The sequence below is a fragment of the Theropithecus gelada genome, chromosome 1 (genome assembly GCF_003255815.1).
Source record: "Theropithecus gelada isolate Dixy chromosome 1, Tgel_1.0, whole genome shotgun sequence".
Classification (NCBI taxonomy): domain Eukaryota; kingdom Metazoa; phylum Chordata; class Mammalia; order Primates; family Cercopithecidae; genus Theropithecus; species Theropithecus gelada.
Window position 1 is genome coordinate 27150014 of NC_037668.1, and position 68631 is coordinate 27218644.

The following is a 68631-nucleotide window of genomic DNA, read 5'->3' on the forward strand; positions in this document are numbered from 1 at the left end:
TGCTCACTAGAAGCAGGGAGCCCTCTTCTTTCCCGGTTCCCCTTTAAGATAGTTTGTTTTGTTATTCATTATCATTCCTGTGTTTGTCCCTTTGTTCGGTTGTAATGATGGGCAAGTGGTAACAGTAGTAACTGCTGTAGCGATGGTCTCAAGCAGTAACAGTAGTAACTGCTGTAGCGATGGTCTCAAGTAGTAACTGTGGCAGTCTGCCACAAACCTCTCTTCACCACAGTCACCCACACACCCTCTCCAGCCTCTGGTATCTACTATTCTACTCTCTACCTCGACAAGGTGAACTTTTTGAGCTCCCATATAGGAGTGAGAACATGCCCTTTCTTTCTGTGCTTGGCTCATTTGATCTTACATCGTGACCTCCAGTTCTATCCATGTTGCTGCAAATGAGAGGATTTTCTTCTTTTGTATGGCCAAACAGTATTCCATGGTGTATATATGCCACATTTTTTTTTTCATTTCCTGACTGATGGACACTTAGGTTGATTTGATGTTTCTGCAGTTGTGGATAGTGCTGCATTAAACACGGGGGTTCAGATATTCCTCTGATATCTGGATTTCCTTTGCTTTGGATAAATATCCAGCTGTGGGATTGCTGGATTCAATGGTAGCTCTACCTTTAGTTATCAGAGTGGGCAGGGATTTGTTTTGTTTTGTTTTGAGAAATCTCCATGCTATTTTTCATGATGGCTGTACTTATTTGCCTTCCTGCCAATGGTGTCAAAGTCTTCCCTTTTGTCTACCTCCTTGCCAGGATCAGTTATTTTTCCTTCTGTTTAATGATAGTCATCCTAATTGGGGTAAGATGACAGCTCATCGTGGTTTCAATTGGCATTTCCCTGATAATTGGTGATGTTGAGCATTTTCTTCAGACATGTATTGGTTGGCCATTCCTATGTGTTCTTTGCCCACTCGTTAATGGGTTTAGATGGTATTTGTATGCGGTGGTGGTCAGCTGTTTGTGTGTGTGTGTGTGTGTGTGTGTGTGTGTGTGTTCCAGGGATTGCTTACTGTTGATATGTTTGAGTTTTCTGTGTATTCTGGATGTGAGAACGAATTTTGAGAGTTCTGGTTAGTTAGACCAACCTGGCAATGGAGGTTGAAGTGGGGAGAGAGAGGATCCATTGGGGAAAACTGAAGAGTTAAACTGACCAGGAGTGTGTGTGGGAGGGTGGGTGTCAGGATAGACTTCTAGCTGACATTTGTTTTTCACACAAAGAACAACAAGAACAACACACACACTAACGATGGATGTATGTACACAGATGGAGACACTTATACATATAGAGAATTGGCCAGGACTTTGCCACAGCCATCCTTCTGCCAGTGGAATCTTTGTGACTGAAAGCTTACTTTTCTGTCTGCTGAGGGCATCTTTGTCTACTGGTTTGGTCACCTGTCAGAGTCTGTGATTTCTGAGGATAACACTTATGCCATCAAGTGCCCTGGCTGTTTCACTGGTTCCAGATCCTGAGCTATGTGTATAAAAAGTTGAGGTTGTATACTCTCATTTGTTTCAAAAATTTCATTTAATTTACATATATTTATAGTGAAATGAGAAATCTTACTCATTTTTGGGATATTGATATATTAGTCTTTAATCAGATATTTCTGCAAATGAGAATCTTACATACTCATTTTGGGGTTGTTGATGATGTATTAGTCTTTAATCAGATATTTCTGCAAGCATTCAGTTTGTCTTATCACTTGCAGCTTGGTGGACAGCCTGTGGATAAAGTGAAGGCAAATGCTGTCCATGTAAAGATGAGGAGAGGACACACAGAAACACACTAAAAAGAAGTCCATCTGAAGGTGTAGACAGAGACTCAAGTCATGTTGCCAAAGACCAAGGAAAGTCAAGGATATCTGGTAGTCAGCAGAAGGCAGGAGGAGGCAAAGAAGGATTCTTCCCTAGTGGAAGCATGGGCAGCCTTTAGTGGGAGCATGGTCCTGCTGACATCTTGATTTCACACTTCTAATTTCCAGATCTGTGATAGAACAAATTTCTGTCGTTTGGTGCCACCCAGTTTGTGATAATTTGTTGCAGCAGTCCTGGGAAACGAATACTTGCAAACTCACCATCTAGATTTTGTTTTTAACATCCTATTATATATCCTTTATCACATGTCCCTCCATCTATGCAAACTTCTAATTTGTGATTTTTTTAGCCTTTGGTATTATTTTAAATATTTGGTAGTGCAGTGTTGCTGAAGGTCTGAGAAAATGGTCACTATTATCTTTTTTTTGTTTTGAATGTGAAATTATAGTACTGTTACTGGCAATGCGGGAATCCTAGGTTCTTCTTAATTTGGAAGAAGGAATTCAGCCAAAAGACGCATAGCAAGGGTTAAGTAGCAGAGTTTATTGAAGAAAGACAAAGTACATTCCTAGAGAGGAGTAGAAAACAGCTCCAAGCTGGCCTGCCTGAAAAAATAGTAGTAGTAGTGTCTATTTAATTAGACATTATACTCTGAAAGATGAGTCAGAGTGGGTTGCTCAAAAGAATGAGCCAGCAGCAGGTAGTGCTGGGTGACTGTCTCTATGAGAATCTTATGTGATTATTCATGAAAAGGCTTGAGGGGGTGTCACTTGCAAGCATGTTGGGAGGTCCCTTTGAGCATGCATGCTCTGTGGTTGTACATGCTGGTATACATGTTGCAGGTCTAATTAGCATTTAAAATCTCCACCTAGGGGTGTGTTTTTACTGTTAAAATGAGCACAAGTATAGTCCAAGGCAAGTTTTTGGAGGACTGTCTGTGTTTGCCAGTGGGGAAAATCCCTAGCATAGTTATCTCTAGCTAGGGCCTGATAAGTCCCCTTCAGGGCTAGAGGAGTCTAACCATAAGGCCAGATGTAACCAATTTAGCCATTATCTTTTTGTTGACTGTCAGTGGGCAGCACTGACTATAGTGGGCAGCATCTCCAGGGCTTCTTTTTCTAGGGGGCTCCCTTGCCTGCTCATTTCTGGCTGTCTACCTACTCTAACAGTAAAAAGTTTTGAAATAAAAATTTGGAAGAATGCATCTACATCTTAAATGTTTATTCTTAACCCTAACAATTCCACTCTAGATATTTATCTTACTCAAATATTTGCACCCATTGGCAAAGTTGTATCTTCATTGCTTCATTATCTCTAATGTAGAAAATTAGGAAATATGTCACATATTTATAGTTAAGAGCCTGTTTATGAGCTACATGACGGTATGTGGCAGTTTAAAAGAATAAGGGAGGAGTAGGTAAGTACATATGTCAGTTATACTTTTGTGGTAGTCAGCCTCTAAAATAGCCTCTAATTATCCCACCTTCATATATCCACATCCCTGCAGATCGCTCCCACATCATATCACAGTTTGTCTTCGTGAAAATAGAATATGGCAAAAATGAAGGTACATCCCTTCCAATATTAGGTTGTAAAAGCATATGACTTCATCTTAGGCTCCCTGTCCCTCTTTTTCTGTCTCTCTCATAATCCACTTTTCACAGAAGCCAAGTATCATTTTGTGAGGACACACAGGTATTTCGAAAAAGCCAGTAGACATTTTGTAGGATATACAGGCAGCCTATGGAGAGGCCCACATGTGGAAGAGCTAAGGCTACCTAAGTGAGCAACCACCTGAATGAGCTTGGAATGGCATGCTCCAGCCCCAGTTGAAGCTTCAAATAATGGCAGTCCCCGCCAACAGCTTGACTGTGACCTCATGAGTACCCTGTGCCAGAACCATGAGGCTAAGCTGCTCTTGGATTCCTGACCCACAGAAACTGTGACATAATAAATATTTGTTAGCTTTAATTGGTAAGTTTTGCAATGACTTATTATGCAGTCATGGATAACTAATATAAGTAGTTCATTAGAAAAGTAAATGGTATCAAAGTATATAGATAATAATAAATCATGTGTATGTATTTTTCACATAACCCCCTGAAATTCATGACGTGATAATATGATGGGTGGGATTCATGCCATTTGTCTTTCTGTATTAAATCTTTTTACAATTAGCTTCATTTCACAGCTTTATTGATATGTAATCAACGTACAATAAAATGTACATATGTTGATGTTCTATCTCCTAGTACCTGCAAGTGTGAGCTTATTTAGAAATTAGACTTCTGGCTGGGCGCGGTGGCTCAAGCCTGTAATCCCAGCACTTTGGGAGGCCGAGACGGGCGGATCACAAGGTCAGGAGATCAAGACCACCCTGGCTAACACGGTGAAACCCCGTCTCTACTAAAAAACACAAAAAACTAACCAGGCGAGGTGGCGGGCGCCTGTAGTCCCAGCTACTGGGAAGGCTGAGGCAGGAGAATGGCGTAAACCCGGGAGGCGGAGCTTGCAGTGAGCTGAGATCTGGCCACTGCAGTCCAGCCTGGGTGACAGAGAGAGACTCTGTCTCAAAAAAAAAAAGAAAAAAAAAAGAAAAAGAAATTAGACTTCTGCTTTCTACATAGTTAGTTAAGATTAGGTCATACCGGAGTAGAGTGGGCCCCTATCTAATATGACTTGTGTCCTAATTTAAAAAGTGAAACGTGGATAGAAAGACATACAGACAAAGAGAAAACCATGAGAAGTTAGAGCTCTACTGCCATATGCTAAGGAACTACCAGAACCTAGGAAAGTGGCCTGGAATAGATCTTTCCCTAGTGCCTTCACCCTACTGACACCTTGATCTTGGACTTTTGGCCTCCAAAACTGTGAGACAATACATTTCTGTTTTTTAAGCCACCCAGTTTTTGGTACTTTGTTATGGCAGCTCCAGAAAACTAATACATTGGGTTAATTAAAATACATTATTAAAATTAATTTTAAGGCCGGGCGCAGTGGCTCACGCCTGTAATCCCAGCACTTTGGGAGGCTGAGGCGGGTGGATCACAAGGTCAGGAGATCGAGACCATCCTGGCTAACACAGTGAAACCCCGTCTCTACTAAAAATACAAAAAATTAGCCGGGCGCAGAGGCGGGCACCTGTGGTCCCAGCTACTCGGGAGGCTGAGGCAGGAGAATGGCGTCGGCCCAGGAGGTGGAGCTTGCAGTGAGCCGAGATCACACCACTGCACTCCAGCCTGGGCGACAGATCGAGACTCCGTCTCAAAAAAAAAAAATTAATTTTAAAAATGCAAAATTGAATATCTTATATTTCCGTTGGTATATTTTAGAGGTATATTCTAGAGGTATATTTAGCAATAACTTTATCCTGTCAGATTTAACAGGAAGTGATTTCTTCTTCAAGTGCTTTATGTGGGGATGCCTATCTACTTCATATGCCCAATTAATATAGAAAGTCAATCTATAATCAGCAAACAGCAACTGATATTGCCTTTGGTATTTACCTAGACACTCTTCCACTGATCTGTACTCCAACTCTCAAACTCTCAGGTCTTCTTGATAATGTATTTGGAAAAAGTATCTGTCTTTGACATCTGATACTCTCTCCTGAACACAATTCTTTGTTTGAACTTAAAATCCATGCATCTTCAGCCATAGAGATTTAAAAAATATTTGTAGAAAGCTATGATTTTAAAAATTTATTTAAAAATTTTTTCATGGATATTTTTGCTATCAACATACCAACAGCCATCCATCATCCATGACCCTATAGAATCACATCAATTGGGCTGACCTGCTTGATTTTGATACTAGGGATGGACAACTAAACACAAGCTATATTGTTCAAAAAGCAGTCAATCAATGGGAATGTAAACCTTGTTCTATGAGCCATGGTGAGCATTTTAGTACCAGTTGCTTTGAAACTTTTCTAGGCAAATATCATCTTGACTGTATGCAATGGTGTTAAACTTCAGGGACAAATTGTTGACTTAATATAAGTTGATGAAGATTCTGTGTGTTCTTTGAAGTTCTGGCCTGCAATAACTTTCTCATCCTATCTTCTAATGAAACAATATAGAAAACTAAACTTTGGGGGAACATTTACCCCCAAAAATCACTTTAGAGAAACTGATATTAGATAGATAAGCTGATATTACGTAGAAAAATCAGTAATTATAATAAAGTCGGATGCTCAACAAATGTGTTGTCTTCCTGTGCCCATTTACCCAATGCAGTAAAAATAAGTGTAATGAATCTATTAGAATTTCTACCTTAGAGAAACTTTCATTCTGGAGATCTTACTCTTGAATTATGGAAAAACTAACAACAGAGACAATTAGATACATGACGTGATAAAATATGTCTTGAGTAGGCAGTGCAGATAACAGAATGGAGACAATGAGTTATTATAGTGGCACGGGAGAGGTCTGCCTTGGGTCAACTCACAATTCTTGTCTGAGCTGTGGTTTCCTCATTTGTAAAATTGAAGGGGTTGGATTTCAATGTTCTATTCCTGTGATTTATAAATAAACCTTCTGCCCTTAAATTCTGATGTCAGCAGCTGGCATTAGCTGTCATCAGATGTCATCCTCCACATTTTTCTCTTTCTTTCCTTTTTGTTTTTTGGCAATGCATAAATCTATTGTAAAATTTATCATAAGTTCAAAAGTTTGAAACAAGATGCAGCACTTCAGTACTCTTGCATCCAGGGAGAATAGGAATGTTCTAGTGCTTATTTAGGTAACGTTAACTTGAACCCCTAGGAGCCAAACTATATCAGAAACAATTATGGTAAGGGATAACTGTAGCTGTTAAGAGGGATTGTGGTAACACTAAACTAATAATTGAAGTTATATTAATGAAATAATAAAAAAATAGATTACAAAGAAAGTTGGGATGAAGAGATTTTAAGAGGGTGTTGAGCACCCTGTTGTACATGTGAAAGTGACCAGGTTACAGCAAAATAAAGGAATTTTGTTTGCAAACCTCTACCTACAAAAAACCTGGGGGCAAGGGCAAAGGCATTCAAGCTTAGAACTCTCAGAAGCCTGAGGGTTCTAGGATTTCTAACTTTCAAGAGGAATGATGAAACTCTGACCATATGGGGAAGGAGTGCAATACTTCTAAGAAGGGTTCGGAGGGATTTCACACATGAGTTTTCAGATATCTTCAGCCCCATCAAGGGTATAAGAGCAGCTCTGTCCAATACATAGATCACATAAATCACCTATATAGTTTAGCACTTTCTAGTAGCCACAATAAAAAGAGTAAAAAGAACCAAGACAGTAATTTTATTAATATTTTATGTAACCAATATATTCAAAATATCATTTAACATGTAATTAGTATAAAAAATGAGATATCTAATATTCATTTCTTCATACTAAGTTTTCAAAAGCCACTCTGTATTTTATGCTTATAGCATGTTTCAGTTTGGACTAACCACATTTTAATAGCCATATGTGGCTGATGACTCCTATCATATTGGACAGCAAAGGTCTAGAGGAAGACAATGTATAGAATTACTAATTCCCCAAAGAGGTCAAGATTGATCCCTGTTCCCTGAGACCAAGACCTTAGATTACCCAGGACTTCTACCCTAACCCACTTTATCAGGGTCAAGAAAGGCCATATATTTGGAGTAATGAGTGGCTTCTCTAGGCAACCTCAACTCCACCAGCTGGGGTCAGTACACTCAGAATGAACTCAGGACTTACAACCAGTCTTTTGTTAACAGGCATCAAGAGAGAGCCCAGATTACCACTGTCCTCTACATGCCAGCACTCATAGCTTCACTGGCATTACTCATCTTGAATATATCATGATATCCTTTATCCATGTTTATGCCAGTCAACACAAGAAGCATTATTCTCCCAGGTCATCTCCTGCATTCAAATCTGCATAAGACTGCCACTGTCTGACTGCAGTAGCATAAAAGACCCCAAACAAAAATGCCCAGCTGAGCCTAGTCAACCCACAGAAGGAGCATAAGAGATAATAAGAAATTGGTTGTTTTAAGCCATTAGCTTTTGGGGTGGTTTTTTATGGTGCGATAAACAACTGAGACATTTAGGTTAAAAATCTTGGACTCATCTCCTTCCCATATCTAGTCTATCAGGAAATTCTGGTGGTTTTATCTTCATTTTATTTATTTTTTGTTATTTTTTATTTTTTTGAGACAGAGTCTTGCTCTGTTACCCAGGATGGAGTGCAGGGGTGCAATCATAGCTCACTGCAGGCTTGACACCCCAGGCTCAAGCAATCCTCCGACCTCAGTCTCCTGAGTAGCTGGGACTATAGGCGTAGTCCCACCATGGGTGGCTAATTCTTTTGATATTTTATAGAGACGAGGTCTTGCTATGTTGCCCAGGCTGGTCTCAAACTCCTGGGCTCAAGTGATGCTCACACCTTGGCTTTCCAAAGTGCTGGGATTACAGGTGTGAGCCACTGTGTCTGGTTGTTCTGTCTTAAAACATACATGGAATGTAGACTTCCTGCTACCTGTATACTACTAGCCTCCATCTTTTCATGCCTGGCTTGTTGCAACAGTGTCCTACTTGTCTCACTGCTTCTGCCCTTGCCCTGCTACAATCTTTTCTCAAGACAGCAATCAGAATGGTCCTTCAAAAACATTTCAGATCATGTCACTCCTATGCTCAAAATCTCCCCAAAGTTCCCCATTTCATTTGTGTCACAGTGAACAATCTCATGCTTATGAGGTCTTGTGTGATCTGGTCTCTCATTTCCTCTCTGACCTCATTTCCTGCCGCTCCCTCCCTCCCTCAGTTCCACTCCAAACAACTCCTGGAACATTCCAGGCATAAAGCAGTTTCAGTTCCTCACCTGATTGTTCCATCTGCCAGAAATGTTCTTTCAGTAGATAGCTGTGAGCTCAGTTCCCTTCATCTTTCAAATGTTTGCTCAACTGTCACCTTCTTACCCACTTAAAATTGCAATCCACTTCCGCTTCTAATTCCCTTTCCCTGCTCTTTTTTCTCCCATACTTTGTATCATTTCATATAATATTATATTATATAGTTATTTAATATGTTTATTATTTACTTTATGTCTCTCTCCAATAGAATGGAAACTCTCTGAAAGCAGGGATTTTTGTCTGTTTTATTTACAAATGTATCTGAGGCATCTAGAACAGTTTACTACCTGGTAAGTACCCAATAGATACTAGCTGAATGAGTGAAAATCTGTTGTCTGGGTGCTCTGAGGCTGTTTCCTAGGCAATTCTCACAGTTATACCTGAGGACACCCCTCTGAAGCTCTGTTTGCACTTCGTCATTCTAATGGGTCAGAGGCATATCTAATCACAGGAAAAATAACAATGTCCAATATAATAATGAAAGAAGATATTCTTTTCCAATGGCAGTTGTGCTCAGACACATTTCAACTCTCCTTCCTCAGGGAGAGTTTCTATATATGAACTTCTTCCAGAGATAGGGGAAGACTTTGTATCTTTGTTTTTGTGGGCCATACTGTTTCTATTCCTGATCTTGTTCACAGGTTATCATAATCCTTAAATTCTTGTAGATCTTTTGCACTAAGTTTGAAATCCTCTTCAACACCACAGGAATGCTGCTTCTGAGATCTGGATGCTGAATAGAATTTCTATAAGTTCTGGAAAATGTGTTGGGGTAGGTGGTTAGGAAATCTTGCAGCAGGATTGCTAAAAATCCAAGCCTGGTAGAATTTCCTCCTACAAAGGAACTGCTACAGTTCTGTCCACCAACCTGAAATAACAGGACAAGTCACCAGGAGATGTGTGTACACAAGGGCCCTGAATCTTCTTGGAGTGCCTATCATACATTTAAATATTAAATCCAAGTACATATTTCTTCTCTCAAGAACTATTCCTTTACAAAGTCTGTCTATAAAACCTACAAAAACAACTAATCTTCTTAGGTTCTTTATAAATTCTATTGCCTGCCCTTCTCAATGTCAAAAACAGACAAACAAAAAACCAAAAATAAAACCCTGGGCCCTCTTACTATATGATACGAGTCATGGTACTCTGGTAGGTCACATTTACACACACACATATGCACAGAGATACATATACAAACGTACAGGTACATACACATATGTAAACATACACACACATGCACACATACACACACACATACATTTTCTCTAGAAAAATATACCCTTTCCTAATTTTCCCTAGAAGGGGAAAATTATCCATCTTTTGGCTTTTGATATGTCATTTAAATTTTTGGTAGGTTCCCTTTTATATTTCTTCCTCAAAAATGCCTTTTTCTTCTATTCTTGTAGTCTGAATTCCAATTTCTGTTCGGTCTCTGCTTGCAGTGTGGTAAGACTATGATGCATTCTCAGCACATTTTGAGTAGTAACAAGCCAAAAACCAGGGGTCATGTCCAGGTTCAGATCCTCATGTGGGAGAGGTAAAATGTTAATATAGAGAGGCAAAAGTGGAGTAAAGGAGAAGGCAAAGGCTGGAGCTAAAATTCTGGAAGAAGCATACCTTACTTAATGCTGCTGACTGCTCAGAAGTCCTAGCACGTTTAATTTGCCAGAACTTCTTAATATCAAATTTCTCTTGTGTCTTAAATCCTGGTTCTCTTGAATTCTTTGTTGTGTAGTAATGAATAGTTTTCTATCTTCTTTAGTATTAAAAAATTGCTTTTCTGATCTTCTGAGAAACTAAAACAGTATTATTTCTAATTTTAGATTTCCCCTCACTTCTCGAGGCCTCAAACACAATATCCTCTGATGACATTGTCTTTGGGGTGACCCAAAATTATCATTTATTTCTTACTTATGAGCAGAGAGTTTGCAGCTTTTACTTGCCTTGTCTCTTTTAATGCCTACAGCCACCCGCTAGGAGCAGAGGAGGAAGTGTGTATCAAGTACCATGTTTCCACAGTTTGCCATTTATTTCCACTTACGCTGATTACACGTTGTGTTTACTTTTCCTTATTCCACAGCATCTCTTTAGCTCTACTTCAATGGTAAATCTCTCTAACGTGCCTGTCTTTCTCCCTCAGTGGGATTCAATCTGAAAAGTAACTTAACAAAAGCCTAACTGTAGACTCCTTCCCCCTTGAGGGCAAACTAGAACCCCACTGAGGAAGGAACTCCTACAAACAAAAAAGCAGGAGTAGCGCTTCTTGAGCTGGCTTGACATTATTGATTCTGTGTGGGTGCCAACATCCCTATCATCTCAAAGAGGAGATTTTGTTAATGAAACAACATGAAGAAGTGAACTGTCTTTTGAGAACATAAGCCAGAGATAGATGCCCTGAGAATGTGAGTGCGACGGCATTGGGTAGGTGAAAGGAGATGCCTACTTCCACGCTGAAACAGAACACTGCACCTCATGCTTTGCTGTGCCGTGGGAGTGGGTGGTTGCCCTAGAGGCTTTGATTCAGACCCACATCACAATTTCTCTCTAGAATCTTCTTCTTTAATAACTGCTGACCCTGCCATAATAGGTCTCTGGGGGATATGCCAATTCTCTTTCAATGTTCTGGCCAAAGAGTGGACAAAAATCCCTTCCCTTGATTTCCCAAGACTTGGGACTCTCAGGAGATTTTACCAAAGGCCAGTGAAAAACAAATACATTTTAAAAATTATAAAAAAATATAAAATCCATTGCAGAGGGTACAATAGTTACTTAGGAATGAAGAATACAAAGTGTTATGAAAAGTCTGGAGAACTGACAAATATTTGTGGTTGGTTTCTAGGAAATTTCTCCTTGCTGAGAATAGCTTTATCTGGCTACCCCAGAGGTTTAAGTCCCTTCCACAGAGTTAGTTCCCAGGAGTCACTCAGGACGTGGTCTTGGGGATTGGGCAGAATATATTGCTATAAAGTCTGAGAAAAGTTTTAGGAAAAGTGCTGGGCTCAGTGGCTCATGCCTGTAATCCCAGCTCTTAAGGAGTCAGAGGTGGGAGGATAGTTTAAGTCCAGGAGTTCAAGATCTGCCTGGGCAATATAGTGAGACTTCATTTTCAAAAAAAAAAACAAACAAACAAAAAAAAAAATTTTAGGAAAAGTTTAAACATATTTGTATTTTTTAAAGACTACCTTAGATACAAAATCATTGTCCTGAAATTTTACAGTTGGACTGTGGTGGGGTATACTGTATCTCATGGGTAAGCAGAGTATAGAACAATTTGTTTCTCCTTCCTTTGCCACCTGCATATGTGAGGATAATATTCTTTTGCCTATGTAGTAATGAAGTGTGCATTTAATTTTCAGCGTGTGGGTATTCCCCTAGGAATCTCTCCAGTCCTAGCCATGATCACAAGGTCTGAATCTACCATAACCAGCACCCTCTCAGACCCATGTACCCTGTCACATTCTTCGTAAGATACTCTCCACAGAATATGTCTCTGGCTCTGCTGGCACCTCCCTGGGGGGTCTTTACTAGCTTACTCCCAACTTGCCACTCCATGGAGCATATGTTGCTATACTTCCCACCCTGGACTGCATCCTGTATGCCTTGACTCTCAGGAGGTCCAGACTAGGGGCATGATGACTAGCAGCCACTATGGCGAGCAAGATTCCCACTGCACCAACAGTGGCTCTCCATCTGCTCTGGGAAACATGCTTCCTTAGGGACTGGGAATGACCACCCTTTTCAGGTAAAATACCACCCACTAAATACAGGGGTATCACTGTCTTCTCACAGGCCCATCCCTAAAAGAGTAGCATAAAGATAGTAACTAAATTATTTAACATTTTCTGATATTTTTGTTAGTTATTATTCTAAGTACTTTATTCAGTTAATTTACCTGACATTATTTAACCTTCAAAACAACTCTATAAGGCAGTTACTATTTGATTTTATTAAATTTATAAAAATAATAAATTTTATTTATTTAATAAAATCCCCCATTTTATTTACTTTTTAATTAATTTTATAGAGATGACATTTCACTCTGTTGTCCAGGATGGTCTTGAACTGTCTCCATTATCTTCTAATCTTGACTTTTTTCCTTATATGCTACAATACTGCAATGAATATTCTTGTTGATATTTTTTTCACACCTAAGTGTTTCTATTGGATGTATTTTTTGAAGTGGAATTTTCAGGTGATAAGGCTTACAAATTTCAAATGTTTAATAGATAGTGCCTAAATCCCCTTCACAAATATTTGCCAATTTATAACCCTATTATTTGTGTTCCATTTTTGAAATATATAAATATGTGTGCAAATCAACTGCTCTGCATGGGCAGTTCCTTACACTTTCTGTAATGGAAAACAGAGAGGAAAAACCACTTACAGTTTCAGGGGGAGAAAAGGTTCCCATTTCAAGAAAAGGAAATTTCAGTGGGAGAAAATATTGTGAAAAACAAGGTAATTTTCTACTTTAAGTTTCTGTCCTATGGGTATAAAAAATAGCTGGACATTATCTTCTTCCCAGGCTCTGGTCTCCTCTTCTCCAGCAGGCTGTATTGCTGGTCATTTTTGGCTCTTGTTGGAAGCAAACTGCTCTTATGCCTTTGGATAAGATTTTGACCAGGAGTTATCTTAAAGAATACTCTAAGGAGGGGTATACCAGCCAGCACAATGGTAACCCCTCCCCGGGGTTTTCACAAGGACAGAAGGTGGTGTGTAATAGACTTATCCGTAAAGCAGACGCAACTCCTAACTGGAGTTGTTCCTGATTGGTTAGCAGAAACAGAATTGAGGACTGATGACAGCTGCACAAGAAGATGAAACCATTTCCTTCCTCTTTTCTAAGCTTATCCCTTAAACCCGACTGGACGTTGGCACAGTGCTGGGATGACTATGGAGACCCAAATGTCTCAGAATGTATGTCCCAGCAACCTGTGGCTGCTTCAACCATTGACAGTTTTGCTGCTGCTGGGTGAGTGAGGGTCATTCTGAAAGAGTGCAATTTCAGACACTCCTACTGCCTGGACTCTAGGCACCAGTGTGGTAAAGAGCAGGCCTGGGCCCTGGAAGCAGGGGACAGATTGAAAGAGGAGACAGGACCCTGATTTCTTAAGTGTTCCAGTGGTTTTTAAGGTCAGAACTTAGAGGTAGTTACGTAGTCCCTGGAAAATCCATTCTGCACCAAACATTCATGTGTACTTTGTAGTCATGAGGAGGAACAGGGAATGAGATAAGGGGGACCTATGAAGTGAATACTCTTATAAAAGATAAACTGGAAAAAAGATCTTGAGATAGGTGCTGGAGAAGGAAGAGCCCAAGCTCACCTCCCCTGCCCCTTTCACATACGCAGCTAAATTTGAAGCCATCTTCTCCTGCTAGACGTTGATCCACTCTCTTCTCTTTTACAGCTTCTGCAGACAGTCAAACTGGTGAGTATGCCCTTTGCTTCTTTGTATTGACAGTATTATATCCTCATAATATGATGCTGTGTTTGCTATGGGGGATATGTCTGTTCCACTGAAAATCAAGCTTGGGTTCAGCATGGGCAGTTCCCCCCTTTTAGTGGGGTCTGGGATTTGCTTCTTAGATCCACTGAAGACCCAAGGGAATGAGGCTGCTGCAAGTACAGATCTTGAACTGCATCTACAATAGGACTCTTTGGTACCTGACCTCCCTTGGGAGCTCCTTTGGCATCCACAGTCCCTTCAGGGTTATTTATTCACACTCCTTTCCACTCTCTGCCTCTCAGCAGCTCCCCCGAAGGCTGTGCTGAAACTCGAGCCCCCGTGGATCAACGTGCTCCGGGAGGACTCTGTGACTCTGACGTGCGGGGGGGCTCACAGCCCTGACAGCGACTCCACTCAGTGGTTCCACAATGGGAATCTCATCCCCACCCACACGCAGCCCAGCTACAGGTTCAAGGCCAACAACAATGATAGCGGGGAGTACAGGTGCCAGACTGGCCGGACCAGCCTCAGCGACCCTGTTCATCTGACTGTGCTTTCTGGTCAGTGGAGGAAGGCCCCGGGGTGGACCTGGGAGACCCAGGACGGTTGAAATCTGCTTTCAGGCAGAGGTTTGCAGGAAAGAGTAGGGGTGGCCTGCTTACTGGGAAGCACTATTGTGAGTTGCTCATTCATTCCCCATTTCACCCACCCCCTTTGCTTAGCATGTGTGGTGGGGGAAGGGGGAATTTCTAATAATTTTCTCAGCATGTGTTAGGTTGTTTTTGCCTCAGTCTTGATTGAGCAAGGGGGTTACAAGGCCACAAACAGCTGAGTGTGAGAGAAGCAGAAGGAAATCCCTACTTCAAAAAACTACCTTCCTCCTGAGGCAGTGTGGTAAAGCAGAGAGGTTGGAGGAAATAGACCTCTGAAGGCTCTAAGGCGGCAGGCTGCCAGCCAGCTGTGAGGACGTGGGAGTGCAGAATTCTGTCTGGAAGATGAGGTCAGAGGTGAGGGGAGGGTGAAGGGTAGATCAAGCAGAGGCTGATAGGCTGTTGCAACTATTTTGACTTTTATTCCTGAGTGAGTTGAGATGGCTTTAATTAAAGGAGTCACATCATCTGATTTTGGTTTATGTAAACATCTGACAGTGTTCAGTTTAATAGAGTCTGTAGAGAAAATGCTTTTAGATAGTATTTTTTTTTTCTCCCAAGTAGCTGGGACTCCAGGTGCACACCACCATGCCAAGCGACTTATTTTTATTTCTTTTTATAGAGACAGGGTCTCACTATGTTGCCCAGGCTGGTCTTCAGCTCCTGGTCTCAAGTGATCTTCCCTCCTCAGCCTGTCAAAGTGTTGGGACTATAGCGTGAGCCCCCACGCCTGGCTTAGATACTGTTTCTACCTGCTTCCAATGTCTGAAAATATAAGCACATTTCTACTGTTGTTTACTTGAGCTGCACTCTTGGTGCATAAACCCTGGAGATGGTCGCGGGTAAACATTCAGTGTTTTAGATTCTCCTGTTCAACACTGAGATGGTGATTTGTTTTTGTGGTCCTTTAAGGCTGCTGCTGTACCAGAGAGATCCTGGCGGTGGAGTTGCTTTCTCTTGATGGTGCTCTACTGAAGGGAAATAAATAAATACTGAGTTGACCTCAAAAGCTACCCAATGACATCATAGCTCCCCTCTGTATTGGCTTCCCAGAGACAGCTGATAGTACTTCTGACTCTTCTTATGAAAATGTAAAAATATAGATAATACAAATTGAGGGCTGGGCGTGGTGGCTCCACCTGTAATCCCAGCACTCTGGGAGGCTGAGGCAGGAGGATCACCTGAGGTCGGGAGTTCGAGACCAGCCTGACCAACATGGAAAAATCCCGTTTCTACTAAAAATACAGGCCGGGCACAGTGGCTCAAGCCTGTAATCCCAGCACTTTGAGAGGCCGAGATGGGCAGATCACGAGGTCAGGAGATTGAGACCATCCTGGCTAACATGGTGAAACCCCGTCTCTACTAAAAAATACAAAAAAGCTAGCCGGGCGAGGCGGCGGGCGCCTGTAGTCCCAGCTACTCAGAAGGCTGAGGCAGGAGAATGGCGTAAACCTGGGAGGTGGAGCTTGTGGTGAGCCGAGATCCGGCCACTGCACTCCAGCCTGGGCGACAGAGCCAGACTCCGTCTCAAAAAAAAAAAAAAATTAGCCAGGCGTGGTGGCGGATACCTGTAATCCCAGCTACTCGGGAGGCTGAGGCAGGAGAATCGCTTGAACCTGGAAGGTGGAGGTTGCAGTGAGCCAAGATCATACCACTGCACTCCAGCCTGGGCAACAAGAGTGAAACTTTGTCTCAAAAAAAAAAAAAAAAAATTGAGATCTGAACAGTTGTTAGAGAGAAACTACCTAGTCCCACCCATCCATTGTACAAAGAAATGAAGCTGATTAGACCCAAGAACTCAGCAGTGAATGGCACAGCCACAATCCCAATCCTGACTTTAGTTTCTGTTTCATGCCATCTCATTAATGGTACTTGGCCTTTCATATACAGAATACTTTTTTTTTGGCCAGGCACAATGGCTCACACCTGTAATCCCAGCACTTTGGGAGGCCGAGGCGGGTGGATCACTTGAAGTCGGGAGTTTGAGACCAGCCTGGCCAACATGGAGAAACCCCATCTCTACTAAAAATACAAAATTAGCCGAGCGTGATGGCACATGGCTGTAATCCAGCTACTCAGGAGGCTGAGGCAGGAGAATCACTTGAACTTGGGAGGTGGAGTTTGCAGTGAGCCAAGATCGCGCCATTCCACTCCAGCCTGGGCAATAACAGCGAAACTCCGTTTCAAAAACAAAAAAGAAAACTGTTAAAATTGAATAAATATAAATAAAACAATAAATATAAATAAATTATATTTATTCCTATGATAGAGCAATTTGATTTTCTTCTTTATTAAGTTTGTCGAAGCTTTGTTAATAGATTTGTCCTCCGAGGTAGCTGAATTTTGGAATCTGATTACTCTGCCATCAATGAAGGGAAGGAATTGTTGGGAGTGAGGATGTTTGTAGGCAAAAAGGAAAAAGTGATTTTAAGTTTAAAATTTTTCTTGAATGCCCCTTTTATTCAGAGTCGCAATTGAATACTGAATTCACTTGTGTGAATTCAAAGTCATACCTTTTCCTTTCTTATGTGGATGGAAGATTTCACGCAGGGTATAGTATGGTCTGAATGTTTCTGTGCCCCTAAAATTCATATGATATGAATTAATCAAATAGCAACCCCCAGAGTGATGGTATTAGGAGGTGAGGTCTTTGAGTAGGTGATTGGGTCATGAGGGCAGAGCCCTTATAAAAGGGGGCCAAGGGAGCTCAAAGGCCTCTTTCGCCACGTGAGGACACAGCAAGAAGCCTCAGTTCTGTGAACCAAGAAATAGGCTCTTACCAAAGAAGCTACAAGCACCTTGGTCTTGGACTTCCCAGCCTCCAGAACAGGGAGAAATAAATTTCTGTTGTTTATAAACCACTCATTTGATATAGCAGCCAGAACAGACTGACAGGGTGGATGAGGCATGATTAAGGCTCTATTTTTTTTTTTTTTTTGGGACAGAGTCTCGTTCTGTCACCCAGGCTGGAGTGCAGTGGCGCCATCTTGGCTCACTGCAAGCTCCACCTCCCGGGCTCATGCCATTCTCTTGCCTCAGCCTCCCAAGTACCTGGGACTACAGGCACCCACCACCATGCTTGGCTAATTTTTTATATTTTCAGTAGAGACGGGGTTTCACCATGTTAGCCAGGATGGTCTCAATCTCCTGACCTCGTGATCCACCTGCCTCGGCCTCCCAAAGTGCTGGGATTACAGGCGTGAGCCACCGCACGTGGCTCTGTTTTTTTTTAAAAAACCAGCAACAGCATGTGGAAAAAAGGGGGAAAAATGCTCTACTTCATTGCTAATACAGCTCGTGGCTGCCCACCCTCACTTCCCAAAGCTTGTACAAAATTTACCATTAAATTAGTAATCCCCAGACCACAAAAACTGATGGCTTCAGGCCCTGTCGAGTAGCCTCTACAGTTACTGAAATGCACTCATTTCTCTACTCAAACATAGTATTTTAAATTCCTCAGAATTGTTTTAAATATCTGTTCTGCATCTTTGAAACTTCTGAAAACTTCTGTGTTTTAGAAGTCCCACAGATATATAATCCCATATATTGCCTATAAGAGAATGCTCACATCTGTCACGAAGCATCTTCATTTCTCTCTGACAGACATCGTTTCAAGTTCTGTGAGTAATGTACCTCTGAAAATGAGCTGAAAAACTCTTGGAATCTAGCCTTACAACTTTTCTTATCATATTTGTGTCTTTCAGAGTGGCTGGTGCTCCAGACCCCTCACCTGGAGTTCCGGGAGGGAGAAACCATCATGCTGAGGTGCCACAGCTGGAAGGACAAGCCTCTGATCAAGGTCACATTCTTCCAGAATGGAATATCCAAGAAATTTTCCCATATGGATCCCAACTTCTCCATCCCACAAGCAAACCACAGTCACAGTGGTGATTACCACTGCACAGGAAACATAGGCTACACACTATACTCATCCAAACCTGTGACCATCACTGTCCAAGGTATGGGGAATCTGCCAAGATGTAGGGAGGGGAGAAGAGGGGATGGACAAGCACTAAGGTCACATGGGCCTACACGGAGGTCTGAGAAAGGCCACAGCAGCAAAATTGGGCACTGGAGCAAAGAGGAGTGGTGTGGAGGCCTGGCTAAGTATTGGCCAATGAGCAGGAGTAGGGGCCAGAACTTGGAGCCCTCACCTCCCAGGTAGTAGGTAGTCAGGCTCTTGTTCCACTTTGAAATGCAGGCCCCAGACTAAAGATGGCAGCGAAGCAGAGCTTCCTCGTTGGTGCAGAGGTTCCCCAAGCTCCTGGGCATTCCTAAGAGCTGAAGTTTGCCTCGTTTCTTCTCATGGCTCATGTTATAGCCATTCACTCCAGAAAGCCTGGCATGTCATAGTCTGTTCAAGGCTGTGCTCCGTAGAGTAATGATGCCTCCAGCTATGCAAGGCTTTGGGCCCACCCTCCCTACTGCCCGCAAGGGCTAAGGGGATTCCTTCCCTCTGCTCCTGCCTGCTCGCCAATATGCCTTTATTAGTTTGGTGGAGAAACCTGGATAGGCAGGAGGCATAAGTCCAGCCACAGAAACCCTGTGCAGGTGAGGCTGGTGGATGTATGAGTTTTGCATTGGTGTGTGACTCAGACACAGAAGGGCTTTGGGTGACAAGCACTAGGACATAGCACTGGAGGAGGTGGGAGGTGGGACAGGGAGAATACAAAAGTTGTCATTCAAATAGTATCCCCATCCTGTCCTAATGTCTGTCTTCCCTAGTGCCCAGCGTGGGCAGCTCTTCACCGATGGGGATCATTGTGGCTGTGGTCACTGGGATTGCTGTAGCGGCCATTGTTGCTGCTGTAGTGGCCTTGATCTACTGCAGGAAAAAGCGGATTTCAGGTTTGTAGCTCCTCCCAGTCCCTTTTGTTATCAGTTTCCACTTGGTCCAGGCCCTAACCCCAGACATGGCCAGAATCCCTCTCTTAGGGCTAGATACGCATTCAGATCTAGGCCCACATTTTATTTATTAGTTCATTTATTAGTTCATCCTCAGCAAGAGCACTAATAGGATCCACCTCACAGGATTGCCATGGGGATGAAAGAGGCTGACGCTCTTACACCAGTGCCTGTCAGGCAGTAACAGCACACAAGCAGGGCTGTTGCCATTCTGGAGGAGGTGGTGTGTGAGGGCAGCGCTTAGCTAGAGAAAGAGGACTCTCCAGGCACCGGGCCAAGGCAGGGACTGAGGCTGGGTGGGGCTCATATGGGTGTCACGGGGGAGTAGAGAGGGTGCTGCAAGCTGCTGAGAAAGAGAAATAATCCCACTAACACCTCACAAAGCACTTTGCAATTGGTTCATAACCAGGACCTCAATTACTGATGATAATACAGAGAAAGAGAGAGAGACTGAGACACAGAGGTGTTTTTAAAAGGCATAGCAAGCTTCAGACAGATGCCATGAGTGGCCTTTCTGACACTCCTGGGCGTCCCCATGGGTGAGCTGAGCTCTGCCTCTGGACCAGCGCTTTTCCAGGCGGGAGCAGCCCCTGAGCAGGGGAGCTGGGGGTGGGAGGACGGAAAGCATCTGCCAGAGGGAAGGCCTGAGCTGGTTCCGTCCAATCCTGGCCCTAGTCCTTGGTCCTGAGGACTCAGGCCCCACCCCCTAATCCTACTAACCTCCTGTGTGCCCCTCCCAGCTCTCCCAGGAAACCCTGAGTGCAGGGAAATGGGAGAGACCCTCCCTGAGAAACCAGGTGAGTACAGGGTTGTCTCAGAGATTCAGTGATGGCTCACCAGTGATGCCCGCTGGACCGGAGCCAGCCAGAAGGGGCTTGTGCGAGTTCAGCTGGGAGCCAGGGAGGGAGCATCGGTGAGGGGATGGCCGGGGCTCAAATCGCTTGGTCAGCTCTGAGTCTAATTTCTGGGCCTAAAGAGGACCTCTCTGGAGATGAGAAGAGAAACACCAGTCCCGGATAGAGAGGGCTGTGTTCAAATTTCTAGGACCAGGAATCTGGTGATATTTCCAGAGCAGGAAATCAGAAATACTTTGGTCTTTCCGTGGAGCTTTGGCGGAGCTGGCAAAGGATAGGGCTAGGGGCTGTAAGACTGAGGCCAATCGGATGCGGGAGGCAGGATTCTAAGGGGAAAGGAGGAGGAGGCCTGGAAACCCCTTGATTTGCTGAGGAATCTGTCTCTATGGAGGGATGGGGTGGAGTGGCCAGGCTCAGCTGTCTGTGGAATGCTAAGAGGAGGTTTGGGCTCGAGTAAATTCCTGGGGACTAGGGGCACTAGTGGGCTCTACTCTGTGGGCAAAGCTTGGTTCCAATGCCCATGCACTCAAGGTTGATTGACTTTTGGCCTGGTTCTGCCCCCATCACACAGTGGAGCCTTGAGCCAGTCAGTCTCCCTGATGGGGTTCAGTCTGCTCACTGAGGAAATGAGTGGGTGACTGGGGTGACCTCTCAGGCCTTCTAGGTCTGACATTCTGAGAGCCAGGGGCCACTCAAACCCTGGCCTAGGTGGGAGTATGTAAAGGAACTTCCAGGAGGATGCCAGGCAACTTCCAGACTGTAGGTAAAGTCAGAGCACAAAGGCAACCAGGGCTTTCTCTGGGGGCTTCCATGACAATAGGAACAGGCAGGAAAAAGAGGCTGTCAAAGACCCCAACTCAGATGGCTGGAGTATGATTCAGAGCAGAGCCAACAGATTTGAGAGCTTGAGCAAAATATCACTCGCCCCGCTGTGCTTGCAGCAAGGTTGCATGTCCGCTGGCCGGGCCCAGTGGGGACAGGGGCCTGTGTTCACACCAGGGCCAAAGCAGATCTGGAAAAAACAAAGTCCGAGCAACTGGATTATCCGTCTTGTTGTGTGGTTCTGTCTCCACTGGCATAAGCACATTTCACAAGGCATTTTTGCAGCCAGGCGTTGGTGCTGCATAAACAGGTTTTTAAAAATCCTTTCCCAAAAGGCAGAGCTGGGTTGCTGGAATTGTTGGGGAATGTATTAGAAGGGGAATTCAGAATGTGGTTTGCTGCAGTAAAGACTCTCTGTGTTGGGGGGGGTGGGTGGGGGTGGGTAAGAGACTAGATACATTGTGTCAGACCCCTCCTAACTTCCTGAGAAATGCTGCTCCGCAGATACTGAGGCTGCTTTTCACACTGGGAAAGTCAGTTTATGACAAAAACATGAGGCAATTAGGTGTGTTTTGGACACTAACCAGAGAAAGTGCTTCCCTCTCTCCCTCCCTCTCCCTTTCTCCCTCCCTGCCTCTCTTTTTCTCTCTCTTGTTACTTTCTCACTCTGTCTTCCTTTTTAATGCCATGGAGTACTTACTATATCCTTCAAAGTTCCAACAAAGATGCACGACATTTGGACAATGTGGAAATGGCCCTCAGCCTTCTCTCCCTGATGTGGTCAGCAAAAACCTGGATTACTTCACTCTGATGCTGAACACCCGTCCTGTACCTCTTCTCCAATATCTCAGATCCCCAAGCTGTCTGGTTTGCTTCTAGGAAAGCTCAGCAATTCCCTGAGAAGAGTGTGGCCCAAGTGACTGCTTCCCTCCACCAGTGTGTCCCGTGGGGAAGGCTGTGGCTGGGTGACCCCAAGGGTGGGAACATGAGGCCATATTTACTTAGCCCTTGGCCTTACAGGACTGTGTCAAGGGGTCAGCAGTCCTTGCCTTGAGTCTGGTTATGATTTTGCAGCCTCAGCATCAGCAAGGCAAGCCCTTTTTAACAGCAGTGCCCTGGCTAATCTTTTCCTTTTTCCCCACAGCCAATTCCACTGATCCTGTGAAGGCTGCCCAATTTGAGGTGAGTAGTCCCAGTCATCTCCTTTTCCTCCTCCCCCATCCCTCCTCCCCTGTTTCCTCTCTTTTTACCTTTGTTAATGCAAAATTAAAATAGAGACTGGGCCTGAAAACTCCTGAGCAAACAAAGCCACCCAGGCCTTAGAAATAGCCTTATCATTGCTTAAACTGCAAACATAAGTGAAACTCAAGTTGGGTTGTAACTAAAAATAGGTAATACTTAACTTGGATCATTTCTGGTAAATGTTTATGTTAGACAGAAATAAGATTTAACTCTAGCCAATCGTAAGCAGCCAACTAACATAATTATGTGACTAAGAACACCTCAGTAAGGTACCTCACCCAAAAGACAATTATGTAACTGCAAACCTATGAAGTTTCTGTATTTTACTTCCACATTCTCCCAGTTAATACTTGTCTCTGACTTTCTGTCATTAAAACACTAGACCTCTTTTGGTTTGTGTCACCCAATTCATGAATTACTTCTTACTCAAATGAACTCTTTAAAATTTTATTGTGCCTTAGATTTTTCTTTAACAGTTTGGCGTCAGAAGTAGGATATAAAGTAGACTCTCCTCCAGATATCCCTAAGAGCAATGGGTAACCAGGCATAGGTACCCATTGAGCCCACTGTGTTCACTGGTTTCTTACTGCATTTGTGAGTCACTAGGTAAGTCCCTCTCAGATATCAGGCTTGCAACTGTGTCCTGAGCGCTCTGAGTTTATTTCAGTAATTTTATTTCTCATTTGATTCAGCGGTTAATCTGGGTGTTTGTCAAGTTCATCTGTTTTCAACAGGAACTACACTAGGTCTAGTATAGTGTGCTAGTTTCCAGACAAGGTCTGCTTTCTGGATTGGGATCTAGAGGTCAAATTGGGTATTTGACAGATTGAACTAGGTGTTTAACAGAAACTGAACTGGGGGTTCAACTGGAGTCCTCAGATAGGTAAATTTCAGAAGGACAAGATATTATGGCTTTGTCAGAATGCACAGAGTCTGGGACTCCTCCATCCGAAACACAGTGATTTTTATGTTCAGGTAATATGGGCCCAGAACCTGTGACTTTCTAGAGAAATAGGTGTGCCTTACCACAGATGACTTAAAATTGCAATGGTCACAGTGAGGATGTTTAAATCTAGAAAAAAATGTTCATTTAAGGGATGTACTGGGAAAAAGTGAGATCCCAAATGTCTCAGAAACAATGATAAACATTTTTGATTGGTATATAAAGGTTTCTAAAAGAATGATTTTAAAAATAGTCTCTCAGTAAATCTCTACAATGTGCTAATAAGAAATTATTCTTTGCTTGCTTTTTCCATCTGAACCTACTCAATGCTAACCTCCTTAAAAAATTAGATCCTCAAATGAACCAGGAGCATCTACAACAACTAAATTTAACTCTTGTTATTGCACACATGAACTATTATAAAAGCAACCACTAAGGCTAAAAAGAATAAAAACTAATTGGAACTAGGCCAGATAAACTAGATGTCTCCTTAGTCAGTCATTTAAAATTTAATCCACAGTCTCATTAAGATTGACTCCTAATAATAGGTGAAAATGCCCCAAAATTCCTTATTGGAGAAAGCTTAATACCCTTTCTCTGGGCCTTCGAGGTGTGTAAATGTTTTTAAAACACAAGCTTCAGCGAAATGACTCATCAAAAAGAAAAAAAAAGGAGGAACTTTTTAGAAACAAACTGGCAAAAGAAAAATCTTAATAGTCCTCTCCAAAAATATCAATAAAAAGTGTCAGCCATCTGAACAGCTAACTTTAACTCCCAGAAGCTGGATCCAACTAATTAGTTTTATATTATTGTACCTGGCACATGGCTAACATTTCAGAACAAAAGCCATGAATTTCTGTTTGCATCTTGCTGTATGTTTATGTATATCTACACGTATGTATGCTATTTGTACATACTATTATTCTACCTCCAGAAGGTATTTGTTAGAAACAGTATTAAAGGAACTCAATTAGCCTAGAGAAAAATAAGCACTTGTATAAATTACATATTTTCTCAGAAAAAAAGAACTTTGCCAAAATGCTTTTCAACTTCATCTTACCTGAGTAATCTCTAATAAATAAGAATATTGGTATTAATGAAAGTGAATATTCCACCTAGTTTTACCCAAATAAGCTCATGTTGTCTCCTCTCCTACAAAATTTGTAAAAAAAATACCTTGAGATGACACGTAGTCGGTTTTGTTTAATGTTATGTTTGCCACTTTAACTATGTTAAATGAAATGACAGGTATTCATTAAATATCTACACCATTTCCAGATAAGACAAACTACTAAAACAAAAATAAAAAAGTGTTCCACTTATCTTTTTCTCTCTACCTGATTGTTTCAGAATTTGGAAACTCTTATTAAGTATTTTCATTTTCAATCTGGGTATTTGCATAGGTTCAATAAGAATCTATTCTCCTTGTAACAGGACATAATTGGGCAAGTCCTTGGCTTAGCTTCTTAGCCTAGAGAGGCTTTTAAAGGTCTAATCTGAGATTTCTCAATTACTAGATAGTTTTTAAAAACTAAAGTTGACTGATACAAAGTCAGTAAAGTGTCTTGGATATCACCAAAGCTCTGGCTAAAATATATTTTAAAATTACTATTTTTATTATACCTATATAAATAATCAGGTCAAATTTAGTGAAACTAGATTTATTTTTGCAAAAAAGTTAACTTTGATTTTTGGTAAAAATGGAAAATAAAAATATTTTTCTCCAGAATAAAAAAGATTATATTTTAGTAGAAAACTATGGTGCATCCATTGTCAAATTCTAGGCCTGTTCATTTTCTTTGAAGTTTTACTATCTCCCTATAAACTGGATTGACTCCTGATACTTTGTTTTTTAGTTCCATTAAAAACTAAAACTGCCTTTTCCCAAAGCTCTACAAACTGAAACTGGTGACTTTAAGCTTCAGAAAATTCACTACAACAGAGCATGTATGCCTTATTAATACCAATCTTAATGCCTGCTGCTATGTGAGTCACTCAGAGAGTTTACCAGAATATTTAATGAAATAACCAGAGACATTCAAATTGCAAACCAGTAAAGCACATCACATTGCAACTGCCATCTTCAGTCTACCATTTAAACTTGCCTCAAATTCACATCTAGAAATTGTTTCACCTAGCTGCCCTCTAAACTCAAAAACTAAGATCATAATTTGCTCCAAATATTAACTCTGTTTTTTAAATAGAATAATACCCTAAATTCCTTTCAAGCAATACAATCTAAAATGAGTAAGTTAGCCTCAATAGCACCCCAAAATAGAAGTTCTTGATATCTTAATGCTTAACAAGGAAGAGCTTGTGTTCCTACTGATGTCAAAAGAAATGCTTGAAGATCTCAGTTGGCTTTATGGTGATTCTAGAACTGGGCAACACTTGCCTCCTTAAATTAGAATAAGGTTTCCAATGAGTTACAGCAGAGGAGATGGACTTAATAGACAGAGAATGGTCTGAAGAAAGAAACAAAGAATTTAAAGTGGATTGGCTATTTTAAAGCTGGTTAAAGTTGCAAAAGACAGAATAGGGAAACAATAATAAATAACTGGTTGGTTAACATCAGGTTACTTTTTTGTAAGGATGCCAATTGAAACTGGCCTGTTTGCGAAATTAGGTTTTTAGGTTATTACGTTATTATCTCTCTCTCCTGATTTTTCCAAAGGCCAGATAACAATGTAGTTTCTGTTTGGCGACTTGAAACTTTATCATGGGTGATTCCATTTTGATTTTTAGTCTGTTCTGTTTGGGCCTAGTGCAGGAGCTTAGTGCAAAACAATAGCCTCCTAAAATTTAAAAGACTTTAAAGAACAAATGTGAGTTTTTCATCAGATAATATTTATTTGTATTCATTAATTTATTTGATTGGTTAAGTCTTGGCTCCCGAGAATCTTTGCTCAGAGGAATTTTTCAATCCTTGGCTATTATTCTCCTTATAGTTATTGTATTGACCTCCCCGGTGTATTGAATTATCCTACGGGTTTTAAATGCTTTCCTGCAGCCACTCGGACGTCAAACGATTGCCCTCAGAAAGAGACAACTTGAAGAAACCAACCATGACTATGAAACAGCCGACGGCGGCTACATGACTCTGAACCCCAGGGCACCTACTGATGATGATAAAAACGTCTACCTGACTCTTCCTCCCAAGGACTATGTCAACATTAATAACTAAGAGTAAAGTTATGCCATGTGGTCACACTCTCAGCTTGCTGAGTGGATGACAAAAAGAGGGGAATTGTTAAAGGAAAATTTAAATGGAGACTGGAAAAATTCCTGAGCAAACAAAACCACCTGGCCCTTAGAAATAGCTTTAACTTTGCTTAAACTAGAAACATAAGCAGAACTTCACTGGGGTCACACTACAAGCATAAGCAAAACTTAACTTGGATCATTTCTGGTAAATGCTTATGTTAGAAATAAGACAACCCCAGCCAATCATAAGCAGCCTACTAACATATAACTATCTGTCTAGGGACTTTCTAACAAGATACCCACCCCCAAAAACAATTATGTAATTGAAAACCAATCAAATGTCTTTATTTTGCTTCCACATTTCCCCAATAAATACTTGCCTGTGACATTTTGCCACTGGAACACTAAACTTCATGAATTGCTTCTTACTCAAATAACTTTTTAAAAGTACATTGTGCCTCAGATTTTTCCTTTAACATCTTTTTTTTTTTCTTTCTTTCTTTTTGGAGACAGAGTCTCAATCTGTTACCCAGGCTGGAGTGCAGTGGTGCTATCTTGGCTCACTGCAAACCCGCCTCCCAGGTTTAAGCGATTCTCATGCCTCAGCCTCCCAGTAGCTGGGATTACAGGCATGTGCCATCACGCCCAGCTAATTTTTGTATTTTGTATTTTTATTTTTTTTAGTAGAGACGGGGTTTTGCCATGTTGGCCAGGCTGGTCTCGAACTTCTGGCCTCAAGTGATCTGCCCGCCTCGGCCTCCCAAAGTGCTGGGATGGCCAGCTTCAGCCACCATGCCTGGCCTCTTTAACATCGTCTTTCCTATGCCCTTTCTGTGGATCCCTACTGCTGGTTTCTGCCTTCTTCATGCTGAGAGTAAAACCACCTATTCACTGCTTTTGCAGTCGGAAGCTCCAGAAAAACAAACAGCCCAATTACCAGCACCACATTAGGTCTCTATTGTTTTGCCTTGGGATTTGAGAAGAGAATTAGAGAGGCAAGGATCTGGTATTTCCTGGACTAAATTCCCCTTGAGGAAGATGAAGGGATGCTGCAGTTCCAAAAGAGAAGGACTCTTCCAGAGTCACTACCTGAGTCCTGAAGCTCCCTGTCCTGAAAGCCACAGACAATATGGTCCCAAATGACTGACTGCACCTTCTGTGCCTCAGCCCTTCTTGACATCAAGAATCTTCTGTTCCCCATCCACACAGCCAATACAATTAATCCAACCACTGTTATTAACAGATGTAGCAACATGAGAAATGCTTATGTTACAGGTTACATGAGAACAATCATGTAAGTCTATATGATTTCAGAAATGTTAAAATAGACTAACCTCTAACAACAAATTAAAAGTGATTGTTTCAAGGTGATGCAATTATTGATGACCTATTTTATTTTTCTATAATGATCATATATTACTTTTGTAATAAAACATTATAACCAAAACATTCTGTTTACCTTTTCAGGGCTCTATTGATTGGGGTGTAGACTGAACTATCTGGGGTCTGTTTCTTTTTGGTGATGAAAATCTTGAGAAGGTAGTAATGGATAAGATGTGGAGGAGAGGAGAGATGGGGATTTGGAGTGTAGGGTGAGTGCCCCTCTTCTTAAAACGGAATACTCTTCTAATGAACTTGTATTCTTGTTTCCATGTCTTCTTCCCTTCCCTTCTATGGCAAATAAAACACTTTGTTTTGGAACACAAGTTCTCAGAAAGGCAAACTTCAGATGAGTGGTCAGTGGAGATTGCTGACTTCCTGTACTGCTATTTTCCCAATGTAGTTACCAGAAAGATGTGACCTTCTCAGAGAAGCCATTCTAGGCAGATTAGAAACATGACCAACAGTCTCCTTGATGGTTTGGTGGGTGCCCTTAAAGAGCCTTCCATTTACCTGGGGCACAGCATCACTGTGCAAAATTTTTTTTGCATTTGAAAAGTAGCAGCTGCTTGTGTTGGATAGTTTATATCGATTTCTAAGGAGACTATGGAGCTTCCACCTACCCTTTAGCTTCCAGACTCTATGTATTAGTCCGTTCTCAGGCTGCTGTGAAGAAATAACCTGAGACTGGGTAATTTATAAAGAAAAGAGGGTTAATTGACTCACAGTTCCTCATCCCTGGGGAGGCCTCAGGAAACTTACAATCACGGCAGAAGGCAAAGGAGAAGCAGGCACCTTCTTTACATGGTAGCAGGACGGAGTGAGTGCAAGCAGGGAAGGTGCCAGACGCTTATAAAACCATAAGCTCTCATGCGACTCACTCACTATTATGAGAACAGCATGGGGGAAACTGCCCCCATGATCCAGTTACCTCCATCTGGTCCCACCTTCGACACATGGGGATTATGGGGATGACAAGACGAGATTTTGGGTGGAGACACAGCCAAACCATATCACCCTAGACAGAGGCTCCTCAAATATACAAAACCTTATTAAATCTTGCTTTTACATTAAAATGCACCCAGCGATTTGACTGCTTCTCAGTATTCTACTCCTACCACCTGATCCAAGCCACCATTATTTCTCACTTGGATTACTACAATAGCCTCCTGACGGGCCTCCCTGCACTCACCCTTGCCATCCTATAATCTATTCTCACCACAACAGCTGTTGTGATCTTTTAAAAATGTGTGTCATATTTGTCACTTCTTTTCTCAAAATCATATACTATCTTCCCCTTGCGCTTGGAGTAAAGGCTAGAGCCTTTGCAATGCTCTACAAGATGCTACAGGATCCTGCTCTTCATTCTCTCTGACCTCATCTCCTACTGCTTTTCCTTGCTTGCCTTTGGTCACTCTTGCTCTTCCTTGAACATGCCAGTTATACTTCTGCCCAGAGCCTATGTTATTTCCTGTTCCTGGAATGTTCTTATAGACCCACATTATGCCTCATTATGTCCTTTAGGTCTTTACTCACATGTCACCTTATCAGTGAGGTCTCCTTGATCATTCAGTATAACCCATCTGCCCTCCCATACTCTTAATGTCCCTTTCCTTCTTCATTTTTCTCCATTGTACTTATTACTACTGATGTGCTATTAATATATGTTTACTGTTTGTTTTGTGTCTGACTTCCCCACTCCTCTCATTAGAATGTGAGCTCCAGGAGAAGCCTTTGTCTGTTTTGTTCACTGTCACATACTCAGAGCCCAGGTCAGTATCTGGTGCATGGTAAAGCACTTAATAAATATGTGTGCAATGAGTAAATTCTTTGACATTTGAAATCAGGGACTTTTAAAATGGAGGAAGCTGTGGCCCAGACAGGTGAAATGACTTGTTCAAGGGCAAACAGGTAGTGGATGTCACTGACCTTTATATATATACAGTTTGGATTACACTATAAATTTTGTTCTATAGTGAAATGGTTTGGCTGTGTCCCTACCCAAATATCATCTTGAATTCCCACAACACATGGGAGGGACCCACTGGAAGGTAACTGAATCATGGGGCAGATCTTTCCCATGCTTTTCTTGTGATAGTAAGTCTCATGAGATCTGATGGTTTTAAAAAGGGGAGTTTCCCCACACAAGCTCTCTCTTGTCTGCCACCATGTGAGACGTGACTTTCATCTTTTGCCATGATTGTGAGGCCTCCCCAGCCACGTGGAAGTATAAGTCCGTTAAACCTTTCTTTTGTAAATTGCCCAGTCTCAGGCATGTCTTTATTAGCAGTGTGAGAATGGGCTAATACATACAACTTGCTTTTTTTTGTACTCAATATTGAGTCGTGAGCATTGCACCACTTTACAATGTCTATTTAAGTCATTACTTTAAGGTCAGTTCTATTTTTAAAGCTACTCAAACTAAGCTACTAAACATAAGTGGATATATTTAAGTGTATGTATAAAATTTGTACTAGGCCAACTGTGGTGGCTCATGCCTGTAATCCCAGAGCCGTGGAAGGTGGAGGCGGGATTGATTGAGGCTAGGAGTTCAAGGCTGCAGTGAGCTGGGATTGCATCACTGTACTCCAGCCTGGGGAACAGAGCAGGAACCAGAAAAAAAAAAAAAAAAAAACTAAAACAAAAAAACCCCAACAACCCTGCAGTGACTCTTTTACAAAAAACAAGCAAACAAAACCAAAACTGTACTGCATGCATAAGCTCCCCTGTGCTATGTTTGAACCACTCTGAAGAGATCAATTAAAAAGAAGTGAGTGACATTGGAAGCATGCCTGTGTGATGCTGTGGTAACATTCATAGGCTGCGTTAGGGCCATACCTGTAACTCTTGGAGGTGAGTGGGTAAGTGGGGTTTTGAGGTGGCTAGGGGCTGGAAGAGAAGGTTGGAAGAGTCCACACAAGAGAATCCCTTAACAAGCCAGCACACAGACCCCCTGGCTGGGCCAGCTTTTCCCTGCTGAGGTGAAGACACGTCTCTTGCAGGCCGTCAGCAAATGTCTTGACTCTGGCATCCAGCTGTGACCAGCTTAGACACTGAGAGTGAGTGAATTTAAAGCCGACAGCTTATTTCCCTCCTGGAGTTATGAAATAGGTTACTTCTTTTCGACGACAGTTTGATTTTCCACTGTGGAAGTCATATATTGCCCATTTCTTTAAACATTCCTTTTTTTTTTTTCCTGGACTGATCACCTTACCAGTACAGCTGATCTCTCAAGCAGCAAATTCTACCAGCTGTCACTGGTGCTCTCGGAGAGAGGACTGACCAAAAAACTCAGCCCAGGAACAGTACTGACCTCTACTTCTGGACTCCTGCCTCCCTCTTAAAAGGTCTCTCAAACTTCCTAGTGGGTTCTAACCTGTCAAAGGAGAAAATAGCCACCTATGGAGGAAGGGCTTTTAGTTTCTCTTTTTACAAATGGAAGTTTCCTTTGAATCAGGCAAGTAACATTAAATAAAAGCCAACTTTTTTTTTTTTTTTTTTGAGACGGAGTCTTGCTCTGTCACCCAGGCTGGAGTGCTGTGGCCGGGTCTCAGCTCACTGCAAGCTCCGCCTCCCGGGTTCCCGCCATTCTCCTGCCTCAGCCTCCCGAGTAGCTGGGACTACAGGCGCCCGCCACCTCGCCCGGCTAGTTTTTTGTATGTGTTTAGTAGAGACAGGGTTTCACCGTGTTAGCCAGGATGGTCTCGATCTCCTGACCTCGTGATCTGCCCGTCTCGGCCTCCCAAAGTGCTGGGATTACAGGCTTGAGCCACCGCGCCCGGCCAAAAGCCAACTTTTAAGTTTCTCTAATACACTGCTAAATTGTAACACCAGAATATAACACATACTCTCCAGCTGCCAGCCATTACAGTTGCCACCCTTGTTACTATAGTGGTATGTCTGCCTGTCATGCATGAGAGAGGGGTTCGATTCCCGGATGGGGAGGTCACGGAAAATTGTGTGAGGATTTTGTCAACCTTCAGAAGTCTCAGAAATGTCTCCTTGTTTGGCTTTCAGTAGAAATCCGAACACCAGAAGATCTGAATGGAATGTTCTGGATTTTAAAAAGTGGGAAATGGCCTCAAATCACAAAGTCACAGCCTGATAGAAACCAGTGTGACTTTACTGCCCAGTGAACCCATCTCATCCTCCAGCATGTAGGGCATAGGTCGGACTGGAGCCTGTAGTAGTTTACTCTCCACCTGAGTCCTGGTCTCTGACTCAGAACCCACTTAGGCCACAGAGAAAAACGCACACTGGGCCTCTCCACTGGGCCTCTGGAGAGGAGGCTCCTCGGTGTTACAAACGCAGGGGAGAACATGAGGGACATCCCGACCATACACTGCGTCCTCCTTTCCCGGGTGTTGCATTCTCTCTTGGGCTGAGCGGCGAGGTCTCTCCCGAGTCCTAGGGCCACAGCGCGATGTCACCTCTCCTTTGAGGAAAGTGGTAAAGGAGAGAGAACAAAATTGGAGGAGCCTAAAGCCTTCGGCGACATGGTTTAATTTATTCAAGAGTCATTAATCTTAGATGAGAAAAATAACTGAATGAATAGAGAAAACAGAGCGTGCATTGGCCGGGAATCGAACCCGGGCCTCCCGCGTGGCAGGCGAGAATTCTACCACTGAACCACCAATGCCACTACCGTCCCAAAGGGTTGCAGGATCACTTCTTAAAGCTTAGTGTCATCCCTTAACGCGCTCTCTGGCCATTCACGAAGGAATCAGGCACCGTCTTAAATCGCGGTTTGGAAAATATTTTGTTCAAGATAAAACTGTTTTAAGATATACACATATATATCTTATATATCTGTATTCGCATGGTAACATATTTTTGGGCTTCCTGAGCTGCTGGACTCGCAGCGGCCCTCCAAGGCAGCGGGCAGGCCCCTGTGCGCCTCGCGGATCCGACCTCCCACAGCCCCGGGGAGGCCTTGCCCCTAAAGTTGCTGCCTTTGCAGCCTCTGCCACAACGGCGCAACCTCAGAGCCAGCCGGGAGGAGCTAGAACCTTCCCCGCGTTTCTTCAGCAGCCCTGAGTCAGAGGCGGGCTGGCCTGGCGTAGCCGCCCCGCCCCCCCATCTCATGACCGGATCCGCCAAAGCCTTCTCCCGCGGTCAGCGCCGCGCGGGCCGCCGAGCTGCCCGGCTGAGTCAGCCCGGGAGGCGCAAAAGGATAAAAATCCCGTGGAAGCGGAGCTGAGCTGAGCCGAGCCGGGCTGGCTGGAGAGAAACCGCAGGGAGAGCCTCACTGCTGAGCGCCCGTTGACGGCGGAGCGGCAGCAGCGTCCGTGGCCTCGCGCATCAGACGAGAAGCTTCAGCCATGCAGGCCCCACGGGAGCTCGCGGTGGGCATCGACCTGGGCACCACCTACTCGTGCGTGGGCGTGTTTCAGCAGGGTCGCGTGGAGATTCTGGCCAACGACCAGGGCAACCGCACCACGCCCAGCTACGTGGCCTTCACCGACACCCAGCGGCTGGTCGGGGACGCGGCCAAGAGCCAGGTGGCCCTGAACCCGGACAACACCGTGTTCGACGCCAAGCGGCTGATCGGTCGCAAGTTCGCGGACACCACGGTGCAGTCGGACATGAAGCACTGGCCCTTCCAGGTGGTGAGCCAGGGCGGCAAGCCCAAGGTGCGCGTGTCCTACCGCGGGGAGGAGAAGACGTTCTACCCCGAGGAGATCTCGTCCATGGTGCTGAGCAAGATGAAGGAGACAGCCGAGGCCTATCTGGGCCAGCCCGTGAAGCACGCGGTGATCACCGTGCCCGCCTACTTCAATGACACGCAGCGCCAGGCCACCAAGGACGCAGGGGCCATCGCGGGGCTCAACGTGCTGCGGATCATCAATGAGCCCAGGGCGGCCGCCATCGCCTATGGGCTGGACCGGTGGGGCGCAATGTGCTCATTTTTGACCTGGGTGGGGGCACCTTCGACGTGTCGGTTCTCTCCATTGACGCCGGTGCCTTTGAGGTGAAAGCCAGTGCTGGAGATACCCACCTGGGTGGAGAAGACTTCGACAACTGGCTGATGAACTATTTCATGGAAGAATTCCCGCGGAAGCATGGGAAGGACCTAAGTGGGAACAAGCGGGCCCTGCGCAGGCTGCGCACAGCCTGTGAGCCAGCCAAGCGCACCCTGTCCTCCAGCACCCAGGCCACCCTGGAGATAGACTCCCTGTTCGAGGGCGTGGACTTCTACACGTCCATCACTCGTGTGCGCTTTGAGGAACTGTGCTCAGACCTCTTCCGCAGTACCCTGGAACCGGTGGAGAAGGGCCTGCGGGATGCCAACCTGGACAAGGCCCAGATTCATGACGTCGTCCTGGTGGGGGGCTCCACTCACATCCCCAAGGTGCAGAAGTTGCTGCAGGACTTCTTCAGCGGCAAAGAGCTCGACAAGAGCATCAACCCTGATGAGGCTGTGGCTTATGGGGCTGCTGTGCAGGCGGCCGTGTTGATGGGGGACAAGTGTGAGAAAGTACAGGATCTCCTGCTGCTGGATGTGGCTCCCCTGTCTCTGGGACTGGAGACAGCAGGTGGGGTGATGACCACGCTGATCCAGAGGAATGCCACTATCCCCACCATGCAGACCCAGACTTTCACCACCTACTCAGACAACCAGCCTGGGGTCTTCATCCAGGTGTATGAGGGTGAGAGGGCCATGACCAAGGACAACAACCTGCTGGGGCGTTTTGAACTCAGTGGCATCCCTCCTGCCCCACGTGGAGTCCCTCAGATAGAGGTGACCTTTGACATTGATGCTAATGGCATCCTGAGCGTGACAGCTACTGACAGGAGCACAGGTAAGGATGACAAGATCACCATCACCAATGACAAGGGCCGGCTGAGCAAGGAGGAGGTGGAGAGGATGGTTCATGAAGCCGAGCAGTACAAGGCTGAGGATGAGGCCCAGAGGGACAGAGTGTCTGCCAAAAACTCGCTGGAGGCCCATGTCTTCCTTGTGAAAGGTTTTTTGCAAGAGGAAAGCCTTAGGGACAAGATTCCCGAAGAGGACAGGCGCAATGTGCAAGACAAGTGTCAGAAAGTCCTTGCCTGGCTGGAGCACAACCAGCTGGCAGAGAAGGAGGAGTATGAGCATCAGAAGAGGGAGCTGGAGCAAATTTGTCACCCCATCTTCTCCAGGCTCTATGGAGGGCCTGGTGTCCCTGGGGGCAGCAGTTGTGGCGCTCAAGCCCGTCAGGGGGACCCCAGCACTGGCTCCATCATTGAGGAGGTTGATTGAATGGTCCTTTGTGGTAAGTCAGCTGTGAATGTCAGGGCTGTGGTATGGGCCTTCTAGACTGTCTTCTATGATCCTACCCTTCAGAGATGAAGGGCTGGGGGGGTCTTCTCCCCAAAGCTAGAACTTTCTTCCCAGAATGTTTCATAACTGAAGTCTTTTGACTTTCTGTGGGGAGGGAAGTTCGTCCTCTTCTGCTTCAAATAAAAAGTCATTAATTTAATAATGCTCGTGTGGCACTGAAAGGACACAAAGATAGATGTGTACCCGCCCCCCCACTACACCTTTTGTTCTGCTCTCTAATCTTTGCACATACCAGAGATTTCGTAAGTTCTGTGAGTCCTCTCTTTCTGCACGTACCAGAGATTTTGTTTTGCACATACCAGAGATTTCGTAAGTTCTATGAGTACCTGTTTTTCTGCACGTACCAGAGATTTTGTAAAGGTCACAAGACGTGTTTAAGTAAGATAAACTCTTGCTGCCATAAACCTGCTCTCCCGCCTCAAAGGTTGAACCGAAATATCAGAAATGGCGGGAACCAATCATAGTTAGCCAAATCGCCTTGTTCAAACACTAGCCAATCATATATCTGATTTGTGTAATAACTCTATGCCCACTTTTCTTAGACTATATAACACTGCTCGGAGCTCAGTGGGGGAGCTCTCCTGCCCGTCTCGTTTCGTGAGCGAGGGAGAGTTCCAGGTTCGAACCTGTAATAAAGATCCTTGCTGCTTAGCTTTGACTCTGGACTCTGGTGGTCTTCTTCGGGGAATAAACGGTCTGGGCATAAGAGCACTTTTCATTCCAACCAATCAAAGTACAAAAGTACACAAAGGCTTTCAGAAGCAGAAAATGTTGGGGTGGGTGCTGAAGGAGGAATGTGAAGAATATTCCTGAGACCATGTGCATGATTTCTATAGTGGAGGGCATGATTTGGAAAAGAGTTTGAGGTCAACACATTGGAACAGTACTGAAGAGTTAGGGCTGATAAAGAGGAGAGGATTGAGACTTACAATGCAGGAAGAGAGGGAGAGATGTGGAATTGGAAAAGCAGAGAATGAGGAGAAACTTAAGTACTGGCAAGGTTTCCATATGTGATCCTATGATACAAATTCTGTATTTTTGTCATAGGAGCCTGGTTTAGTTTGTCAGTCTAGGTGTTTTAGTAACACTAACAAATAGTTTACATGCTTATTAGCTGTTTCTAATCATGTCACTTTATCCATTGTTCTTTTAGAGAAAAGACCTTGAGTCCTGGACTCTGGAGGATGGTATATGTCAGAGGAAGTAGGTCTGGTGGTATGATTAAAGTTACTATTGACTTCATGTCAGAGAAATATTATGATCCCATCTGGTTTCTGCCCATGGCATAATGAGGATGTTGGAACAAGACTACAGATTTTCAACCCCGCCACTTTATATACTGTGCAAATTAAACTCTCCAAGTTTGAGTTTCCCCTTCCCTACAGTTGGGGTGATGATGATAACAGTACCAACCTCCAGATTGTTGTGAGGGTTCAATTAATTAATACATGTAAGAGGCAAAGAAGAATGTCAGGCATATAATATACTATCAACAAACATTAGCAATTACTATTAATTGTTAGTTGGATGTTAACTATGTACCAGGTACTTGACATACACAATCTAACTTAATCTTCACAGCAGCATTATGGAATACTGTCTTCTTTTTGAATATGAGGATTATGAGGTTCAAAGAGGTTAAACAATTTATTCAAAGACACAAAGCTATTAAGTGGGGACAGGGGAAGGGAAGGCTGGAATGAAGAACTCTGTCCTGTCTAATTCTAGAGCCTGAGCATGCCACCTTACAAATAGGCCATAACTCCACTTATTATCAGACCTTCCCCTAGATGTTTTGCAATTGGATATGTTATGCCTTTGAAATACAGTTGGATGCTGAGCCACGTGAGAAAAAGTGTGCATTTTATTGTATATTTGCAGAGACGGAGTCTTGCTCTGTTGCCTAAGCTAGAGTGCAGTGCCACAATCTCGACTCACTGCAACCTCTGCCTCCCGGGTTCAACCGATTCTTCTGCCTCAGCCTCCTGAGTAGCTGGGATTACAGGCGCCCGCCATCACACCCAGCTAATTTTTGTATTTTTATTAGAGATGGGACAATGTTGGTCAGGCTGGTCTCAAACTCCTGACCTCAGGTGATCCGCCTGCCTCAGCCTCCCAAAGTGCTGGGATTACAGGTGTGAGCCACCACGCCCAGCTAGTTGTGTGTTTTTTATAGCAAGTGACTGAATTGCAAAATATCCTCAGGCACAACTTTACTGCCAGTTGAGTCAATGACAATATAAAAGCAAGGATATTTGCCTTTGCTTTGTTGGTGTAAACAAAATAATCAAAAGGATAAACTTGTGTTAGTTCCCAAACAATCCAATCCATAGTATATTTGCCCTATGCACAATGGGAGATTTATTTTTATCTCAGAAATTATGGGAGAGAAATTATGGGCTAGAACAATGCTACCTTATACATTATATTTCTTAGGTTGATTATTTAAAGATGGGGAGAAGGTTACACTAACAATGCACTTGTCTCTGGCTGTCATTTCACATTTTTAACTGCCCTCTTTTCCTGGCCCTGGCCCAAGTCTTATGCAACCTGGCTTCATATGGAAGGAACCTGAAAAAAAAAAAAAAAAAAAGAGAGAGAGCTGGAGTAACACGTACACCTTGCATTACATTCTCCCTTTCCTGAACCTCATCTCAACTCAACATTGACCCCCTCAACCTGTTTGAACTTCTGAAGAGGATTGATGGTACTCACTTTTATGTAGTTTCTCAGTATTTTGATAGCATGCCTCTTTCTCCTTTTAAAAAACCCAACACACACAGAATATAAGAAGAAAGATTTTTATCGTGTTTAGTTGTGACATCTCAGATCCTCCCAGTTGAGTGCAATCTATTCTTCTATGTAGAGAGTTAAACTTCATTTACTTTTAAATCTCTGTTGATCATTTTGGTTTAGTTTCTTTGGGGACTGTTTCCTGTACACTAGGTATCTAAAAATCCTTATGTTGTATGTAGTCTTAGTTTGATTATTGTAATCATGACGATGTCATCCAGTTCCAAAGGTGGGGGGGGGGGGTTTGGAACAAATTAAATCAGAACACATGCCCATTACTAAAAAATCAATTCTTGGTACAAGCAGTTTCTTGCCCCATTCCCAGGTCCTACTCCTCATAGGCAACCACTTTCAAGTTTTTGGTTTTTTAAAAGAATTTTTGATTTTGCAATAATTTTAGATGAACAGACGAGTTGCAAAGATATTACATAAAGTTACTCTATATCCTTCCTACTTCCCCTAATGTTAAAATCTTACATAACCATGTTATATTTATCAAACCTAAGAAATTGGCATTGGTATAACATTAATGACTAACTGTAGACTTTATTCAGATTTTACTTTTTTTTTTTTTTTTTTTTTTTTGACACGGGGTCTTACTCTGTACCCCAGGCTGGAGTGCAGTGGCACGATCTCGGCTCGCTGTAACCTCTGCCTCCTGGGCTCAAGAGATTCGCCTCAGGCTCCGGGAGTAGCTGGGACTACAGGTGCGAACCCCTGGTACTTGGGAGGCTGAGGCGCGAGAACCGCATGAACCCAGAAGACGGAGGCTGCAGTGAGCCGAGATCGCGCCACCGTACTCCAGCCTGGGGTACAGAGTGAGACCCTGTCTAAAAAAAAAAAAAAAAAAAGGGAGGCGGGGCAACGCGGTGGAGAATCTGATCCTTATCAAAGTTTGACACTACTGCGTTAGCGTTAAAAAAGAAAAAACTCAGACTAAGACTGTACGGCAAATTAAATGATCCTAAACAACGTTCTGTTGTTTAGTCAAAGGAGATGGTATCTGCCTGCCTTAGTGTGCTTGACGCACAGAAAGGACTCAACACATTGTTGTCGAATAAAGGAACGGATAAATTGACACTGGGAAGTTGGAGTGCAAAGTTAATCTTAGTCTCAACTGCTCCCTGCTTTCATAGACCAGACTGTAGCCTACAATACAGAAAAAATAGATTTAGTTCTATATGTGCAGAGCAGCACAAATAATTTTCGTAAATGTAGATACCCAGGATAAAACGCAATGTTGATCGATTGAAAAGTCTTTCTCTACGAATTCAAGCATAATTTCTAGTTGGTTTATATCAAGAGGAAAAGGACGAAAATATATGTTGTCAGAAGTGGGATTCGAACCCACGCCTCCAGGGGAGACTGCGACCTGAACGCAGCGCCTTAGACCGCTCGGCCATCCTGACACCCGTTAGACGGGGTTTCCTAATTTCTCCTAATTTTATCGTATACTGATGGTGCACGCTATAAGGTCACATTACTCTGTCTATTTAGTGTTTCAGATAAGATTCTAACTCTCTCTAGACCCTGTCGCAAAGCGGAAAAAATAAAACAGGCTCCGACAGCTCTTTCCTCTTTCCTACTTGTCACTACCCAAACTAAACCTTAAGCTTCCATTTTTCCCTGGGGACTATTCGAGCGCCCCTTTACTTCTCTAGAGGGGTCGAGCCATGTCAAGGTAGACCCTGAGCCGGCCCGTCTCCCTCGGATCCTCGGCACCAATCGCTGTTGCTGAATCCGACAGCCGGCGGATCCAGTGCGGAGTCTCGAGCAGCTGCGGAGCTGGGAGCTACGGGACGTGAGGAGAGCAGGTGTAAGAGAAGACGGCAGAGGAAAATCACCCGGCGGTGCTCAACTCCGGCTTTCTCTTTGGGATGTCAGCCGGCCCCGCCCTCAGGCTTCCAGAGCCAGTGGCTTCTGCATCCATAGCCCCCCGCCGTTTGCAGGCGGGGCCGAGTCATAATAATCGGTTCTCACCAAGTGAGGGCTTAGCGTATTTAACCTCAGGATCATAAACACAAGATACTGCTAGAACGGTCGGGAAAGTCATACTCTTTGCTTATCTTATATATAGATTTCTAAAGCTTTGTGCTTAGCAGCGTTGGTGGTATAGTGGTGAGCATAGCTGCCTTCCAAGCAGTTGACCCGGGTTCGATTCCCGGCCAACGCATGTTTCTGTTTCCTTATACGAAAAACTTTTCTGAGCCGGAGCTACAGCGCGCTGTGTATCCATTTTACGCCTCAACGAAACTGCAGCTGTACCTCACTTTCCATACTCGCTTCCTGTCTTTCCCCTGGCCTCTTTCTAAAGCCAGGCCTTTTTTGAAGGGATTAAATTCTGATGGTTCTTTCCTCCCTTCCTTTCTTTGTAAACTTCCAACTTTTGAGGAATCTTTGGGATCATTTGAATCCTGGGATGAAGTCTTGGCTTCAGAAAGGGGCTCTTGTGTCTTGCGAGGTTCATTCGGTAGCCACGCACTACTGAGCACTTGAACTTGGCTAGTTTCTCTAAGAAACTGCATTTTCAAATTTAGTTTCAATTAAAAAATCAGTTGAAATAAAATTAATAAATGAGTGGAAATTTTTAAATGGATACTTAATAAGCATTGGAGAAGGTTTCAGTGCATTTGAAACAACTTGGCTATTGAATCTACTTTTTCAATTGTAAATTTTATGAAATCTAAATACGGATTGTTTTTCCAATGAAAATTTCCCTTCCGAGTTGAAACGTGCTGTCTTTAAGTGCAAAATACATAGCGATTTTTGAAGACTGGGTAAGAAAAAAAAATAGCCAATTAATATTTTTATATTGATTACTATTTTTTTGCATATGTTGGGTTAAAGAATAAGATTTATTATTAAAATTATCACCTCTTTTTACTTTTTAATGTGACTATTGAAAATGACATGTAGGACTCGAATTATGTTTCTACTGTAGTGTGCCGGTCTAGAGAGTAGAAGCATAACTTTGCCAACAGTCAGCAACTTTCCCTGAGAGCATGCTGGTAGCTTAGGAATATCTTTTTCTAAAAGACAATTTTCGAGTTAGTTCCAAAGTCGTCCTCGTTAGTATAGTGGTGAGTATCCCCGCCTGTCACGCGGGAGACCGGGGTTCGATTCCCCGACGGGGAGATGGTGGGTTTTTTTTTTTCTTTTTTCCTCTTCGCCTCTTCCAGTCAAGTAAAAAACAATTTACAAGTGCTTAAAAACCAAATTAAAATAATTAACAAATTAAAAAGAAACACAAACTCCAGTCCCAGTTAGCTACACTCCCTTTTTAATAAATTCCAGTCTTCATTTTAAACCTACTTAGCCCCTAAAACCTATTTTTCATATATGCTGGTGTTAATGTTTAGGCCTTGTATACTCAATGCTGTAACCCAAATTGTTTTCCTCTTGTCTAAAGGCTATCAAGCTCCAAAAGGCAATGCAATAAAACCGCGCATAAGTACACCTTTCTTCCAAAAGCCCTTCAGCTTGCCCCCGCAAAAACCTTAGCTGCTGTTCCTCACACAACACCCCTTTCCAGCAAAAAATAGCCAAAAAAATCAACACCCAATCTCCCTAACAGCAGTTAGGGTCTCCATTCCTAAGGGGGAACTGAAAGGAGTTAGTTAGCTTGGTAAATAGCAAGGGAAGCGTCTCTGGAGAGCCCCCGGCCCCATGGTTCAGTGCCTCATTCCCACGTAACCAAAAAGCAGCCTGGGAAAAAGTCAAGCTTCGGGGCACCGATAAGGGAACTAGGAACGGAGGTTGCGCCTGAAAACATGCGGGCGGGGGCACAAATAGGAGAGCCTCCGACTTTTCGAGATAAAAACTTGCACAAACCTCCAGCTCACTGAAATAAGGGAACAAGGCCTGAAATAGAAATGCCTTTGTCCTTTGTATAGTCAGCGGGCTCCCAGGAAAAAGTTCCTTCTCTTTTTGTAGGCATAGGCACAGTAGGCTCCAGTGGGTTCCAGTATGCACTTTCTTTTCCTTTTTTTAAACTGCAGGTCCAGCCTCTATAAATCACAAGTTCAGCCCTAATTGGTCCTGGGGCGAGATCCCGGGCCAAGTTTTCACTTCAGCCCCTTAATAGGTCTAGAGCCAAGCAAAGCAGCCTCTACAAATCATCACTTCAGCCCCTAATTAGTTCCCAGCTGAGGACCTAGGCCAAGGTCCCGGGCCAAGCTTTCTAATTAGTTCCCGGCCAAGGTCCCAGGCCAAGCTAAATCACGCTTTCTCCAAAACAGCCCGCAAACTAAGCACATTCCTTCCCGTTTCCAGTCCATAAAAACCCCCAAAGTGGCCTGATAGTAAGCAACCCTTTCGGGTCCCCCTCTCTGCTGGCAAAAAGCTCAGATGTACTGGAGTGAGCATTTGATTTGGAACTGAATTACGGTGGGGAGAGGTAGGGATTCAATTTGGGAATCAAACTCTTGATAATTTCCCAATAAACTGATAGTCATTAGATGACTTGTAGTCTCGATAAGTCGAAACTTTTTCCTAACATGCTGTTTATGATACTGAGTTCTTTGTCACTGGTTGAACTAACAGCAATTGTATTCACAAATTTCCTAGCCTTTAAAATACTGTATGAAGGTTTTATGTATCTGTTATCTTTTATTATACAAAAGTCATTTATTGGAATGACATATATAGTTAGATTGACCCTAACCATTCAGGCTAGATGAGGCAACACAGTGTGAAGATTAAGTGCATGGGCTCTGTTGTGCTTCCTGTGTTTGAATCTTGGCTCTCCTTGTCTCAGTTTCCTCATCTGTAAAAGAGGATAATGATGGTAATTTTAATTCTTAAATGGGTTAATATATAAACATATATTGCAAATGTATAAATATTGCCAGGATGGTCCACTTTTTTTTTTTTTTTTTTTTTTTTTTTTTTTTTTTAGGCGGAGTCTCCTCTGTCGCCCAGGCTGGAGTGCAGTGGTGCGGTCTCAGCTCATTGCAAGCTCCGCCTCCCGGGTTCACACCATTCTCCTGCCTCAGCCTCCCGAGTAGCTGGGACTACAGGCGCCTGCCACCACGCCTGGCTAATTTTTTGTATTTTTACTAGAGACCGAGTTTCACCGTGTTAGCCAGGATGGTCTCGATCTCTTGACCTCGTGATCCGCCCTCCTCGGCCTCCCAAACTGCTGGGATTACAGGTATGAGCCACCGCGCCCGGCCGGTAGTCCATTGTTAATGCCTGTAGTGGGATGATGTTTGAGATTTTAAGTCTTATTCCATAAAATGGAGGTGAAATTCAACAGGGATGGGAAGAAAGGACATATGCACCTCAGCCACACTTTAGCTCCAAACCTACCTTATGCTGTCATCTGCCCCACAGCCTCCATCCTATAACAAGAGGACCAGCTGTGCCAGTGGAGGCCACAGCATCTAGCTTATGCCATCAGTGTAACCTGTTACTGCCCACCTGCTCTGCCTGATATTCTCTGACTCTTAGTACTAAGGTCCCATGGAGGCTGCAGTGCCCACAGGCAAGAAGAACCAAAGGGTAGTACTGACTGGTAGTGACTAGCCACAGCTGTGTGGGGACAGATTGACACTGGGCAATCACTAAGTGGATCAGGATTCAGGCTGCCCTGTCTTGGGAAACATATAGGGACACGCACCTATAACCAACTCCTGCCATAGGCTGGCTTCAGTTAGCCCTTCAGGTTGGGATCCACTGAGTGGTTTTTCTGGAAGTGGCCACCTAGAGTTCCCTGTGGCCAGCCAAGGTATGGGGACTGGATTTTTGGGATGTCTAGGGAAAGCCAAAAGCAAAACCCAGAAGACCATTCTTTTTGTGGAGGAGTTAACAGATATAGCACTGACCAATCAGAATAGCCACTGGTCATACATTTCCCCATTATAACAGGATTCACTGCATTCCACAAATTTTGTTTTTTTTAAATTTCCAAATATATGAAGCCTTTTAAAAGTTATTTGTTGTCACTGATTTCTGAGTTAAATTCCTTAGGTTCAGAAAATGTGCTTCATATAGTACTGATTCCATGATATATGTTGAAGCTTACTGACTTTAGCCAGGTGTGGTGGCTCAAACCTGTAATCCCAGCACTTTGGCAGTCCGAGATGGGTGGATCACTTGAGGTCAGGAGTTCAAGACCAGCCTGACCAATATGGTGAACCCATCTCTACTAAAAATAAAAAATAAGTAAATAAATAAAATTAGCCAGGTGTGGTGGCATGTGCATCTGTAATCCCAGCTACTCAGGAGGCTGAGGCAGGAGAATCACTTGCACCCAGGAGGTGGAGGTTGCAGTGAGCTGAGATAGTACCATCACACTCCAGCCTGGGTGACAGAGCAAGAATCCATCTCAAAAAAAAAAAAAAAACAAAAACTTATTAGCCTCATATAAAGTCAGTTTTCGTATTATCCCATGTGTGTTTGAGAAGAATGTACAACTAATAATTATTGATTGCAGTTCTATATATATATCTATTAAATTGAGCTTATTAATTGCATTCATATGCTTAATAAAAGTAAATAAGAAAAAAACATATGCTTAATAATTTTTTTCTCTGTTTGATATAATAAGGGTTGAAGTATATGGAATTCTCTCACTGTGGTGATGGATTTGTTCATTTTTCCCTTGTAGGCCTAATTCTTGCTTTCATATTTTAATGTCATTTTATCAGTTACATATTCATCAGTTTAATCTTTTATTATATGATGACCATCTTCATCCCTAATGATGCATTGTTCCTTAAACCTTATTTTGTCTGATATTATATAGCTATATGCCAACTTTCTTTTTGTTAGAATATTCCTGGCATTCCCTTTTCCATTTAATCTTTCTGTTTCTTTATGTTTTAATGTCATTCTTCTAAACAGAATAAAATTGATCTTAAAAATTCACTTTATCTTTTAACTGGAAGGTTTTGTTCAGTTGCATTATTATGATTACTAATACAGGCCAGATTATGGTAGCTCACACCTGTAATCCCAGCACTCTGAGAGGCTGAAGCGGGTGGATCACATGAAGTCAGGAGTTCAAGACCAGCCTGGCCAACATGATGAAACCTTGTCTCTACTAAAAATTAGGTGGGTGTGGTGGCATGCAGCTGTAGTCCCCAGGAGGCTGAGGTGGGAGAATTGCTTGAACCTGGGAGGTGGAGATTGCAGTGAGCCAAGATGCCACCACTGTACTCCAGCCTGGGTGACAGAGACTCTGTCCACCCACCCTCCAAATAAAATTGCTGATATATTTGAACTTATTTCACCACCTCGTTTTGTGCTTTTGACCTCACTTATTCTTTTATTCTTTTAAAATTCTTACTTTCTACTCTCCTGCTTTTGCACTGCTGTCACATACATGTAAAATGAAGCATAGGAAATGTATGTGTATTCACAATCAACTGGAAACTAATAACTTTTTATTTCTGCTGTCAATCCAACAATGGAGGTAAAGCAAAGAGTGGTAGTTCCAAACTTGAACTTCACAGATGAACAAAATTTCCCCATAATATTGGTTACTGGCCAGGCAAGGTGGCTCAAGCCTGTAATCCCAACTACTTGGGAAGCTAAGGTGGGAGGATTGCTTGAGCTCAGGAGTTGCAGGCTACAGTGAGCTATGATTGTGCAGCTACACTGCAATCTAAGTGATAGAGCAAGACCCTGTCTCTAATGACATCAATAAAGTTGGTTACTAGTATAGGGTGGTCAACTTTTCATTTTGCCAAGTTAGGAAATTCATAAAACAAATAGCCACAAAACTACCATCCATCCTAATTTTAATTTTAGAAAATAAAGGACATTTAAAAACAACTTATTTTGGTGAATGAAAAAGTATTACTATTGGGTTTTCACCATTAAAGCTGATGAGCTTGGTCTTTCCTCCTTGCTTTTGATAGGGCCAAAAGACAGACATTGGCTACTTCAACAACTTTAAGGTGGACTCCAGGAATATCACCAACAGCATGACCTTGTCTGCCAAATCCAGCAACCAGAACTGTTGCAGGAAGTCAAGGACCCGGAACAGAGGGACCAGCTGGAGCCGAGGCAGAGCAACATAAATTGTGAAGATTTCATGGACATTTATCAGTTTCCAAAACTAATACTTTTACAATTTCTTATGCCTGTCTTTACTGCAATCTCTGAACATAAATTGTGAAAATTTCATGGACATTTATCACTTGCCCAGTCAATACTCTTATAATTTCTTATGCCTGTCTTTAATCTCTTAATCCTGTCATCTTCGTAAGCTGAAGATGTATGTCACTCAGGACCCTGTAATGATTGTGTTAACTGTACAAATTGTAAAACGTGTGTTTGAACAACATGAAATCAATGCACTCTGAAACAGAACAGAATAACAGCGATTTTCAGGGAACAAGGAAAGATAATCATAAGGTCTGACTGCCTGCGGGGTTGGGCAGAATAGAGCCATATTTTTCTTCTTACAGAGAGCCTATAGACAGACGTGTGAGTAGGAGAAATATCGCTGAATGCTTTTCCCAGCAATGAATATTAATAATTGATAGCCCTGGGGAAGGGATGCATTCCTGGGGATAGGTCTACAGATGGCCGCTCTGGGAGTGTCTGTCTTATGAGGTTGAGATAAGGACTGAAATATGCCCTGGTCTCCTGCAGTACCCTCAGGCTTACTAAGATTGGGAAATTCCAGCCTAGTAAATTCTAGTCAGAGCAGTTGTCTGCTCCCAAACCCTGTTTCCTGTTAAGATGTTTATCAAGACAATGCATGCACAGTGGGACACAGGCCCTCATCAGTAGTTCTAATTTTGCCTTGCCTTGCTTTGTGATCTTTTATTGCCCTTTGAAGCATGTGATCTTTGTGACTTACTCCCTGTTCGTACACCCCCTCCCCTTTTATAATCCCTAATAAAAACTTGCTGGTTTTGTGACTCAGGTGGGCATCATGGAACCTGCCGATACGTGATGGCACCCCGGTGGCCCAGCTGTAAAATTCTTCTCTTTGTACTCTTTCTCTTTATTTCTCAGACTGGCCGACACTTAGGCAAAATAGAAAAGAACCTACATTGAAATATTGGGGGCTGGTTCCCCGGATACAGAACTTCATCATTTTTTTCAATAAAATTCAATTAACCATCATCAGGTACAAAGGCTGTGGTTTTCTTGCTATTCTCTCATCTGCCTCACAGCCTCCATCCTGTAACAAGAGGACAAGCTGTGCCAGTGGAGACCACAGCATCTAGCTTATGCTGGATGATCAGCTTGGCTCTGGCACACTTCTCAGTGGCAGAGTTGGGCTATTTGGCTCCAATCTCTACTTTTTCCAGCCCATGTCCCTTTGCATGAGAAGCACCTCCAAAAGGGCTGGTCTTCAGGACTATGCCCAAATGGGCTTTGTTGTACTGTTTACCACGCCACTTCTGATCCTGTTGGTGACTATGGAGCTTTCTGGCGGTAGACAGTCCACAACACTTGCCCATATTGCTGGCTCCACAGGTCTGAGCAAAAGAGCAAAAACAAAAATTTAAAATATAAAAGAAATGACTCTAGGCCTGGCGTGGTGGCTCATGCCTGTAATCAGCATTTTGGGAGGCTGAGGCGGGAGGATCACCTGAGGTCAGGAGTTCGAGACCAGCCTGGCCAACATAGTGAAAGCCCATCTCTACTAAAAACACAAAAATTAGCCGGGCACGGTGGCCCATGCCTGTAATCCCAGCTACTCAGGAGGCTGAGGCAGGAGAATTGCTTGAACGCGTGAGGTGGATGTTGCAGTGAGCCGAGATTGCGCCACTGCACTCCAGCCTGGGTGACAGACTGAGACTCCATCTCAAAAAAATAAATTAATTAAAAATAAATAAATACAAATAAATGACTCTAGTTTAAAGGTCATTTGGCAAATTTATTTATTTACTTATTTATTATACATACAATACACATATATGTATTTTACATAAGATATAAAATATGTGTACACATAAACATATATGCATATATAATTTCTGCATACGCATATCTATGTTTGTGTGTCTTCTCATTTGGCTGAACATCATTTAAAACTTCCACCTGCACCTAAACTGGAGCCCACTGATGACAGAGGATGGCAGGGCAGAAAGAAAGGAGCTTCTGTGTCAAGGCTATGGAGAGGCTCTGAGTCTTGGGCAATATAGAAAATGGCTTTTGGGCCGGGCGCAGTGGCTCAAGCCTGTAATCCCAGCACTTTGGGAGGCCGAGATGAGCGGATCACAAGGTCAGGAGATTGAGACCATCCTGGCTAACATGCGAAACCCCGTCTCTACTAAAAAAAATACAAAAAACTAGCTGGGCGAGGTGGCGGGCACCTGTAGTCCCAGCTATCCGGGAGGCTGAGGCAGGAGAATGGCGTAAAAAATCCGGGAGGCGGAGCTTGCAGTGTGCCGAGATCACGCCACTGCACTCCAGCCTGGAAGACAGAGCGAGACTGTGTCTCAAAAAAAAAAAAAAAAAAAAAAAGAAAAGAAAATGGCTTTTGTCCAAGTGTTCTCATTGTTCAATTCCCACCTAAGAGTGAGAACACACAGTGTTTGGTTTTCTGTTCTTGGGATAGTTTGCTGAGAATGATGGTTTCCAGCTGCATCCATGTCCCTACAAAGGACATGAACTCATTCTTTTTTATGGCTGCATAGTATTCCATAGTGTATATGTGCCACATTTTCTTAATCTACTCTATCATTGATGGACATTTGGGTTGGTTCCAAGTCTTTGCTATTGTGAATAGTGCCACAATAAACATACGTGTGCATGGGTCAGGAACATCACACACCGGGACCTGTCGTGGATGGGGGTAGGGGGGAAGGGATAACATTTGGAGAAATACCTAACGTAAATGACAAGGTAATGGATGCAGTACATCAACATGGCACATGTATACATATGTAACAAACCTGCACGTTGTGCACATGTAGCCTAGAACTTAAAGTAAATATATAAAAAAAGAATTAAAGAAAAAAAATGGCTTTTTAGACCCAGCACTGACGAGGTTCCCTAGGTCGATGGTGGTGGAATTAGGGGTCTCTGTCCTCAGATATTTGGATCTGTATATATCAGTATGAAAGTCCTTAAATTGCAGGCATTTTTTTTAAAAAATATTTTTTATTTCCAAGCTGAATACCATTAATTGGAATGTTACAGGCTTTTTAAGCTCCGTGTTCTGCCTGCGTGTCTAATATGCCGGTAGAAACCTTTCAAAACAGCGGGAGTTGAAGACCAATTTTGTAATACAAAACTCACTTACTTAGATATCACATTTTGCTGGACGTGATTGGACCCATAAGAAAGTATTTTTAATGCTCACGATAATAAGCTTATTATGAGTCAGCACTAAACGTGTGCACATGCATACATAAATTGTCTACATCAGCAAAAAAAGCTTATCGTCGTACTTCTCTGACCAAAATCAACTGAACCCCCGAACCCACAGAGAGCATCCATTTTGGATTCCCCAAAGACCCTTCGTTCCTGCATCCTCTTCTGCTCTCCTTTTCTCAGCCTCTTCTGGTGGAAGCTGAGTCCTGCTTCAGATCTACGCAAGTGCTAGCGCGGAAAAAAAGACCTGCCTCGCTCAGGGCTATGAGCTGCGCCCTGAAGCAGGGAAAACTAATTGTGTCACAGGTTTCAAACCAGCCTGTTTTTTGGAGACGTAGAGTGAGCCTTTTTTCTTCAGTGAAGTGACTTGGCAGCCAAAACTTTCAACGTCTGTCTCTGTGGCGCAATCGGTTAGCGCGTTCGGCTGTTAACCGAAAGGTTGGTGGTTCGATCCCACCCAGGGACGGAAGTGCTGTTTTTTGTAAACCTCATGTTTTTAAGAAACTTTGAAAAACCGCTTTCGATGCTAACCACCGGGTGCGCTGGGGCCTTGGCTCTCAAAACCAGCTTCGGTGCTAACCGCTGGGAGCCTGCCAGCTGACCTCAGCATCGTGTAGTTCACACTGTCCTCTTCCGCCTTAGTGCTGTACGAATAATTTTGAGGTATTTGGTTTTTCCGACTAGGGTTGTAATTTTAACTTTTAGCTGCTTAACCAGTGCAGTTACGTGATGAAATTGCCATCTTTAAGAAAATTTACTGACCAAAGGAAGTAAGTACTAATAATCCCAAAACGAATTGTTTGTCTTTCCACCAAACCTGTGCCTGCCTTGCTTTTCTATTTTCTAACTCAGAAAACGGGCACTATGTGTGGAACCTGGTCCTTAGTTACGCCGTGTACTGCTGGCTGCCAATTCTTGGAGAGTCCGCCTTCTAAATACCTTGTGGATTAAGCACCTTCCTCTCCAGCCTCACCGCCAGTTACTTCCTTATTGCTGCCTTTGGGTTACTGCATCCTGCCTTGCCGCCCTAGCTGGCTTCCTGTCTTCAACTCTCCCGTCCCGTCCATCCATCAGGTAGTTGTCAGAGAATCCTTCTAAAATACTATACGGTACAAACCTGGTCTGCTTAAATTCCGTCAATGTACTGCAGGGTCTGATACGATCGCCTTAGTTTGGAAGGCAATGCCCTTCATCATCTGGCCCTGAAACTCTTTCCTCTCCCACACCGACACAGAACCAAACTGCTTTCTTGGTTTTAAATCTTTGCCTATGAACCTTGGGCTTTTCTTCTCTTCTTTGCCTGGCAAACTCCTACTCATCCTTCATGACCACATCCCCCAAATCATGCCTCTTTTCTGCAGCCCTTTCTTCATTCTCTTCCGATTTAACTGTTTTTCTCACTAGAAATAAAGCTTCTCCAGGGAATGACCCTGTATTTTTCATCTGATATCTTCAGCACCTGAACTCAAGCTTGCACATTGTAGGTAGTAAATAAATGTGAGTTGAATGTCCAAGGTTTCCAAATGCACTTGTGTCATGTCTGAATCTTATGTGATATTTATGTATGTAATCTAGCTTGAATCGTCTTGGTATATAGCTCATAATTCATACAATCAGGCTGACCCTCTACCTCTGCCCAGGCCTCTACCTCCTGTGTAGCTGTACCTTCTCCTATCTGCCCCAATGCTCTGCAACTATCTCTAATGCCTATTCACCCTCTCCCATACTTCCCATAAGAATCCACCTTAACCCAATTGTCTCAGCAAGATTTGGAAAGCAAGCTGGCTAATTCTTATAAGTTGTGGTGATATGGTTGCTAGGAGGCGGGGGTGTTTCTCACCAATCCAAACCAATCTCTGTTACAGTCCTGGACAAAGGGAAGAAGAAATAATTTTACCATTCATATTTTATTACCATGGTTTTCCTGTCTTCTGTCTAAGAGTAGCATGCAAGATCTTGTAAAATGCTTTATTGGAACCAAGAAATGCTGTACTTAAAACTTCCAAAACAGAGACAGCTAAAGCTTTCTTTCGTAAGCAACAACTGTCTTCTCCATCCCCACCTCATTGGAACTGACACGATGAAAGATTTGAAAGTTTCATAATTTCACTCAGTGAAGCTCAGTAGTACTTTTAGTATTGGTTATACAACATTTGTTTAATAAATGCAATGAACAAAGCTATACCGGAATTAGATATTGAAACAGAAAAGGTGGTTTTACAGTCCCTGCCCTTCTTACTACCCTGGTCAAAAAAGTATTTTCACCTCCTGCGCTTTCCTTCCCGTGTGCTTGTGGTCAGTTCTTTCTTCTCAGGCTTTCTCATTCTGACGCTGAGATAGTTCTGTTCACTTAGCTTAACTTGGGACAGTGACACAAGGTTTGTTCTGTATTTTCTTTTCCACCCCACCCCCGCCCTAATCCTCAGTCCCCTTCCTAGGACCATTTTCTACACCTAGCATTAAGGGGGCTCATCATTATATACCTGGAGGTGGTCCAGTTCTGATAGACTCCCCTGGAAGACTCAATTCTACCCCACCCTCATGATTTCTGGTAAATTCCACTACGGCTAATGTTCTAGGAAGACAGCCTTATCTCTGGGCTCAGATGGGGACACCTCCCTTAGTCTATCCTGGACTACCCTGCTATTTCTCAGCCATTCTTTCATTGGTCCCACTGAATTTCCTAGATCCTCAGCAGTTCCCACACTCCGTATGGCCCTGCCTCAACTATTAACTCTACTTATCCATTTATTTAGGAACAATTATTTTCTTTTTTTCCTTCTAAACTGGGTAATTTATAATAGGAGCAATTTTTATATGTTTAAAGGATGACCATCCCTGGCCCGTATTGTTGCTTTGCTGTGAGGGAATGGTTGGGACAGAAAAAGTGTTTGTGTCGCTCTGAAACTTCAATTCCAAGGAATGTAGCTACTCACTGGGACTTCCCTGCAGGCACTTGATGATCATAGGCCTTTCCCTTCCACTGGAGACCAAGGGAAAATCAAGAGTTGGGTAAGGGATCTGGGCTCTGAGTTCTATGTTTCCTGCTGCTTGTGGAGAGGCCTAAAGAGGATGATGGGGTTGCAAATCCAGAGAAAGGTTCAGAGATGCTGCTGCCACTGCTCTTATTACCCCCATGGGATGGGAGTCATTTGTCTTGAGGGTCCTTGCTCCATTTAAATTTATGGTCCTTCCAGTCGCTTGTTGAACTTGGAATGCTTTTCTTCACAGAGAAATATAGTCCTGTGTCCACTGCAAAAAGGAGTACCATCACCAGGCAGAAAGAGACTTGGTACCCAGGTGGAAAGAATGATGAGATGGATGACACTGCCAAATCTGTCAGGAGAAGTGGAGAGATGGGGGGGAAAAAAAAAGAGTCACTAAGGCAGATATTTGGAACAAACAGTGAGGTCACCAGTAGAGTCTTTGACAACTGCCAAAAGACAAGTGGTAGGAATGGTGGGGAAGTCTAGGGGGAAAGTATTGCTTCCTCCCATTGGTTCCTGATTTTAGTGCTATCTGAGCAGAGGACAGCTCACCAAACACTTAGCAAAGGCTCCTGCTTGTTTGACAGAGATGTGACAGGGAGCATGAGCAAGTTAGGTTGTAAGCTAGGTTTTGTGTGACAGTTAAGAAATTGTCAGACAATGCTATTGTCTAGAAACTGGGACAAATTCGTTGATTTTGTATTTCAATTTTTTAAACTCTTGATTTTGATATATTTCCAAACTTAAAAAACATTACCAGAATAGTATAAGGAAATCTCATATGTCCTTTACCCAGATCCACTCATTGTTTTCATGTTACCCCATTTGCTTTATTCGCTCTCTTTCCCTAAGCACTTGGGAGTATTTACTTTCAGTTTAAAGTGTCATGAAATTATTTTGGTACAAATTATGGCATTGTAGTGTCAAAATCTCAAAAGGTGGCTGGGCATGGTGGCTCAAGCCTGTAATCCCAGCACTTTGGGAGGCTGAGACGGGCGGATCACGAGGTCAGGAGATCGATACCATCCTGGCTAACACGGTGAAATCCCCTCTCTACTAAAAAATATTTAAAAACTAGCCGGGCGAGGTGGCGGGCGCCTGTAGTCCCAGCTACTCAGAAGGCTGAGGCAGGAGAATGGCGTAAAACCCGGGAGGTGGAGCTTGCAGTGAGCCAAGATTCAGCCACTGCACTCCAGCCTGGGCGACAGAGTGAGACTCTGTCTCAAAAAAAAAAAACAAAACAAAACAAAACAAAAAAAAAACTCAAAAAGTGTTTTGCTGCCTTTCTACATGCAAATTGTTTACAATTTATGTCTTGGGCTAGTTACAGATAGAAGTTCTGTGAAACTGGAAAGTCCAGGCATACCACTCGAGAGCTATGATTCTGGAGGCTGGTGCTGAAACTAGAGATGTTTTGTGGATGACTTAATTGGGATCATAAGATGTTAGTGCTTGTTCAGATCTTTTACTTAATGGTTAAATATACAGGCTTTGAAGTCTTTGATGTGACCTTAGGGACAACTTATTTATTTTTGCACCTCAGTTACTTCATCTGTAAAATGGAATAAATATTACCTATCTCATGTTGTGAAGGTCCACTATGATAGTCAAACCAGGTGCATGTAAAGAATTTTTTAGCACAGAGTCTAGCACACTGAAAGGTGCCCAATAAATGTCAGCTTATTTTTGTTACAGCAGAAGAAACTGGGGTTCAGAGAGACTAAGTGGTTCACCTCTGGTCAGATGGTTAATTAGCTGCAGAGCCGGAACCCAGGTTCTAGGCTCTTTCTGTGAGGGAATGAGGGGCTCCTGCCAGTTTGGATCATGGCTAAAAGACTTGGATAAGAAGGAGGCCAGTATGATAGGAACATATGACATCGTGGGTGTGATTAGGGTAAGGAAAGACAGAGGTATGTATTGGGGAGGAGATGTGGCTTCTGTTCCTGCCATCACACTGCAGAGTGAATGACACCTCTTAGCTACCCCAAAAGAATGGACCGAAAGAGAGCTGCAAACCTACCCTGCAATCAGGGACTTTCGGGGACCTCCTGCTGATCACCGGGGCGGACCCGCACATGAAGAAGTGCGTGTAAGAATTGGGAATCTCCTCCCAACTCAACTTCCCTGGGCATTCCAGGGTGTCACATGTCTCACCTTGAGTGATGGTGATGTTCACAGTCTCTGAAGATACATTTTTACTCCCAATGAGTCCCCTGCAGAAGTAGGAGCCGCTGTCTTTGAGTGTGGCTTTTGGAATGTAGAAGTCAGAATTCTGATGAAAATACTTCCTGCCTTTGCCATTCTGTAAATACGTGACCTTATGCAGAAGAGTGTTCTTCCAGCTGTGACACCTCAGGTGAATAGAGTCTTCCTCCTTGAACACCCACCGAGGGGCCTGGAGCAATAGCCAGCCTGAAAGACACAGAGACACCCCAGGCCCAGGAGGCCTCAGCTCTCAGTGCAGAGCTTTGTGAAGGGGCCACGTACCATCCAGATCCTGAGACATAAGGGAAAGCCAGATTGGGAGTCAGCCCTGCATAGCTCCCTTTGGGGAAGAGCTGATGGGGCCCTGCAAGAGAACTGAAGTCATACCAAGACCTTTGTCTAATGGGGAAGAGGGACACACACACACATATGATCAACACACAGGATTAGAGCAGAAGGACTAAGCAATGAGGTAAGTGAGAAGCAACAAAGGGCATATCTGCAGGATCCTTAAGTGCTAGACTTAGATTTGCTGTGGCAGGTGACAAGGAGTCACAGTAAGTTCTAGATCAGAGTAAAAATTGCATTTGAAAATGATGATTTTGTTGCCCTATTAGAGAAAAGGTAGATTTCAGAAGGAATAGGCAATCGAAGGAATATTGAAAGACTCTTGTGGCAGTCAGGAATAAGGTGACGATGGCCACGAAGTGGCTGCAGAAATTGTGAAGGAGAACTCAATGTAAACATCAGGAAGGGGAAGGGCATGACTGGTAGTGCTCAGCGTGGCAATTGGTGGTTTCTGAGGTGTCATGGGGCCTCGATGAGACCAACTTTATTACTGAGCATGGCCTTCAAGAGAGGAAATTCTTATATCGCCAGAGCTTATTCTCACAATCATGTCACCAAGTAATCAGACTTCACAGAGAGAGAACATGAAGTCATGGTCGGGAAAGGGCCTGAATAATTAAAAAATAATGATATTGTAGATAAATATTATAATGGCATTAGAAAATATTCATGAGACAACGTTAAGTTAAAAAAGCATAATACTTAAAATATTTTTAGAAGTATTATGCACAGAAAAAAAGAAGGGTATGCACTTACATGTTAATAGGGGCTTTCTCTGAAGGAGTGGGACCGGAGGACATTTTAAATTTTTCCTGTTTTCTTTTATGTATTTTTGAAATTGACCCCAAATGGCTTTTGTAATAAGAACAAAATAAAATTTACTATAATTTTATTTTTTAAACCTACATTCTCAGGTTGAATTACTATAACTTTAAAAATCTACTACCTGATGCTAAACAAAATTGGTAGGACGTGTGTTGGTCATGATTCTCGATTTGCCAAACAGAAAGTAATCTTTATTACTTATTAAGATATATCGTTTATCAAAAGAAGCCATGTGCCTATCTATCCACTTACTTTTTCAGCAGAGAGATGAAACATTATTAGCATAAAGTCATGGTTAGTATATAGTCTGGTGGCCTTTGGAGGAACATTCTTGTTCCAATCTGTCCTGTCATGGACTCAGTGAATGTCCACATGTATATTCCTTCAAGTGATATTTCATCAAGCACTCACTATGTATGACACACTGCAGACTGGAGATACCCAGATGACTGGACATATAGTTCTCAGCCTCAAAGAATCTAAGTCTAGACATAGAAACATAAATATTCAGAAATAATCACAATACCATATAATGAGTGCTACAATAGGCTAAGAATAAAGGACTGCAGGGCCGACTAGATTGGAATAAAGACATTCTGCCTGAAAGAAGTAAAAAATGCAGGCCAGGCGCGGTGGCTCATGTCTGTAATCCTAGTACTTTGGGAGGCCAAGGCGGGCGGATCTCGAGGTCAGGAGATCCAGACCATCCTGGCTGACACGGTGAAACCCTGTCTCTACTAAAAATACAAAAAATTAGCCAGATGTGGTGGCACGTGCCTGTAGTCCTGGTACTTGGGAGGCTGAGGCAGGAGAATCGCTTGAACCTGGGAGGTGGAGGTTGCAGTGAGCCGAGATTGCACCACTGCACTCCAGCCTGGGTGACAGACAGAAACTATCTCAAAAAAAAAAAAAAAAAAAAAAAAAAGAAGTAAAAAATGCTTCTCAGAGGAGGCCATAGGTGAAATGGGTCCTAAAGGATGCTCAGAAGTTTACCTGGTGAAGCTAATTCTCATGATCCCAGTTTAATATAGACTTGATTGGCTAGAGTTCTAAAGCCAGTTTCTAGAGCCAAGTTCAAGGCAAACTAGTAACTCCTAGACTTGATTTTTCTATGGCTTTCTCTTGGTAATTCCCCATTTTATTTGGCTGTAGGTGGACATCTCTTACCTAGCTAGAAATGGACATTCCTTCTTGTAGCTCTGGAGAGTGAAACCATGTCAGTTGAATGGTACTGTCAGAGGCCAAAGAGCCACAAAAATCAGTTTCAGAGGCCCAATTCCACGGAGCTTTCTTGCAGATCCACCTCTTGGTTTGTTCCACCCAAGGTTTGTTCCACCCATAAACATTGTATGAATGGAACAGCCATGGAAGTAGAGTTTGGTTTGCAGGGCGACACTGCAGGGACCAGGCTATGTGGTAAGATTGTAGGGACATCAGGAAAGACCCCTGCCTTCGAAGTGTTTTTCCTACCTGTGTCTGATGTCTATATTCTGTTAATAGTACATAAGCACTTTCATCTCATGATTAATGTGCAGACTGAACATGTATCTGCCTCTGTCGGAAGAGATATCACATTACCAAATTTATACTTAAGTATAGGTTTGAGTATAGCATTGATGAGGAGAGAGAAAGATACGATGCTAGGCCACTAGGATTGCTTTGGGAGGTTGCTTAGGGCATTACATGTCTGAGAGTGAGAAGGAGATTGAGGTCCTAACACTAAATTCATAAATTTATTCAATAAATATTATTGGCCAGGTGCGGTGGCTCACGCCTGTAATCCCAGCATGTTGGGAGGCCAAGGCAGGTGAATCACTTGAGGTCAGGAGTTTGAGACCAGACTGATCAACATAATGAAACTCTGTCTCTATTAAAAATACAAAAATTAGCTGGATGTGGTGGTGGGCGTCTGTAATCTCAGCTACTCGGGAGGCTGAGGCAGGAGAATCACTAGAACCCGGGAGGCAGAAGTTGCAGTGAGCTGAGATTGTGCCATTGCACTCCAGCCTGGGTGACAGAATGAGACTCTGTCTCAAAAAATAAAATTTAAAAAAAATGAAAATAAATAAATATTATTGAGCATCTATGCCAGGGCCTAACCTTCACATGACACATTCACATTGTATGCATTCCATATTGTGCTTCCTGAAACTATGCAGTGCAGCAGTCCTATATCTATTGTCTCACAGGCTTTGACATTTTGCCCAAGACCTACTTAGAGCTAGGACTACAACCCTGATACCATTCAGTGGGACCACAGATCATCTCATCTTAGCTTTTATCTCTAAGAATATCATCTCTGGCTCTTCCCAAGTATTTCAGCACCCTTTGTTTCACCCTTTATTGGTGATTTTCCTCTTTCCCTTCATCAACTCACCGATATGGACTTCCAGCTGCACCGGGTCACTGAGTGTGGAGAGGCTTGTCTGGCACCTGTACTCTCCACTGTTGTTGACTCTGGCAGCAGCAATGAAGTAGCTCGAGGTCTGGCTTGAGATGAGGCTTTCATTGTGAAACCACCGTGTGGAATTGTCCTCAGGGGAGTAGGCTCCCTGGCACTTCAGAGTCACACTGTCCTTCTCGAGCACCCTGTACCATTGAGGCTCCAGGAACACCACAGCCTTTGGGAGATCTTCTGAGGAGCCAAGAGAATATGGGGTGAGGACAGGGAGAGGAGCAGGCTCTACACTGCCATTCCCAGGGAGCCTCAAAGCTAGAATGAGCTCATTGCAAACCCATGCTTGGTGACTCAGTCTTAGAGCATCTTGGCCCCATTTTTGGCCTGTTCAGTATCTTGAGAAAAACTGGCCAGAGAAGCATAGGGCCAAGTTCTGCTGTATTGGAGGAACTATCCCTGCTAACCCCACGTCAGCATTTTCCCATTCAGCAAGCATTTCCCAATATCTTATTGCCACAATATCATATGTCCCCATACGTGCCCCACTGGGTCAATCCAAGACCATGAAGCTGACTTACCAGCCCGCATGCCAGCTGAAACTGAAAGAAAAAAGAGTAAATCAAATATTGAGTAGAGGCAGAGATCAGAGTGATTAGAATGTAGAGTGAGTTTAAAACTCCCCTGCCCTCCCCTGCCCCAGGAGCCCAATGTTCCCAAGAATCAGGATGTTTCTAGTGGAAACCTTCTTGCTACCTGCTCTCTGGTCTCCAGTGTTCATGCCTCTTGCGCCACTGTCAACTCAAATCCCTATTTTCAACACTACTCCCTTACCCCTTGCTCCCTGTGCAAACTCACAAATTAAGCGTACAGGTTGAATTTCCCTGAACCAAGCCACAGAAACAGCCTCAACCCATATCCCCGCAAGAAAGAGTAAAAATTAAAAGTCATAGAGGAGAACACTGGAATGTCAAACTGAAAGAGACAGACCTTAGGGACTATCTAGTCCAAGCTCTTCGGTTCCACATAGTGATTCTGAGACCCAGAGGGATGAAGTGACTGGCCTCACTCATGAGTATGCCCGAATTGGAACCAGCATTCTCCTCATTTCTAGCCCTATCTTGGCTTGTCCTAGGAGCTCAATCCATGGCTATAGATGTAGTGAGGGGTCCCATCCCTTGGTGGGAGTCTCATCCCTAGCCCGAAAAGGGGTCTCTGCTGAACCCAAGGCATCTCGAACTTCTCCCTCAACCAGGGAGACCCTGACTTACCTAGAAGTAGCAGAGCAGTTGGGAGGAGCAGCTGCCACATGATGCCACGCTGGAGTGGACAAGTCACCACAGATATCCGGAGCCCTAAAGGGACCAAGCTGACTAGACAGGAGGAACTAAACAGCGTTTCCCCAGCCTCTCCACCCATCTCTGTCACCCACCAGGTTCCTTTTCTTGAAACTTCATCTGACTTCTCAATCTGAAGGCTGGCAAGGGAGTCCCACCATAGAACAGGAACAGGAAGGAAAGAGCCTGGAGGCGAAGTGGGTGGGTCTGCCCCCTTTACTCCTCAGAGGTCTGCAGCTGAGCATCTGAGGGCACACGCAGAATCTACCGGAGAGTGCCCTCAGCCATCCCAGGATGCTTGCCCCCATCTCCTGGGTTTGGATCCACCCAGCACCAAGAATGGGACAGCAAGACCCTGGGGATGAGATTCAAGGTGGGAGGAGCATTCTCTGAGGGCTTCCTTCATTTCACCTCAGAACTTCTCAGTCTCCTGCCTGACCCAGACTCATTTATCTCTAGCCGAGGCCCTGCCTGCACACAGAAAGTAGTCCTTTCAAATCTTCTAGTCTCTGCCTCAATATTATCTCCACCCAGAGTTTCTTTCAAAATTCAAAATTCAAAATCTATATGCTCCTGGGATATGTAATCCACAGGAGCTACTGACTTTTTAGTGTGATTTAGTCATTAGATTTCCAGGTTAGAAGAAACCCAGGTAGGGGAGAGAAACGGGCCCTGGAAGAACGAGTCACCAGTGAAAAGCTGAAAAGATCACAGAAAAGGTGGGGGTGGGGAGGGGTGAGGACAGGAACTCTTTACCTTCCTCGTGCTTCCCGTGTGCTTCCCGTGTTACCCGGTTCTGCAGATTTAGCTCAGGTCCCTCGGGGCCACTGGATCTGGGCTAGTCTGTCAGCCTAGTAGCCGGGGCTCCAGGGCTCCTTACCAGAAAAGGTGGAGGAGGGTGGCCAGGAAGTGGGAGGGTTGTTAACCTCTTCTCTCCAGATTCTCCCCCGTACCCCCATGTTGTTGACTCTCACAATGGTCTAGGTCCCAGGCAGAAAAACCAGATGACTCTGCTTGATAGTGCCACTCCCCCAGTGGACTCCTGGACATCTGGGACAGGTCTCACCTGGCTTAGAAAAGCCCAGGAGGCGAGCAGCAGGCCCATGTGGGCACCTGATGCTTGTTAGGGGTGGAGTGGAGGCAGGGGCTGACACAGGTGGTCGCAGACCTTTGCTTTAAATGAATGCTCTTTCTACTCCAGAGTGACATTAAAACCACTACTCAGGTTTTGTTTTTATTTGTGTGTTTCATTTGGCTCCTGGGTGGAGTTAATTGATCCTCCCATTGCCATCCACGTACCCACCCCTCCCTGCACAGAGTCTTGTAGCAGCCCCTCCTCCACAGGCCCTTTGATTGGACAATGGAAATGAACCCAGGCAGCCATTCCAGTTCTCCCTCTCAAGTGACTCATCTACACCTTGCAAAATCCAGACAAGTATCTGGAAACTTAAGTTCCTTGCTGTAGCACTTCAGATGCTTATCTGGGAAACCTAAAGCAGAAACAATGCCTTCAGGGCTAAGGATGGTCTCTGAGGCAAAAGGTAGATATCCCTCAATTCTTTCTTCTTTTCAGATATCCAAGTGGCTTTCTGCCACGTGACTTCTGATGCAAGGCCTTCACTTTGTTTTCCTTCTTTGAGGTCTTATTTTCTTATCTGACTCCTCTTTTGTCTGTGGCTCTCCAATGGAGGGAGGAATTCTTAGCTGCCAAAAGGGTGGGCTAGATAGGAAGAAGAGGAGAGAGCACAGGAGAAGAGAAAGGGACCGCAACAGAATGGGAAGCTTTCAGGGGGTTTTCATTGAGTGGTTGTTGAACAATTCTCAAATTGAGTGTTGTTGGAGTTGTAAGGGTTAATTTTACAGTAATGGATAAAATGCAAAATTTTGGCCTATGGTGGCTTATTGTAATCCCAGCACTTTGGAAGGCCAAGGTGAGGTGGAAGGATTGCTTGAGGCCAGGAATTTGAGACCAGCCTAGGCAACATAGCAAGACCCCATCTCTACTAATATAGTAATAATAATAATAGCCAGATGAGGTGGTGCATGCCTGTAGTCCCAGCTACGCAGGAGGCTGAGGCAGGAGGATTGCCTGAGCCCCGGAGTTAGAGGCTACAGTGAGTTATGTTCACGGTACTGCACTCCAGTCTGGGCAACAGAGTGAGACCCTGACTCTTGGGGGAAAAAAAAAAGCAAAATTTTTACAAAAGAGCAGATGGTCTTAGGATATCATATACTGAAGTGTTTGTCTTCATGTTTGCTTTTCTTTCTTCTCCTTCCCTTTTTCTTCCCTCCCCTCTTCTCTCCTTTTCTTATTGGAAGGCCAGGCACAGCAGAAGTTTCTGACTATGGAGGTCAGTTGATTGTCATCCCCTAGGACTTACAGTTTCTTAGGGGGAGAACATCAGATAAGTATTTGGAGTGCTGGAGGGACTGTGACAGTATTTATGAAATGCTGTGTATGCACAAAGAAGACAGTGGCTAATTCTATCCGAGAGAGGAGTGTACATGGAAGAGAGAACACTTTAATTAGATTGCAAAAGATTCAGCAGGAAGATTTTTGAGGGAAATAGGCATTCCAGGCAAAAGGAGCAGCATGAGCAAAGACTTGGAGTGAAATAGGCTGTTGTGTTTGCAGAGCTGGTTGTAGTTCCACAAGTGTAGTTGGGTGTAGTTCCACAAGTGTAGTGAGTACTACAAAGGAGAAGCACAGGTTCCAAAAGGATTAAGATGTCTGGGTCTCACATGAGTCTGGGTGAAATCCCAACTCCACCACTTATTTAACCTTCCAGCCCTCAGTTTCCTTATCTGTAAAGTGAGGCTAACAATAATGGCACTCATGGCTTAAATGAGATAATGCAGATAAAATTGTTGGTTCCATATTTGGTACCACATCTGCTGATTACTATTGTAAGTACAAGATGGCAGGTTGAGACCTTCCTCAATTTTCTAAATTAGGTTGTGACCCCCACCCCCACCCCCACCCCCACTCCTTTAAGAGCTTGTGCTTCTCCTTTGTAAACTCATTGCATTTGTGGACTGAAAGCTCTTGGAGAGCCGGGAACCTATTCACCTTGTTTACCCCTGTACCCTCGACATTTAGCACAAGGGCAGGCACATACTAGGCACTCAATTAGTATTTATCAGGAAGAGTTTTGTATGTCAGGATGAACAGTACATATTGTATTCTAAAAGCTAATGGGAACTAATACAAAGGCTTTAAACTGGGGAGTCACAGGATCTGTTTTATATTTTATGAAAACTACTCTGATAGTAGTCCAAGGAATGAGTTAGAGGGGAGAGAGATGAAAGGTGGAGGGAAAGTTGGAAGATTATTTCAACAATCTAGTTGAGACAAAAGCCATTCTGTTTAAAAAGTGGATATGCAATGGAAGCGTCTAGGAGAGAAGTTGGGAAGGAAGGATAGACAAGACTTGGTGAATGATTGGCTGAGGGGTGATGAAGAGGGAGAGGCCTGGGTGATGCTTGGATTTCTAATTTGGGTGATAAAGAGGATGGCAGTACCTTTCATGGACAAAAGAAAAATGGAAAGATGAGCAGGCTTTGGGAGGGAGAGACAATAATCTTAGCTTTTGATGTTATTGAGTTTGAGGTAGCTGTGAAAGTTTCAGGTGAAGATTTTAAGTAGGCAGTGAGACATATGGCCCTGGAACTAAGAAACAGGCCTTTACAAAAGACACAATTTAGCAGACACCAACATGGTTGAGGTTTCAAACCTCTGACAAAAACCTTTGGGCCCTCTCCTAAGAAAGGATGCAAATATACACATTATGTTTCCTTTAATTTAAGAAGCTCTATTTGAACCCATCCAGAGATCCTAGGTTAAGATAAAGTAAGGATAAGAGCTCTCAAACTATAAGAGTATTGAGAGAGAATTAAAGGGAAACAGTGAGGGAAAGGAAGGAGGAATTGAGAGGGAGAGGAGAAGAGGAGAGAGTCAGTGACAGAAACTTGGCATGCAAATATTTTTGAACTGTTCACAGGAAAAATAGCTGACAGAGGAGTTTGGATAGGAGGGGCTGAAGAGGAGGAATAAGGAAGTTTAGTGGGAACAGATCTTCAAGGAGGGAGTAGTCAACAGTAACAGTATTAATGTTGTAGAATTCAAACAAGAGTTTGACTGAAAGATGGCAATCAAGGAACTATTAATGACCTTTGCCTGAGCAATTTCAGGGGCTGGGGCTGAGAAACAGAAGTTTGACAGCTTTTGGTTGAAGACGGAGTAGGAGTGAAAAAGTGTTTAGTGAAGTACTTCTCTTCAGAATCTCCATTATAAAGGAATAGCGCATATATCACCTGGCTGCTCAGGATCACCTCCTCCTCCCCATCTTACTAGGATGTCATTCTCCCCTGGAGAAGCCCCACTGTGAGTACCTAATAGAAAGCAGTGATTACTTTCTACTACAGAAAGCCAAGGCTCCAGATCTTCCTTTTCCCCACTTCAGGGCACTGTTAAGGACTAAATTGTGTCTCTCCCAGTTCATATGTTGAAGTCCACATGTGGAACCCCCTGTACCTCAGGATGTGACTACGTGTGGATATAGAGCCTTTAAAGAGGTTATTAAGTTAAAATAAAATCATTAGGTAGGCTCTAGTCCAATACGACTGGTGTCCTAAAAGTTGGGACACAGACACATACAGGGAGAAGATGGACACCTACAAGCCAAGGAGAGAGGCCTCAGCAGAAACCAACCCTATGGACTCAAAGGGGGAACAACATGACACACTGGGGTCTACTTGAGGGTGGAGGGTAGGAAGAGGGAGAGGATCAGAAAAAATAACTATTGAGTACTAGGCTTAGTACCTGGGTGATGAAATAATGTGTACAACAAACCTCCATGATAGGAGTTTACCTGTGTAGCAAACCTGCACATATACCCCTAAATCTAAAATAAAAGTTAAAAAAAAAAAAAACCCAAAACTAAAAGAAACCAACCCTGTCAACACCTTGATCTTGGACTTCCAGCCTCAAGAGCTGTAAGAAAATACATGTTTGTTGTTTAAGCCACCCAGTCTGTGGTACTTTGTTATAAAAGTGCTAGCTAACTGATATAGGCAAATAGAGGACAGGCATATGACTAAGGTTTGGCCCATTAGAGTCTCTTCTGAGATGAATCCTGAATAAATGACACTTGTTTACTCATAAGGGAGATTCACTTCTAGGAGAGGGAGATGGTTGGGTCCCAGTCATCACAGCAGTGGGATGGGCTGACCTCCTCTAGTTTCCATCCAATAAATTTCTTTCCTCTACTTCAAAGATCTGGATTCTGATAAAGTTGCTTACAACCTAGAGCCCTAAGTGATACAATAAGAAAGGAGAAGTGGAGGATGGTAACTAGACAGAACTGATTCATCAAGACAGGGGAATTGCAATAGAGAAAGAGTAATTCATGCAGAGCTGGCTGAGCCAGAGACTGGAGTTTTATTGTTACTCAAATCAGTCTCCCAGAGCATTCAGGGAGCAGATTTTTTTTTTTTTTGAGACGGAGTCTCGCTCTGTCACCTGGGTCTCAGCTCACTGCAAGCTCCGCCTCCCGGGTTTATGCCATTCTCCTGCCTCAGCCTCCCGAGTAGCTGGGACTACAGGTGCCTGTTACCTCGCCTGGTTAGTTTTTTGTATTTTTTAGTAGATTTTTGTATTTTTTAGTAGAGACGGGGTTTCACCGTGTTAGCCAGAATGGTCTTGATCTCCTGACCTCATGATCCGCCCGTCTCGGCCTCCCAAAGTGCTGGGATTACAGGCTTGAGCCACTGCGCCTGGCCCAGGGAGCAGAGTTTTTAAGGACAACTTGGTTGGTCGAGGGGAAGCCAGTGAGCCAGGAGTGTTGACTGGTCAGGGATGAAATCACAGGGAGTTGAAGCTGTCTTCTTGTTCTGAGTCAGTTCCTTGGTGGGGACCACAAGATCAGATGAGCCAGTTTACTGATCTGGGTGGTGCCAGCTGATGCATCAAGTGCAGGGTCTGTAAAATATCTCAAGCACTAATCTTAGCAGCAGTTCAGAGAGGGTCAGAATCTTGTAGCCTCCAGCTGCATGATTCCTAAACCATAATTTCCAATCTTGTGGCTAATGTTAGTCCTACAAAGACAATCTAGTCTTCAGAAAAAAAGGAGGTCTGCCCTGGGAAAGGGCTGTTATCATCTTTGCTTTAAACCACAAACTATAAACTAAGTTTTTCCCAAAGTTAGTTCAGCCTATGCCCAAGAATGAGCAAAGACAGCTTGGAGGTTAGAAGCAAGATGGAGTCAATTAAGTTAGATCTCTCTCACTGTCTCAGACACAATTCTGCAAAGGCAGTTTCAAGAGTATGGGAGTTTTTGTTTTCTTTTAAGTGAAAGATTGAGCCTGACTATAGGTCTTTGGGAAGAAACCAGCAGGATGGGAGAAGTTGGATGCCCAACAGGGATGGAATACCTAGAGAAGCAAGTGTGGGTCCTGAGGAGATGGGAATGGGACATGCACAGGGAGTTGGCTGTGAACTAGATATGGATTACTTCTCGCTCTGAGCTGAAGGCAGGAGCTAAGGGGGTACATATGCAAATCCATTTTCAGATGTTGAGTGACCATCCATATCTGCTGGTCCTGATTTTCTTGGTTAAGGAGGAGTCAAAGACAGTTGTCAAGAAACAGTGGGTAACAGTTGTGGTTGGGGGTTTGAGAATACCAGAGTTGAGAATGGCCATTGTGGTGCATGGGAGAAGGAGTCGACTGTTTGTATGTACAAGAATTACCAAGAATTCCAAACAATTGTAAGGATTACCAAGCAATGCCAAGGGCCCAGCTGAGGTGGGTCGCTATGGATTTGTAGCTGGATCAGTCTTCAGTGCTGGTAACATTTCTCCAATTGTACTCCATGCCAACTGCTGTCTGATTCACCTGCTGAAAACAGTCCTGAGCAGGAGTGGAGGGGGGTCCTACAACCTGTAGTACCTCCAAAGCAGCTCAACCAGATTGAGGAAATGCTAGAATGAAGGTATGTGGGCCTTCATCCAAGACAGGGAGTCAGAAAGATTGTGAGAAAGGTAGGCTGGCCTGGCAGTCTTTGGTATAGTCCTGAAGTTGAATTCCAGTTACCTATTGCTGTAACTGTAGAAAAAACAAACTCAGTTCCTCCCACTATGTTCTCACAACACACTTCTGACAATAGATATGTGGGGATTTCTCTCCACTGGCAAGCAAGCAAGCAATTCAGCACTGGGCACCAACTGGGTGTCTTCTAATCCAGTGGTCCCTATCATCTTTGGTACCAGGGATTGGCTTCATGGAAGACAATTTTTCCATAGACAGAGGTAGGGGGGTGGGGGATGGTTTCAGGATGATTCAAGTGCATTACATTTATTGTGCACTTCATTTCTATTATTATTACAGTGTAATATTTAATGAAGTAATTATACAACTCACCGTAATGTAGAATCAGGGGGAACCCTGAAGCTTATTTTCTTGCAACTAGACAGTCCCATCTAGGGTGATGGGAGACAATGCCAGATCATCAGGCATTAGATTCTCATAAGGAGAACCAACCTAGGTCCTTTGCATGCGAAGTTCACAATAGGGTTCATGCTCCTATGATAATTTAATGCCACAGCTGATCTGACAGGAGGAGGAGCTCAGGCGGTGATGTGAGCCATGGGGATCGACTGTAAATACAGGTGAAACTTTGCTCCTCACCCATCACTCACCTCCTGCTGTGCAGCCCAGTTCCTAAGAGGTCACTGACAACTCCAGGTCTGGGGATTGGGACCTCTGCTCGACTTCAATTGAATTCCAACACTATCTAACTGGAAATAGCATCAGGTCACACAAGTGAAGGACTCAGTCTCACAAGACACTTCTGATACTACAGGGTGAAGCCGCAGGTTGTTTTACCCGTGCTTTTGACCAACCAGTTATAAATGGGGGTTCCCACCACACCCATCTTGGGTTCAATTAATTTGCTAGAGCGGCTCTCAGTACTCAGGGAAACATTTACATTTATCAGTTTGTGATAATATTACGAAGGACACAGATAAAGAGTACATAGGGCAAGACATGTGGGAAGGGGCTTGGAGCTTCCATGCCCTCTGGTGCACTACTCTCCAAGAACCTCCATGTGTTCAACTATCTGGAAGATCTCCAAACCCTGTCGTTTTGGGTTTTTATGGGAGCTTTATTACTTAGGAATGATTGATTAAATCACTGGCTATTGGTGATCAATTCAGCCTTCAGCCCCTCTCCACTTCCCAGAGGAAGTTTGGAGGGTGGAGCTGAAAGCCCCAATCCTCTGACCCTGCCATGATCTTTCTTGTGCTCAGCCCCTGTCATGAAGCTACCTAAGAGCTGCCAGCCATCAGTTACCTCATTAGCACACCAAACGACATCACTTTGGATATTCCAAGGATTTTAGGAGTTGTATGCCAGGAAAAAGGATGAAGACTGTATAAAGGACCCTTTTCATAACTAACTCCATCTTAGAAAAAGACTCCATTTTATATTTCATGGGGCCAACAAGAATATGTTCTAAGAAACAAAAATGATAAAGACTGCATCCAACCAAATAAGGCCACAAAAAAGCACACTCTTCCAACTTTCAGTTCTTATCATGGGACTCCATAACTAAAAGAGAAGGCCTTCAGCAGTTTGAAATGGCTATCTTGGCCGGGCGCGGTGGCTCAAGCCTGTAATCCCAGAACTTTGGGAGGCCGAGACGGGCGGATCACGAGGTCAGGAGATCGAGACCATCCTGGCTAACACAGTGAAACCCCGTCTCTACTAAAAAAATACAAAAAAAAAAAACTAGCCGGGCGAGGTGGTGGGCACCTGTAGTCCCAGCTACTCGGGAGGCTGAGGCAGGAGAATGGCGTAAACCCGGGAGGCGGAGCTTGCAGTGAGCTGAGATCCGGCCACTGCACTCCAGCCTGGGCGACAGAGTAAGACTCCGTCTCAAAAAAAAAAAAAAAAAAAAAAAAGAAATGGCTA

General features: G+C 43.6%; 3 protein-coding genes and 5 non-coding genes across 18 annotated transcripts; 5 read left to right on the top strand and 3 right to left on the bottom strand.

The window, feature by feature from the left end:
- The first annotated feature begins 13545 nt into the window (after positions 1-13545).
- Positions 13546-27192, top strand: FCGR2A (Fc fragment of IgG receptor IIa). 3 transcript variants are annotated; one of them, XM_025362292.1, is made up of 7 exons: positions 13546-13683; positions 14120-14140; positions 14464-14718; positions 18513-18767; positions 19534-19656; positions 22534-22571; positions 26585-27192. In XM_025362292.1, exons 1-7 carry the CDS (start codon positions 13599-13601, stop codon positions 26756-26758), a joined length of 951 nt encoding a protein of 316 aa, XP_025218077.1. In that variant the 5' UTR covers positions 13546-13598; the 3' UTR covers positions 26759-27192. The 3 variants fall into 3 exon arrangements, with proteins under 3 accessions (XP_025218077.1, XP_025218071.1, XP_025218086.1); XM_025362286.1 differs by having other exon boundaries at positions 13547-13683; positions 14461-14718; XM_025362301.1 differs by lacking the exon at positions 19534-19656 and having other exon boundaries at positions 13547-13683; positions 14461-14718.
- Positions 27193-32726: 5534 nt separating this feature from the next.
- Positions 32727-32797, bottom strand: TRNAG-GCC. The gene has a single exon. It is a non-coding gene; the product is annotated as a tRNA-Gly (tRNA).
- On the top strand, positions 32797-35620 carry HSPA6 (heat shock protein family A (Hsp70) member 6). Its single transcript, XM_025362272.1, is given in 2 exon segments — positions 32797-34044; positions 34047-35620. Coding segments are annotated over 2 exon segments (1920 nt in total). The 5' UTR covers positions 32797-33479; the 3' UTR covers positions 35402-35620.
- Positions 35621-39601: 3981 nt separating this feature from the next.
- Positions 39602-39684, bottom strand: TRNAL-CAG. The gene has a single exon. It is a non-coding gene; the product is annotated as a tRNA-Leu (tRNA).
- Positions 39685-40376: 692 nt separating this feature from the next.
- TRNAG-UCC lies at positions 40377-40448 on the top strand. The gene has a single exon. It is a non-coding gene; the product is annotated as a tRNA-Gly (tRNA).
- Positions 40449-41338: 890 nt separating this feature from the next.
- On the top strand, positions 41339-41410 carry TRNAD-GUC. The gene has a single exon. It is a non-coding gene; the product is annotated as a tRNA-Asp (tRNA).
- An 8543-nt stretch (positions 41411-49953) lies between these two features.
- TRNAN-GUU lies at positions 49954-50027 on the top strand. The gene has a single exon. It is a non-coding gene; the product is annotated as a tRNA-Asn (tRNA).
- A 1431-nt stretch (positions 50028-51458) lies between these two features.
- On the bottom strand, positions 51459-60629 carry LOC112609499 (low affinity immunoglobulin gamma Fc region receptor III). 9 transcript variants are annotated; one of them, XM_025362327.1, is made up of 6 exons: positions 60539-60629; positions 59593-59676; positions 58903-58923; positions 58304-58561; positions 54703-54960; positions 51459-52897 (listed from the first exon to the last, which is right to left on the bottom strand). In XM_025362327.1, the coding sequence occupies exons 1-6, from the start codon at positions 60615-60617 to the stop codon at positions 52710-52712; spliced, it is 888 nt and encodes a 295-aa protein (XP_025218112.1). In that variant the 5' UTR covers positions 60618-60629; the 3' UTR covers positions 51459-52709. The 9 variants fall into 9 exon arrangements, with proteins under 9 accessions (XP_025218112.1, XP_025218157.1, XP_025218150.1 ...); XM_025362372.1 differs by lacking the exon at positions 60539-60629 and adding an exon at positions 60415-60526 and having other exon boundaries at positions 58304-58558; XM_025362365.1 differs by lacking the exon at positions 60539-60629 and adding an exon at positions 60415-60526.
- Positions 60630-68631: the final 8002 nt, after the last annotated feature.

Coding starts and splice junctions, on each gene's coding strand:
- LOC112609499 (XM_025362327.1), bottom strand. CDS start 60,617: ATGGGGGTACGGGGGAGAATCTGGAGAGAAGAGGTTAACAACCCTCCC. Junction 58,562..58,902: donor TTCAGCTGGCATGCGGGCTG/GTAAGTCAGCTT, acceptor TTGGCTCCTCAG/AAGATCTCCCAAAGGCTGTG. Junction 54,961..58,303: donor GCAGCTGGAAGTCCATATCG/GTGAGTTGATGA, acceptor TGTGTCTTTCAG/GCTGGCTATTGCTCCAGGCC.
- FCGR2A (XM_025362286.1), top strand. CDS start 13,599: ATGACTATGGAGACCCAAATGTCTCAGAATGTATGTCCCAGCAACCTG. Junction 14,719..18,512: donor TCATCTGACTGTGCTTTCTG/GTCAGTGGAGGA, acceptor TGTGTCTTTCAG/AGTGGCTGGTGCTCCAGACC. Junction 18,768..19,533: donor TGTGACCATCACTGTCCAAG/GTATGGGGAATC, acceptor TGTCTTCCCTAG/TGCCCAGCGTGGGCAGCTCT.